The 72,089-nt window shown below is 43.5% G+C and overlaps 2 protein-coding genes across 2 annotated transcripts; one reads left to right on the forward strand and one right to left on the reverse strand.

Moving 5' to 3' along the window:
- The first annotated feature begins 2,815 nt into the window (after positions 1 to 2,815).
- CNIH4 (cornichon family member 4) lies at positions 2,816 to 8,957 on the forward strand. The gene is made up of 5 exons (XM_075204323.1): positions 2,816 to 3,008; positions 4,075 to 4,143; positions 5,231 to 5,343; positions 5,965 to 6,105; positions 8,160 to 8,957. Exons 1-5 carry the CDS (start codon positions 2,940 to 2,942, stop codon positions 8,185 to 8,187), a joined length of 420 nt encoding a protein of 139 aa, XP_075060424.1. The 5' UTR covers positions 2,816 to 2,939; the 3' UTR covers positions 8,188 to 8,957.
- An 8,506-nt stretch (positions 8,958 to 17,463) lies between these two features.
- On the reverse strand, positions 17,464 to 58,998 carry WDR26 (WD repeat domain 26). Its single transcript, XM_075204324.1, has 15 exons — positions 58,345 to 58,998; positions 51,517 to 51,616; positions 51,254 to 51,310; positions 39,511 to 39,582; positions 36,166 to 36,302; positions 34,578 to 34,675; positions 33,890 to 34,046; positions 33,118 to 33,256; positions 30,101 to 30,241; positions 28,967 to 29,086; positions 28,272 to 28,417; positions 27,363 to 27,441; positions 26,765 to 26,894; positions 22,084 to 22,269; positions 17,464 to 18,266 (listed from the first exon to the last, which is right to left on the reverse strand). Exons 1-15 carry the CDS (start codon positions 58,623 to 58,625, stop codon positions 18,241 to 18,243), a joined length of 1,869 nt encoding a protein of 622 aa, XP_075060425.1. The 5' UTR covers positions 58,626 to 58,998; the 3' UTR covers positions 17,464 to 18,240.
- Positions 58,999 to 72,089: the final 13,091 nt, after the last annotated feature.

A 72,089-nucleotide genomic window follows, 5' to 3' on the forward strand; every position in this document is an offset into this window, starting at 1 on the left:
ACAGGGCTTGTGTGACTTGGTATATCTTACGCTATATTTAACATATGTATATATTTGGTGCATATTGAGAGGCAGCTGGTTCTGGTGTACACAGTACTTATGTTTTTGCCTAACCATGTTCATTAAATGTTTAAGAATTGGCATTCTGAATAAAAGTATATCCTGTTTACCATGGCATGGATGCTGCCATAAGTACATCTTTCTTTACCTGGGCACCCCTTATGCACTGGTAAGCCATGTTTACATTAGTATTTTTCACCACTAGTAAAGTCATGCAGCCAGGTATAGGAATGAAACCTCTAGATTCCAATGACCCCATGAACAGTTGTACTTATGGTGAGGATTGGCTTTGGTGGTGTTTTTCGGACAGAGCCTGCTCCAGCGTGGAATGCTTTGGTGCCAATGCAGGAAATCCTCTACCCACTGTAAGTGCAAGAGCTGGTTGCCACCACATCAAATGCTATTGTGCTTGACGTGTTGTCACTGCCATTCTCCTAAAGCCAGTAGGTAACCAGCCTATCAGATGTCAGGTATATATGTTTTCACTGTGTTAATATGGAGCACAAACGATTCCATGTGTACTTAAATGTAAGTGACTTGATTCATGCAATTTATTATTGGGATATAGGGAGGCACATGTGTCTATAGTGGGGCTGGGCAACCTGTGGCTCTCCAGGTGTTGTGAAACTACAAGTCTCAGCATGCCCTGCCAGCTATAGACTGATTTTCTGCTGGCAAAGCATGCTGGGGCTTGTCGTTTCACAACACCTGGAGATACACAAGTTGGCCAGGCCTGGTCTATAGAATAGAATGAGACTGTGGGGTCTATTTATTAAGTTGCAATGAGCCAAAAAACTGAGGAAACAGGTTTCTTTCTCCAGAGATTAGCCATTATTAAGCTCTTATTTCACCTTATCAAGGGGTTAAAGCAGGAGACATTAGAAATCTCCTGTCTTAACCTGTTTTACGTTGGTCACTGCAGTCTGCATAGACTTGTGACCTAATTTAACAAGTGTTATAAAGCAATCCTTTTTTCCGCAAGCTTTTAAAAACTTGACTGTTCAATGGAGCCCATGGCCGTCCATCGCTACTGGAGAAGCCTCGGTAGATCCGTTTCTATCCAGTCCCATCGCTGGACACGTGTGACCTTGGCAATAGTCTGCAATTCACATGGTCATGGTTAAAATGTAATTTATTTATATTGCAGATTATCTTCTCCAATAAATATTATCTTATAAAGCCTGGAAATAATATGAATAGATGAAATGTAATAATAGTCTTTGTACTCTATTGGTGGCTGTATGATCTTTTAGGATATATGCACAATAGTTTATCTAAAGCTTATGTTCTTCATTTGCTTTCATGTCATAAAATACAAGAGGTTATTTATGAGGTTTTACATCGAGCATTGGTACTCTCAGAAATCAGTTTGTTTGTTTTTAACACGTCTCTTTTGTCTGTGTGTGTATGTGTGTGACGCGTTTTTACATTGCTTGGAGAAATGCGCCAAAGGCTGGTGGAGTTCTCGTCACATCTTACATTTTTGGAAATTTAGACGGACTTTAGTTACTTGGAGGCCTGCTCTGTTGGAAGTGGCCTCAGCCGTGATTTGTCTAGGATGATTCTCATTTCTGCAACAATGTGTTCCCCCTTTCCAACTCGAATGTATTCCCTAATTTCTCAAAAAAATCTGTGTTGATTTTTATTGGAGGCGCAGATGTTGGCTAAAGTGCAAGGGAGCAAAGCCTTGATAATTCCCCAATCTCCCACAGTTCAGGGGTGTTGGGAGACGCCCAGGCACTTTTTAGTATCAGCTAAAGCCTCTGGGAGGAGAAGGAAGGAATCAGAAGCATCTTATCCTCTCATTGAGGCTGCGGTCTATTATAACCTACCCTGAAAGGGTTAATTACATACACGTTTACACTTTCATTCATTACTCTAGAATTGAAAGAATGTCTCTTTAAAACTATTAGTATAAAATATGTGAGATGCCTCTTAACCTGTTTGCTGTAATATCAGAGGGCCTTTAGACAAGTTGGCCAGACAAATGTTTGTTTATTTTCTCACACATAACAAGTGTCCTGTTATTGGGATATAAAGTTTGATATACTGTGCATGCGTTTAAATGATTTCAAAGCATATACACTGCTACCTATTGTTACAGAGGAAAATATGTCTCAAAGACATAGAGCCTGGTTCACTAAAGAAAGTAAGGCAAAAAAATGAGTAAGTTTCCTCCTCGACAATCCATGCTACAATAGGGGTGCAAATTAGTTTATTATTTTGCACATAAGATAAATACTGGCTGTTTTTTTAAAATACACTGGTAGTGATGCCCACATCAGGAGCACACTGACAGTACTGTCACCCCCACCTCCTGTGCCCCTGTACACTCACTGGGCACGGTCCCTGGTATGCCCACCTCTGGCCTTGTAGCAGAGGAGACGGAAGAGCGCCCCCTGGCGGTGTTATTGTCCCAATCATAACACTGACATCACACTGCCGGCATAATGTCAGACATTTACGTCACGTGACGTCTAGCTCAAATAAGCACTACACGTCCCGGCGTGCAGCGCGGCACCCTCTTGCGATGTATAATAGGAAAGGACTACACGTCCCGGCGTGCAGCGCGGCAGTCACGTGTGCCGGTGAGGGAGCGGCGGATTAGTGAGCAGGAAAGGACTACACGTCCCGGCGTGCAGCGCGGCAGCCTCTAGTGATGTATAACAGGAAAGGACTACATGTCCCGGCGTGCAGCGCGACGCCCTCTAGCGGTGTATAACAGGAAAGGACTACACGTCCCGGCGTGCAGCGCGGCGGTCACGTGTGCCGGTGAGGGAGCGGCGGATTGGTGAGCAGGAAAGGACTACATGTCCCGGCGTGCAGCGCGGCAGTCACGTGTGCCGGTGAGGGAGCAGTAGGTCGGTGCTGGCGGCGGGATGGAGGCCGCGCTCTTCATCTTCTCTCTCATTGATTGCTGCGCCCTCATCTTCCTCTCCGTGTACTTCGTATCCTTTATCTGTGTAACCTCCGGGCTGCGTGTGACCCCACAGCGCCCTGATACCCCCCTACAGGGCGGCTCCTGGCACTGAGCGGGTCAATGTCTGATACACCAGCTAGTGTCACTTCCTGTGTGTGTGTGTGCCTGTGATTGTCACTAGTGTGTGTGTGTGTGTGATATTGTCACTAGTGTGTGTGTGTGTCACTAGTGTGTGTGTGTGTGATTGTCACTAGTGTGTGTGTGATTGTCACTAGTGTGTGTGTGTGTGTGTGTGTGATTGTCACTAGTGTGTGTGTGATTGTCACTAGTGTGTGTGTGTGTGTGTGATTGTCACTAGTGTGTGTGTGTGATTGTCACTAGTGTGTGTGATTGTCACTAGTGGGTGTGATTGTCACTGTGTGAGTGATTGTCACTAGTGTGTGTGTCACTAGTGTGTGATTGTCACTGTGTGTGTGTGTGATTGTCACTGTGTGTGTGTGATTGTCACTGTGTGTGTGATTGTCAGTGTGTGTGTGTGACCCCACAGTGCCCTGATACCCCCTACAGGGCGGCTCCTGGCACTGAGCGGGTCAATGTCTGATACACCAGCCAATGTCACTTCCTGTGTGTGTGTGTGTGATTGTCACTGTGTGTGTCTGGGGGCAGGTGGAGTGTCGGCACCAGTATACTGTAGTAACACATCTAGTATGTAGGGACAGTGGGGTAATAATTTCAAGATACGCCTCTTATTTCTTCATAATAAGTTGCTGTCACACATACTCTGACCACAGTTCTCGGAGAGGAAGGGGGTTATCACTGTGGCCACTACCTGATAAATGACGGGACTCTGAGTTTCTGTGCCGCGATCTTTACAGTTTTACTAGTTGGGAAATCACTTTCTTTAATAAATAGACACAAATCTGAAGTTTTACTGATTGAGGTTATAGCGCAGTGACATGAGCACTCTATAACACATAGCAGCCTCTATCTCTCTGTGAGCCTTGCACAATATCCTATCTGTACTTTGCACATTCTGAGGCTTATTAATGCCACTTAAGATAAAATAGAATATTGTCCTTATCTTTGGGTTCTAGATAATTACCCTGTCAGACTTAGAATGTGATTACATCAATGCTCGTTCCTGCTGCTCCAAGTTAAATAAGGTACTTTGTGTCTGTCGTCTCACATTTTGATCTGCTTGTTGGTTGCGGAATAAGACTAGGAAATGTATCACGAGAAATTCTTTGGTATTGGCTACGGTGCTGTAGTGAAAGCTGCAACTATCTCCGCTCACAGTCTCTATATACAAAGCTTCTGGCCGTCTCATTCATCACAGTCAGTTCTTATAAGCCAAACCTATGAACTGAATCTTATCTTGGCCATAAATGCTGTGATTTCTGCAAATAGTCTCAATGTCCTCAATACCCGAGAATGATCTGATTTGAAATCACTCAAACAATCTTCAGGCGTGTCCAAGAATCTCCATTCAGCAGATGGCCACTGACAGCTGTCTGAGCAGTAATCTGCCGGCTGCACTATCATTGTGATCCTCAACCTGTCCATATTGGCCACGACAAAATGGAGGGAGGTTTGCTCAGCTGGGGATACCTGTATGTGAACACACCTCTATCTTTTTGTCCCATATAGGATGAATGATAAATGTACTTGGCATGTAGAACACACACATCATGTGCATGCTTTTGTACTAGATTGTGTGTACATATATTCGATTGTTGTTGCCTATTCTTTAGATCAGGCCTGTCCAACCTGCGGCCCTCCAGGTGTTGTGAAACTACAAGCCCCAGCATGCTTTGTCAGTAGGACAACCTGTTGATATTTGGAAGGGCATGCTGGGACTTGTAGTTTCACATCATCTGGAGGACCGCAGGTTGGACAGGCCTGCTTTAGATGGATCGGTTTTAACTATGTAACCCCCACGGGTGTTTTAGAGCTTACTATAGGCCTCCTGTTCCTTTTTACATGGCGTAAATGGAAGAAGTAGTATACTGAAAAATGCAAGTATTACACCAATGGGTATAGTAACATTACAAATAATGGTTTCTAATTCTGGGGCCGGTTACATATGTGAAAAACGCATGTAAAACACTCTTACAAAAACGCCAGTGGGTATGAGCCTTAAGTACTTACCTGCATGGCCTGTTTGATTTCTTTATACTCTTTGTAGCCTCTATTTGTCCATTTGCACCCTAACCGTATCGTATCTGTACTAACGCGTTTTGTTTCCCGCAGTGGGTGGTCCCAGAGCTAATTGGTCACACTCTGGTGTCTGTGTTGATGCTGGTGTCATTACACTGGTTCATCTTCCTTTTAAATCTACCGGTAGCGACATGGAACATATATCGGTGAGTGCATCTCTCTCCTGTGCGGATATATTAATCTATTAATGAGACCCAAATATTGCTGCATAATTGCAAGGCATTGCCTTTAATGCCGGAAGTACAGGGGCCATAAGGTGCACGCTAGAAAGAGGTGGTCAACCTATGCCAGGCCAGAGTTTGAGTGACTACAAGTACTAGAATGCTCTGTCGGTCTCTGGCTGGCAGGTGAGGCTGGGACTTTTAGTTCCAATACAGCTGGATGAGCCACAGGTTGCCTAAGCCTTTAAGAGATCACCTGAAGTTTTCAGCTATGTTTTATGAAAATCTGTCCACTAGGGGGCACTACACCATTGACCATAGTTAAAATGTACAGTGGTCAAGTTATGTTTAGAATTCTTAGCAAGAAATTATCTAATCTTTCTAACACTGCATAGACCTCTTTACATGGCAAGTGGTCAAAACATCTTTCTTTTTAAATAAGCAGTGTTTCATTAATATCCCTTTTAATTTGATCTTTGTCCTTGAATTAGCTTTTGACACCGTATTGGGTGATAGTGTTACGTTGGGAAAAGTAATTCTATCCTTGTTTCCATTACATAAAGGTGTTTTTATTGTTTTATCATTAATATTATAATATTTTATCAGGTTTATCATGGTGCCAAGTGGAAATTTGGGGGTCTTTGATCCAACAGAGATTCACAACCGAGGGCAACTAAAGTCCCACATGAAGGAGGCTATGATTAAACTAGGATTCCACCTACTGTGCTTCTTCATTTACTTGTACAGGTCAGTAGTCACCTAGTCTCTAAATCAAACCTTTCTACTCTTTAGACAAATCTGCTGTGTCCCCTGTCTGCCTGCTGCACTTGTATAGCCTCATTATATAGGGCGTGTGCACCTCCCAGCACTGATCTAAACTACCTTCATAGAGGGACCTGGGGCTCACAGTGCACATTTGGGCAAAAAATGAGATAAAACGTAGCTATTGGGAACTTTATAACGCTGGCTTGGCTCCGAGAGTCCAGCTTGAAAACATGGTTTAAAAAAAAAAAAAAAAAAAGACAAACTATTAAATAATCAGAATCATAGCTATTAAACTAAAATAATAATGACATTTCGTGAAAAAATGGCAGTGTGGTCAGCCCTCTATCCCTCACTATAAAATCCTATAACCACATCCAGCCAGAGCCAAGCCTCACTTTAACGGGAAAAGCATGGCTGTGGGGTATTACATGGGAGGCGGACCCTACTGTCTGGCCCCTCCTACTTCCACCTAGACTCGAGGTCCTATGTCTCTATCCTTAATCTATTTACTGCGGCAGGTAATGACAGCCTCCTGCACCTTATTACATGATTGGGCTGCCAGTGAATCACTCCGTCCGTTCGACTTGATGCACTTTCAGTGATGGGGGTAGGCACAGTTTCCGGTGACATCGCCAGGAATTCCATGTGTGATAGAGACACCAATCAGGGGCGCATGCAGGATTGTCGGGGGGGGTTGTATACAATACAGCACCGCCGCGGACGCTTCTTTGACAGCGCCGCGGCTGCTGTATAGGACCGTGCCACTATGGTGGCCACTTAGTTAGCGGAGGGGGGGGGGGGGGGTTTCTGGAGACCCAGAAACCCCCCCTGCGTGCGCCACTGCCAGTAGCAATCATGAGGAGGTCCTGAATGGATCTTCCCTGCCATGAAAACAGATTCAGTGTTAGGATCCGAGAGACCTTGGCAAGTGCCAAATTGTGATGACTGGGTGAATGGGTCAGAGCATCTCCAAAAGGGCAGGTCTTGTGGGGTATCCTTGTATGCAGTGGTTAGTACCTCCCAAAATTGGTCCACGAAAGGACAACCAGTGAACTGACTATGGGGTCTTAGGCGCCTAAGGCTCATGGATGTGCGTGGGGAGCGACGGCTAGCCCGTCTGGTCCAATCCCACAGAAGAGCTACTAACAAAAGTTAATGCTGACTGTAATAGCAGAGTGTCAGAACACATAGTGCATTGCAGCTTGTGTAGCCGCAGACTCGTCATAGCGCCCATTTTGACCCCTGTCCACCACCGAAAGCATCTACATTGGGCATGTGAGCATCAGAACAGGCCAATAAAGCAATGGAAGAAGGTGGCCTGGTCTGATGAATCACATTTCTTTTACATCATTTGGATGGCCAGGTGCGTGTGTGCGTCTTTACCTGGGGAAGAGATGGCACCAGGATGCACTACGGGAAGAAGACAGTGTGGTGCTCTGGGCAATGTACTGCTGGGAAACCTTGGTTCCTGGTATTCATGTGGATGTTACTGTGACACGTATCGCCTACATAAACATTGTTGCAGACCAAGTAAACCTCTTCGTGGCAACGGTATTCCCTGATGGCAGTGGCCTCTTTCAGTTGGATAATGCGCCCTGTCATACTGCAGAAACTGTTCAGGAATGGTCTGAGAATATGGGAGATTTTAAGGTGTTGACTTGGCCTCCAGATTCCCCAGATCTCAATCCGATCCAGAATCTGTGGGATGTGCTGGAAAAACAAGTCTTCGCCATGGAGGCCTCACCTCACAACTTACAGGACTTAAAAATCTGCTGCTAACATTTTGGTGCCAGATACCACAGGACACCTTCAGACGTCTTGTGGAGTCCATGTCTGGATGGGTCAGAGCTGTTTTGGCGGCATGAGGGGGGACCTACACTGGTGTATTTTGTTACTGTGCAGTGGAGATCCATTACAGCCTCTCCTATGAGGAAGGGGACATTTTTTTTATTTATTTAAAATGACCTTTAAACATTGATTTTTATGCATAATTTGGATGTACACTGTTTAACTTGTTTGGTATCTTGTTTTTGCAGTATGATTTTGGCTCTAATAAACAACTGAGGCCGGGAGATTGCCAGAAAACCATGTAGGATCTTCAAGCCTGATCTCAAGTTGGGGGAAAAGCCACAAAGAACAAGGAAGATCGGAGACTATCACACTACACGCAGAGTATTTTTCTTTTCCTATTTGAACTCCATATTTTTTTGCTCTATTTTTAACATAAAATATCAAAAAGACAAAAAAAAATAAATCCCCCCACTTGTGTTTTGATTTTTCTCAAAAAAAAAAAAAAGAGTTTTCTAGAGGAATCTTAAAGTTTCTGCTCTGCAAAATGTATTGTTTGTCTCCTGGTTGTAAAATTTCACTGTAACAATCACGAAGCTGAGCCGTCATTCTTACCGGGAGCACTGATCAAAGCATCGTCCAGGTCATGTCTCATTCACTTTTACATAAACGAGTTGTGGGCTTCGAAGTTCATTTAATGACATTTAAAATGTTTACATTGAGTATAATCCTAGCTTTGATGACAAAACATGGAGGTTGTGTAGTTTTGGTAAAGCAATATAATGATGCTGCACTTTTAAAGCAAGAACAGTTTTATTTTATTTGGCGTTAGGTGGGCTGAATATTTGTAATGGGGAGGGGGAATTTGTACGACAGTCATTTGAATCATGTCTTTAAGTTCTTTACATGTTTTTCATTTTTAAGCTCAGTCTGTCTGTGGCACAGAAGCTGCCGTTCTCTAACGCTTGTCTTGTGATTGCTGCCTGATATCATAAACTTTTCTTTTTTTTTTTTCTTTTCTTCACACCATTAAACCATTTACTTGATGCTGTTCTCGGTTGTGTTTTGCAAAAGCTTAAAAACCACTTTTGGACTGATCTGTCTGTGTGTACTCGGGAACTGAGTTACAAAGTGTATAGTTATTAATGTGTACCTGTCACATACACACACGGGAGTTAGCCATGGGCTGAACCAATTTTTGGGAGCATGTAGTCATTTTTGGGGTTGAGCAAAAAATGACTTCTGAGCTCAATGGGCATTTAGTGAGACACGAGAAGCGAAATGTTTCCTGCTACTGTGTGGGTGATGGGCACGCTTTAAGGGACTGGTTGGTGAATTGTGAGAGGAAGGAGCCGGGGGATGCAGGGAGGGTGTCAGGCCCATCACTGTGCTACAGGCATAAAAATAATACAAGATAAATAAAGCATTCTGGTGCTTTATTCTAAGTTGACTACATGTCACGATCCTGCCGCACTGCCTGAGAACAGAGTAATTATTAGCCAGACATAGGAGGGGTCCTGTTGGACTAGATAAAGTTGTTCTGGCGCTGGAAGCAGCAGGCAGATGACATCCGGCCTACGCTGCGATTTGTTTTTGCAGATCTATATCGGTCATTTGTTAATCACCAACATGTCTGTTAATGATCTTGCAGCTTTCTAAAGGATCATTAACGGGCATCGTGGTTGACTTGGGACTACACATATATCAATGTTGCCAACCAAGGTGCTGATGTAGGAGCAACATTACTGATAAGTGACCTGAGATGGACTTTAGGAAAACTATAGCATCAGGTAATTAACTCATTTCCACAAAGTTCCTTTAACACTCTGGAGGTCTCATCCACGGTAAGATGTAAAATCCATTCCATATAAGATAAAGTAGGTGTTTGAACTTAGGCAACGTGTAATAGAATAATAGTAACTTATCACTATATGTAATTGGGCTGTTTTTCAGCGGCTTCTTGTGGAGGTGCGTCCGTCCCTCTATGTGCCAGTTTGACCAAAAGCTGCTACAATGTAACAGCAGTTTATGCAGCCGGTTAGAGGGTGGTACAGGGGTGTTTGTAATTAGCCACATAGAGTCATACAGGCCTAATGATTGGACAGATCAAGCAATGCTTTTTTTTTCTTCTCCATACTCTTATTATAGAAATCTAAAAATAACCTCTCTGGTTTGTCCGGTTTACTGAGAGAGACCAAGGGAATGTGCGACAATAACATCTACATAATCCTTGTCTAGCACGCTATTCATTAGACCTGTGTTGTGGTATTCTAGCAGGCAGTAGTCATACATTAACACAACCCTCCCAAATATGTGACAGGTGGAGTCTCCCTGTGCGAGGATGTGTAGGATAATTACATTAATTAGCTTTTGTATAATTAAAGGTGTTCTGTACTTGTTGCTTAAACTACGGCTACATGTCAAGTGCAAAACCAATTTGTGCTGTGCGAGGATTTTAATTTTCATGGCAACTGATAAGAGCATCGTCTAACACAAGGACGTAGGACAGCAGGAGAGTTTAAATACAAATATTTGTTTTAAAGTTTTTGTTAAGCTGCAATATTTTTTGTTTTCAAAACTTTAAAAAAAATTCTACTTTGTAGGTGTAAGTAGGCTATTAATATTCTAGCATTACTAGTCATACTCTGTAGTAATACACATCTATTGCATTCATTAGTTCTAGTTATCTAATATTCAGTGCTTTCGTTTTAAATAAGTATCCCCATATAGTGAATTGTAGTCGGTATGTGTTCCAGGAGTAGTACTACCACCAGTGAACATCTTATGCTATATGAGCACTTCTGGGTGAGTACTGCTGTGTAGGATGTCAGGAGTTCTCATCTGGAAGCCCTGATTAGTGCTCTAACCTACCCCCATCAGCCTGGATATTCAACACTCATCTGTCCAACCTTCCCAGGTAACCTGTCTGACACCTGTTCCCCTAGGACTGACCATCCTAATCTGCATAGCAGGAGAAAAGGAAGGGTCTTATTAACTTTAGAGGGTGCAGGGTAGACAGCTATTTTCTTTCTAGTGGCGCTAGAAGCTCATCCTTGGTGGTAAACTATTGTCTGCTTTAAACGCTGGCCTAAAAAACCTGCATCAAATTTAGACCCCCTTTGTGCTACCTGTTCCCTCTGTGGTCCTGGATGGCACCCCAGGAGCTGAGCCTTAAGGAGATTCCTGAACCAGCCCAGTTCATAGCACAGCCTTTACCATCTGCCTGGCTGAGATCTTTAATTCACTCACTAATATTTTGAAGGGGAAAAAAAAAAGTTAAAGACCTGCAGACTCCTCCAACCAGATGATGCACCTGAAGAATAATTTGGACAAGTTGGTAGTGGATTTGTTCCTAGAGTGAGGAGAGATGCAAAACTAAGATGACAAAAGTGGATTCTTAGATAATCTAGAAGTCCCTCAGGAAGCAATATAGCAACCCAGGGATTCCCACATACAAACAGTGAATGGAGTTGGTGTCTGGGGAATGGTCAGATCCAGACAAAACTCTTTCGTGTATAATGGTGCATTGAAACCTTCTACCCCATTCCTAGGGAGATTTGGAGAAGTCACATTCCTGTCCAATTTTAGACCATTTGATTTTGAAGCTATTATGTCCATGATTACCCTTGCAGAAGTGGCTTCCTGTAAAGACCCCACAAACAAGGTTTGGTGGTCTTTTCTCTCTTCCACCTCTGGTTCGGTGCTGAGCTGGCTAAAGCCAAATTAACTTAGGAAGTACAACTTCTGGCAGGTTCTAAAATGGGAATCACAGAGGGGAGGGGGGGGGGGGGAGCTGATACATCCTCCTAGAGAGTCTACAATGCAGGTGCATTATCTTACAGAACATACATTTTCCTATTTAACACTGAAGTGAAGACAACAGAACTCTCCCTTTATACAGATATTTAAATGAATCAACATCACTTGTGTAATAAAGATATTAAAAACTCCTGAAATTAATATAAGCAAGTTCTAAAGTCATACGGTCATGAAGCACAAAATGACATGACTGATAGTACTTGGTCTCCACAATTTTTTATCTGTTAAGATTACAGAACTTTTGTTTTTATTCAAAATTTAATGCTGTACATCGTTTTAAACTATCAAAATGAAAAGAAATAGTAGATATAATTATTGACCCTAGACTTAATATTTGCCAGCACAGTCTGTAGTCTGCAATCACCCTCTTTCTACAGCCACAGATGATCCTCTACACCCCTGTACTAGCCGTCTGCTCCACTTCTCCCAGCTGCTGTTTTCAGATCCCTCCCTAAGTGATCAATGGGATTTATATTTGGACACATCGGGACAGCTCAGCATCTTGCTCTGAACCATTCCTGGGTGCTTTTAGTGTTTGAGGGTCATTCTTTTCTCTAGACCCATAACTTTCATTGGAGACCCAGCTTTCTGACCCTGTTCAACATAGCGCTAAAAATACCAAAAAATAAAACAACCCTGCCAATCTCCAAATTTCCTGATCCCATGCACACATTCAGCAGCACAGTGACCCCAAAACATCACTGAAACTCCGCCGTATTGAAGGTGCACTTTTCTTTGAAAGCTGCATTGTGCTTTTTTTTTAATAACGCTGTGCTTTACAAAAAAAAAAATTGTCCACAGAAGATTCTCCCAGAAAGAATTTGGCTTTCTGTTATGGCAAACTCCAGTAGGGGGTTTCTCACGTCTCTCTCTCGCAGCAATGGGGCTCCATCATATAACCCCCTTTCATTGAATGGAATACGGATGGTGCAAGTTGAAATTGTTGTATCTGGTGTCTGAAGGTCAACTCACATGTCTGGCAGTTAATCGAGGGCTTTCTCCGCCATTTAACCAATCCTAAATTGCAATCTACGACGAGGATGGCATATGGTGGAAACAGAATATAACGGTCTCCGGAGGCTGTCCATGCATTGCTAGAATCATCTGCCTGACCTCTGACAAGTCTCTGGATCCACGCTCCATGAAGTTCACACAATAACCCAAAAACAGGAGACAGAGTCCTTCTCTCTATTCAAATTTGTTCAATGAGTGAGACTATCTCCATTGCCACTCACTGCACACAAGTTCAGTTCGAAAGTGAAGAATCACCTACTTGAAATCAGTTTATAACTACTTCTAAAAAAGGTGCCAATAATTTTGTCCAGCCCATTTAAGACTCTCTCTGTGGAATAAGATACAAAATGTTTTCGCTTTGTGTTTTATTCCACTGCAAACAAAAGGAATACATGTACGGATACGAAAAAGGTCAACATTTTTCTGGAAGGAATGGTGCATTATTAGAAAATAACTTAATTTTTTTTTTTTATATATTTATGCCATAAAGTGTGTATATATATATATATATATATATATCCCCATAATAAAACTAATAGGTCAGGATCAGAATCACCAGTTGTGTTAGATTTACAATTACAAAGGGCATTAAAGGCTACTTCTATAATTTTTTTTGGGAGGGGCTAGTCACATTGTGCGAAAAATGTAATCATCATCACATGCCTACCCCCATGTTCTCCATAAAATCAGTGTGCAAACAGAGTATGAATGGTTTAGTAGGATGTAAAATAAAAATTAAAACAGGACCATTACCTTCTACAAATCAGTGATGAACATTTAGCAGCTCAAATTAAAAAATTACAAAAATAAAATGAAATTCGTTTAGAACACAAAAACACAAAAGGCAGTGTAAAGACAGTTTATATCCAGTTATTCATTCTGTTTATTGACTTGAAAGAAAGGGAATACAAATGATTTTGCTGAGTGCAGTGCACCGACATGGAAAAAAATAAAAATTGAAAAAAGTGTAATTAAAATTTTTTAAAAATAAAAAAATAGGTATGTGAACCTGGGGGGATTGGGGTGGGGAGCAAAAATAAAAACCAAAAAAAAAAAAAAAAAAAAGAAAAGGTTAATATACTACACATTTAATAAACAAGGATAAAAGGGTGTTCCCTAAATAATTAGTAAAACAGTGAAAATAAATATTGGAGACTCAGTTATATTTTAATGTGGTAATAATACAAAGAAACTGCGTAATATAGTTCAAAAAAAGAACATAAAAGTCCAAAAAAATGTAAGAACGCACTTTTTTTGAAACATTTAATCAGTCCATAGCAAATAGTCATTACATACCAAAAAGCTCTAAGTGTTAACTAGATCCACCACAACTCCATACAAATCTTGACAAGTTTAAAATCTTGAGATCAATTAAAGTTATTTCTTCCTGATCCCTGCAGCTTGGTTCTTAACGCTTTATGGTCTAACCTTCTCTAAAACCTTTTGTAAATTTTTTTCTTTTTTAGTATTTATTTTATTTTTTTTGTTTTTAAACATTTTTGGGAGATGCCGTTTTTTTTTCCCCGCATCCGACCTCAATACTAAACATATGAAATTTAGAATATTTATCCTGACCCGGAGAGAAAGAAAAAAAACAAAAACAAAAAAACAACTAGATAAAAAGATGGTGGTGTATGTAAATATAGGCTTATAAAAATATAGTGGAGCCATTGGGGGCACGTGAACGAGGGCGCTGAACGCTCCGGTAGTTGTTGGTTCCATGATTGCTTTTTTTATTGCACAGAAGTATTACTGACCGTCTGGTCAGCAGATCCACATTACTTGGGATATAAAAGGAAAGAACGGGGCTTATGTTTGGCAAGTTTCAATGGCAGCTTTGTACCCCAAAAAAGTGACAAGAATAAAAACACAATATTGTGTCTATTTCCCCCAGATTATCTTTATAAATCAGTGCAAAATGAGTGTTAAACTATATATATTTTATCCCCGTCTAATAATCTTTATGTAGGTTTTGCCACAACATCCATTAAAAATTTTAGTGGCCATTACATGTGGGAAGAGGATCAGGCAATTTGGGGAGGGGGGGTGCATTTTAAGAAATCATTCATCGTGTCTGGTCATGGTAACGTTATATATCGTAGGAATTATCAATGGATTCCTTCCTAGTAGAACAGTTGCCTCCCGACCATTGTAAAATACAATAGAACATATTCACTACATTGAGTGATTTTGCAGACTAGTAAAAACCTGAAGAGTTTCACTAATAATTAAATTTTAAGATGTAATCTACTGTTTAAGTGGCCAGTCTAACCTACTTACCTTAACAGAGGTTTAAAGACCCGGTCATGCCCCACACAAATTGTGTGCTTGCATTAAAAGCGCATCTTGAAAATTACAACCACCAAGGAGTGGTACAGAATAGTTTGCAGGAGCGCAAGTTTTTAAATCTACAATACAGTCTCAAAAAAACAAAACAAACCCCCTTTCCCCAAATCGGTAATCAAGGGCAGAGCCATTACCGGGACAGTTCAAATATCATCAGTTATTAGATAATTGAAATTACCAATTCTGACAACGAGGCAGAAGATCAACAGTTTCGCTGTAACGGGTACTCTTTATACACACTATTGTGTGCGCCAGCTACAAAACAGATTACTAGAACATTTATAAGCAATCATTGGGATGACTTAAATACAACGCAGCAACTGACAAATTCTGAAACGGTATATCAAAACCCTAATACAGGAACAAGGGGCGATGACAATATCCCCCCCCCCCCCCCCCCCCCCCCCCCCCCGCCCTCCACCACGATTCCACAGTGGGCGACAACAGAACATAAAATATTTTAACAAATCTATTAGTTCAACATTTAAGGCCAAGTCTAATTTATCTTTGCACCAGTAGCCCCTCTTCTGCACAGCATTATGCCGCAATGCAAGGATTTGGGTATTGCATAGATTGGATAGGATTTTGAATACTGTATCACTCTTCACAGTCCATCCAAAAGAAAGTTCAGGTACTACTTGGCCTCCTCAACAAAGGACTATATAAGGGCTTTGGTGAAATCAGTCCTAGTCTACTAGTAGATAACATCCATAGTGTTCTAAAAGGTCAGTTGAGCCAATTTATCCAAAAACTAGAAATCCATTATTGGCTTTGTTATCTCCTCTATATGCTGAATGGTCTGGTAATAAAAATTTTAAATCATCGATATGGCAAATTAAATTACCCAGGGATAGCTTGCAGGGCAATCTACAACTGTTTTCTGGCCCGCAGTTGTAAAGGTCTCAATCTTGAAATAACTATATCAAAGCACATTGTTTGGTCTACAGCCCCTTTCAATATATATCCTTTCCCAACAAGGCTGAATGGATGACAGATCAGCTTTGATCCTGATAATGATCAATAAGCTTCAAGTTAAAAATCAAAGGCCTTTCTCAAAGGTGGGAAATGGAAATAAGGGAGGACGGGTCTAAAAAACAAACAAACCAAAGTTTAAAGATTACTTAATGACGAAATAGTTCAAATTAAACTATTTGTTTCCTTTTGTTAACTGGACTTATGTCAAGTGCTCTGATCTTAAATCAGTGGTGCTAATTTTTATGGAAGAATTAGAAATATATTTAAGTGGATCAGTCACCTAAGCACAAGGGAGGCAGCATTCTCTGGGCCGATCCAAAACTCAGCCAAGCAATTTACCAGGAACTAATGCCAGACGCCTCCAGGCTGAGAATCGTTCCAGCCCACACGATGGCTCACTGCACCGTGTGCAGGTGGCAGACTTACTGTGACGAGTATCAGTAGAACAAAGCCATAGGTGTTTAACTATGGGGATCTTTAATGTGTCCTCGCAATGTGGAGGGTACACAGGAGCGTACCATAAACGGAGGAGGCGGTGGTAGCCAATACTAGATTTATAGGGTACGTTCAGCCTGGGAGGAAGGATATTACGGTAATGGCAAAATGACAAAACCCTGGCCAAGCTATTTCCACAGTCATTTGGTGGTACAGTTAAAATTATATGTATTGATACTATATGGTACAAGGTGGATGTAGAAGGAGGTTTAAGTAACCACCCAAAACCAAATCCAAAACACGTAAACAGAAACAATATACAAGAAAGCAGAATCAGCAGTGAGCATAGTTTAATCTGGCCAATGTAGACCTTAGATTTCCCCTGTTAACACCTGGGGGAGAGAACGTGCGTGTGCCAGTGTACACACTAAACAGTCTCCCCCAGTATATTGACTCGTAGACAGGGAATGTAACATGTCTTGCTTGAACTGTGATCACTCCAAATAAAAATAAAAAAATAATATGGAGCCCCGTACCAGCTAGATCAGGCTTTGACAGCCCGATCCTCTCAAGCTGGGGGTAGCCACAGTTGCCAACGTTATTTGCTGGACGCCCCCCAAGAAAACAAAAATCCATCAACCACACGATGGTCGAAACATCAAGAGGGACTCAATAGCGTCCACTATCAAAATATCAGCACGTCCTGCGTTTCGGGCCGTGAGTTTTGTGCCTCGAGATTTATCGGGACACTATTTTAACGCTCAGCGGCGAAACAATGGACGTCTAGATCAGCAATACAATAAGACAGACCGGGAAGAAGGTTCTCGTCATCCTTCTCAGCTTGTACTTGTCTGTGCAATGCGGGTCGTTGAGACGACAGCAACCTCTTTTGTGGTGGTGCCTAAATCGTAGGTAACGACAGCTGGTTTAAATTTGAAACTTATACAAAAGGAAGTCAAAATATAATCCTATAAATAATTTATTTAAAAAACAACAAAAAAAAAAAGTTGTGCTGTTAACCCAGTACAGGGGTGTAACACACATATGCGCTATCTTGAAAAGTACAAAACCTATATATATATGTTGGTTTAAATTATCGTCAAATGTGATGTTTTTTTTCTCAATTGACTTTTTCACATCGTATAATGTTTTGGAACCGGATCTGCTGTTTTCTCGGTGGGTTTAAAAAATAAAAATAAAAAATAAAATGTAAGGCTACTAATCCATGAACCAAGCTGGAAAGATCTCAAGCTAAATAAGGAGAGAATTCATGAAACAAGGAGAAAAATACTTTCCTATTAAATGGATACTCACACTAAAGCAATCTATCAAGCCTTCTAAACTGTTAAATAATTTTTTTTTTTTTTTTGTTTCCAAACAAGCATTTAAACTTCATTACACAGAAGAGCAACAAGGATGGTAGACTGCCAGACAGAGGCAGGAGGGAAAATATACTGAGTTCGATGGAGAGTTCTTCACAACCGATGGGGGGGTTACACGGTGTCCAACAACAATCTAACGACGTGCTTCATCGGAGCTGGGTACTATGAAGCAGGGTGGTAAAATGATCGCCCCCTCCCTCTTGTAGTGGGGGCGCCAGACTTGTAGGTTTGTTTTTTTAAACTTCTCGTGACAAGCGTCTGTCCCGCTAAATCAATCTCGTTTGTTTGCACCAATCCCAAGCCATTTAAAAATACGACTAATTTGAAGTTACAGAAGTCGTCTTCAGCACATTCGCCATCAACTGTCCATGCTACTGCATTCCTCTAGAACGGAAGTATGGGGGGCATGGAGGGGTGGGGGGAGAGGAGGAAAAGAAGAAGAAGAAAAAACAATTATGAAATTTGACAACTTTCAAAACAAAGCACATTGAAAAGTTTATCAGCGGTGGTCCTCAAGTATCCCCCTAAGGATGTGTAACACAACAAGTGTGGGCAGCACGGTGGCTTAGTGGTTAGCACTTCTGCCTCACAACTCTGGGGTCATGAGTTCAATTTCCGACCATGGTCTTATTTGTGAGGAGTATGTATGTTCTCCCCGTGTTTGCGTGGGTTTCCTCCGGTTTCCTCCCACACTTCAAAAACATACTGGTAGGTTAATTGGCTGCTATTAAAATTGACCCTAGTCTCTGTGTGTGTGTGTGTGTGTGTGTGGTGTGTGTGTGTGGTGTGTGGTGTGTGTGTGTGGTGTGTGGTGTGTGGTGTGTGTGTGTGGTGTGTGGTGTGTGTGTGGTGTGTGGTGTGTGTGTGGTGTGTGGTGTGTGTGTGGTGTGTGGTGTGTGTGTGGTGTGTGGTGTGTGTGTGGTGTGTGGTGTGTGTGTGGTGTGTGTGTGGTGTGTGGTGTGTGTGTGGTGTGTGGTGTGTGTGTGGTGTGTGGTGTGTGTGTGGGGTGTGTGTGTGTGGGGTGTGTGTGTGTGTGGTGTGTGTGTGGTGTGTGGTGTGTGTGTGGTGTGTGGTGTGTGTGTGGTGTGTGGTGTGTGTGTGGTGTGTGGTGTGTGTGTGGTGTGTGGTGTGTGTGTGGTGTGTGTGTGGTGTGTGGTGTGTGGTGTGTGTGTGGTGTGTGGTGTGTGTGTGGGGTGTGTGTGTGTGGGGTGTGTGTGTGTGGGGTGTGTGTGTGTGGGGTGTGTGTGTGGGGTGTGTGTGTGGGGTGTGTGTGTGTGTGGGGTGTGTGTGTGTGGGGTGTGTGTGTGTGGGGTGTGTGTGTGTGGGGTGTGTGTGTGTGGGGTGTGTGTGTGTGGGGTGTGTGTGTGTGGGGTGTGTGTGTGTGGGGTGTGTGTGTGTGGGGTGTGTGTGTGTGGGGTGTGTGTGTGTGTGTGTGGGGTGTGTGTGTGTGGGGTGTGTGTGTGTGGGGTGTGTGTGTGGGGTGTGTGTGTGTGGGGTGTGTGTGTGTGGGGTGTGTGTGTGTGGGGTGTGTGTGTGTGGGGTGTGTGTGTGTGGGGTGTGTGTGTGTGGGGTGTGTGTGTGTGGGGTGTGTGTGTGTGGGGTGTGTGTGTGTGGGGTGTGTGTGTGTGTGGTGTGTGTGTGGTGTGTGTGTGTGTGGTGTGTGTGTGGTGTGTGTGTGTGTGGTGTGTGTGTGGTGTGTGTGTGGTGTGTGTGTGGTGTGTGTGGTGTGTGTGTGTGGTGTGTGTGTGGTGTGGTGTGGTGTGTGTGTGGTGTGGTGTGGTGTGTGTGTGGTGTGTGTGTGGTGTGTGTGTGTGTGTGTGGTGTGTGTGTGTGTGTGGTGTGTGTGTGTGTGTTGTGTGTGTGTGTGTGGTGTGTGTGTGTGTGTGTGGTGTGTGTGTGTGTGGTGTGTGTGTGTGTGGTGTGTGTGTGTGTGGTGTGTGTGTGTGTGGTGTGTGTGTGTGTGGTGTGTGTGTGTGGGGTGTGTGTGTGTGGGGTGTGTGTGTGTGGGGTGTGTGTGTGTGGGGTGTGTGTGTGTGGGGTGTGTGTGTGTGGGGTGTGTGTGTGTGGGGTGTGTGTGTGTGGGGTGTGTGTGTGTGGGGTGTGTGTGTGTGGGGTGTGTGTGTGTGGGGTGTGTGTGTGTGGGGTGTGTGTGTGGGGTGTGTGTGTGGGGTGTGTGTGTGGGGTGTGTGTGTGTGGGGTGTGTGTGTGGGGTATGTGTGGGGTGTGTGTGGGGTGTGTGTGTGGTGTGTGTGTGGGGTGTGTGTGTGGGGTGTGTGTGTGGGGTGTGTGTGTGGTGTGTGTGGTGTGTGTGGTGTGTGTGTATATTAGGGAATTTAGACTGTAAGCTCCAATGGGGTAGGGACTGATGTGAATGAGCTCTCTGTACAGCACTGCGGAATCAGTGGCGCTATATAAATAAATGGTGATGATGATAATGGATGTCAGACACAGGTTAACGCCATTAGTATATTTCAGTGTGACCTTATAGGAAGCTGATCCTATCATTCAGCTCAGGTGGGCAGATCCGTCCATTTGCTGCCCAGGGAAAGCAAATGAATCATTTTGGGGTGCTCAGTATTTAGAGGCATATCCGAAAATATGCCAGGGTGAATAATTTCTGTCCCTGGCATTAAGCTTTGGAGCTTGTTATGTAATCTGGCCAGTCTACCAACAGTGCAGGTAAGGTCTGCTCACCTACAGTTAATGCTTTTACACAATGCAAATTTGTATTCTTTAACGTTTTGCCATTTTAGACTTTTAAAAGGTGGTATTCACCCTGTACCTGAGCAGTTTCCCCTAATCCTCCCCCTCAACCCCTCACTTCTGCTCTCTTCCCAATTATTAAACGCCTTCCTTCATAGTCCTTTGATATACACATGTGGAAGCTGTACAATGTATGCTATAGTGACTACTCCTATACCAGTCCCATGACATCGCCATATGATGTGTATTTATGTTTTAGGACACTTATTGCCCACACTAAAACGTTCTAAAATACAAGAAAAAACCTTCACATTTTATTTTCTTCTACATCATGGAATCACAATGGATTTGAGAATTTTTACTGTTGGTCAACACAAACAAAAATACCTGATAATTTATAACAAGTAACAATGGAGAGAATGACGAGTGAATTCACCTAGAACAGTTTGTCTTCCAAAAATGAGGATCTGAGCAAGGACACTCGGGGCGGCACCGAGAGGTACAGAGACCAACTAGGATGAGACCGTAGCCCGGGCACGTCACAGATCTGCTCTTCAGGAATAAAATCTCACCTAGCCAGAAAGCATTTGGGGGCCCACATATCAAGTGAATGAAGATCCTATGGTTTGGGGAGACTAAGATTACTCTTTAAGCCTGAAATCTAGGTGCTATGTCCAGTGCGAGCTCAACACTGCACATCATCCCTACAACGGAGCTTGGTGGCAGCAGGATAATGTCACGGGGAAGATTCTCTGCTTCAGGGGCTGGAAACTCAATTCAAGGGCAATAATGGCTGGAGCAACTTCTAGACAAATGCTGGCCTGCTGCAGTCTGGAAAAGACCCAAGACGTGACCCAAAGCATACAGTAAAAAGCCGTATTGGACTGCTCACCTGAGAGTCCATCAATAGGGTAAAGATGGGTGAAGACTGCAGAGTGGGTATAGAGGCCGTCCAAATAGTCTGACGGCTGGAATTGCAGAAAGTGCTCCTACCAAGTAATACAACACAAGGGCTGAGGGGATATTTGTGTAATCAATTCATATTTTGTGTTTTTTAAATCATCTAAGAAAAAGTGTTTTCACATTAATGTGTTTTGCACCAATCAGTGGTGAAAGGGATAAATATGCCCGTTAACTCCATGATGTAGAAAAAAAATAAAGTGCAAAATTAATACTTCTTGTAGCCACTGTATTTGCATGTTTCTCTTCTGTAGTCATTCTACACAGGCAGAGGGTGCTGTGCAATGGGATTCCTGACAGGAGTTGTGTTGTGTACAGGAAAACACTCCCCGCCCTCCATAAGTATCTCAAATTACTTATCTGTGGTAAGGACCTAAAACTTAAACATATATAGGATTTAAAGCCGTTATTAGCAGCTCTTATATACATGATCCTTTAAGGAAATCAGAGTGTGAGGTATTGTCCATACCAGGATACTACAGTGACTGAGGTAGCTGGTCCCGCTGTCAAGACAAAATCTAATATGCAACAGAATTACCTTCAAACTCCTGGTTTTCTACGTAAGGTGCTGGTCCCCATATCCTAACGGTACCGTCGTCAGACGCACTGGCCATCAGCGAGGGAATCTGCGGGTTCCAACTTACACAGTTCACCGTGCGCGTGTGTCCGGTCAGCTCCGCAATGGGCAGCTCGCTGCGCTTGTGCCAGACGTATACTTTATGATCTGTGCCGAGACAGGAACACAGAATAATGAAACAGGACGGTTACACGGAGGCGATACTCTGTCACAGATACTATCTCACTTCACCATTATTATTAGACTTATATACAGGTAATAGAGATATGCCTAACGGTATATATTACCATCTGTACAATATTTATATATGTACCTCATACTGCTAGCTGGTGAGGGGTTAATATAGAGTTGGCAGCAATATTGGGCAATTGACCTTATATATAGCAGGGTGCATGGACTGCAACGCCCAATAAATAATGATCAAATCATTATTGGGTGGGTTGGCGGATGTGGTCGGAAGACGACGCCTCTTCAATTATATGTGCGGCCATCGTCCAACCGGACCCAGTGACTCTGAAAGTGATCAGACTGCTTGTGCTGCGCACTCACTGCATCTCCAAGTTTCCCCCTTATGTATGCGGCCAAACTGGACACCAGTCCTGTCTCCTGCCACTAAGCCTGAGCAGCATAAAAATAAATAAAAAATAAAATAAAATCAGGGGGGGTATTTTTTTAATTTAACATAAATCACTGTGGCAGACGACAAGATGGTTGTTGGTATTTACAATTTTCCCCTTCCTAGGCTGCTGTTAAGGATTTAGGATTCTGGACTACCATGGCAACCACAGTCATACAGCACATGATGAAGTGAGCAGAGGCGCTTTAGAATGTCTCTCTGAGCTCTGTCTGACACACACACACACACACACACACACACACACCCCCCCCCCCCCCCCCGACCTTCACAGAACAGGCCGAGACACGATCTGGCAGAAATTTTTGTTTGCTAAGCAGAGATGATTTGAAAAGGAGAGACTGATTTTCAGCAGGATAGCTAACAACACTATCAATTTAAAGAAGTATAAAATAAGTCGGTTTTCTGCTTTAATGGAATTCATGACGACACTTGTCAATTTTTTGGGGAATAAAACTTCACGTGGAAAGGTTTTATAAATGAACCTCATCAGTTATACCGTACCAATCAGTATACCTTTACTCCTAGTCACTTTAGCAAAAACTGAGGAATCCACAGGAGAGGAGGGGCATAGTAGGGGAGGAGAGCAAAGATCTACTAGTAAAGACCTCTGGACCCACTACTATGCCCCAATATCTCGCAGTGTCCCCCAATGGCAGGAAAAAGAAAAATATGCTACAAGCTATTAAACAAACCTCACGCAAATAAAAGCTGCAGAGAGCTGTAGTACACCCCCAGTAAACCTTACCCTATCAGTCACCCAGCTGGGCGCACACACCACTAGTACCAGGCTACACCAGCATGGCGCACACACCACTAGTACCAAGCTACACCAGCATGGCGCGCACACACACCACTAGTACCAGGCTACACCAGCATGGCACACACACACACACACCACTAGTACCAGGCTACACCAGCATGGCACACACACACACACACCACTAGTACCAGGCTACACCAGCATGGCACACACACACACACACACCACTAGTACCAAGCTACACCAGCATGGCGCGCACACACACACCACTAGTACCAAGCTACACCAGCATGGCGCGCACACACACCACTAGTACCAGGCTACACCAGCATGGCACACACACCACTAGTACCAGGCTACACCAGCATGGCGCGCACACACACCACTAGTACCAGGCTACACCAGCATGGCACACACACACCACTAGTACCAGGCTACACCAGCATGGCTGGCGCGCGCACGCACACACACACACCACTAGTACCAAGCTACACCAGCATGGCGCGCGTGCACACACACACACACCACTAGTACCAGGCTACACCAGCATGGCGCACACACACCACTAGTACCAGGCTACACCAGCATGGCACGCGCGCACACCCCCCACTAGTACCAGGCTACACCAGCATGGCACGCGCACACACCCCCCACTAGTACCAGGCTACACCAGCATGGCACGCGCACACACCCCCCACTAGTACCAGGCTACACCAGCATGGCACGCGCGCACACCCCCCCACTCGTACCAGGCTACACCAGCATGGCACGCGCGCACACCCCCCCACTCGTACCAGGCTGTACCAGGCTACACCAGCATGGCACGCGCGCACACCCCCCCACTCGTACCAGGCTACACCAGCATGGCACGCGCGCACACCCCCCCCCCACTCGTACCAGGCTACACCAGCATGGCACGCGCGCACACCCCCCACTAGTACCAGGCTACACCAGCATGGAACGCGCACACACCCCCCCACTCGTACCAGGCTACACCAGCATGGCACGCGCGCACACCCCCCACTAGTACCAGGCTACACCAGCATGGCACGCACACACACACCCCCCACTAGTACCAGGCTACACCAGCATGGCACACACACCCCCCACTAGTACCAGGCTACACCAGCATGGCACGCGCGCACACCCCCCACTAGTACCAGGCTACACCAGCATGGCACGCGCACACACACCCCCCACTAGTACCAGGCTACACCAGCATGGCACGCGCACACACACCCCCCACTAGTACCAGGCTACACCAGCATGGCACGCGCGTGCACACACACACACCCCCCCACTAGTACCAGGCTACACCAGCATGGCGCACACACCACTAGTACCAGGCTACACCAGCATGGCACGCGCACACACACCCCCCACTAGTACCAGGCTACACCAGCATGGCGTGCACACACACACCCCCCACTAGTACCAGGCTACACCAGCATGGCGTGCACACACACACCCCCCACTAGTACCAGGCTACACCAGCATGGCGCACACACCCATTAGTACCAGGCTACACCAGCATGGCGCACACACACCACTAGTACCAGGCTACACCAGCTGGGCACACACACACACACCCCACTAGTACCAGGCTACACCAGCATGGCGCACACACACACCCCCCACTAGTACCAGGCTACACCAGCATGGAGCGCACACACACCCCCCCCACTAGTACCAGGCTACACCAGCATGGAGCGCACACACACCCCCCCCACTAGTACCAGGCTACACCAGCATGGAGCGCACACACACCCCCCCCCACTAGTACCAGGCTACACCAGCATGGCGCACACACACACACCACTAGGAGCAGGCTACATCAGCTGGGCACACACACCACTAGTACCAGGCTACATCAGCTGGGCACACACACCACTAGTACCAGGCTACATCAGCTGGGCACACACACCACTAGTACCAGGCTACATCAGCTGGGCACACACACCACTAGTACCAGGCTACATCAGCTGGGCACACACACCACTAGTACCAGGCTACACCAGCATGGCGCACACACCACTAGTACCAGGCTACACCAGCATGGCGCACACACCACTAGTACCAGGCTACACCAGCATGGCGCACACACACACCACTAGTACCAGGCTACACCAGCATGGCACACACACACACCACTAGTACCAGGCTACACCAGCATGGCACACACACCACTAGTACCAGGCTACACCAGCTGGGCGCACAGGGGCAGATCCTTCTTCTCAGACCAAGCACCAAGATCATTGTCACCTTCTAATATGTCTGATAAAAGATCCACCTGACTTGATGGGATCAGTATCAGACACCAGGCAGCAAGACCATGAGCATGACCTTCCATCTGATATCCGAGAGACACGGACCTGCCCAACACTCACACGTACTAATTATATATTTGCAGAACGTTCTGCAGCCAAATCACAGAAATCATTTGGTCATGTTGATGCAATTAATTTACAATGTCTCAGAAAAGGACTAAAACAGCCTAAAATCCTTCGTTTCTATGTCTGTACAATCTATGGAGCTTTTCTTTTGAAAGAATAGATCATTTCCTCTTTTACATTACAATTTAACATTTTACTGTTTTGGTTCTTCGATTGAAACAAACCATTGTACAATCCCTTGTAAGTTGCCACAACTAATGGAATTACAGACCAAACTACAAACAAGTCATTCTAAATGAGGAAAAGTGTGAATATATAGAGCAGTTGGATGATAGACTGGACATATATTGTGATTGGTTTGTACTTGTCATTACATCCTTTTCTCCAAGGGGAATGTAGAGAGTGGTTTAGATTAGACTCCTCCTAGGAAGCAGGACACAATCCCACATGCCTCTTCCCTTATAGGCACCCTGCTCCTGCTCGGTATTCCACTAGCCCAGCAAGGAGACAAACAAGATGAACAGATCATTCCTGGGTGGGCTGCTGTCCCCCCCCCCTCCCCCCTCGTGTCACCCCAAAAAGTATAAGGACCCACAGCCCCGCAGATAGGGGTAAGCAATTCCCATTTTGGGAGCAGGCGAAACCACTGGTATTTTGCAACAAATACTAGTAAAGAACAAGGGAAAAGCCTGGGCTGCCAGGAGAACATGGATATACACGGGAGAGGAGGGGGAGTCTCTTCCCCATAGTGTCCGTCTCCTAAGAGGAATGAAGTAGAACCCATTGTCTGTCTGACTATTAAATATATAAATTGTAATATTTATTGAACATAGAAAGTGTAGGTGGCATTACCTTCACTGCCGCTAGCGATGAAGTCCTCGTTGTGACCACCAAAGCACGAGTGTATTGTGTAGAAGCCCTGTGTCACACCTTGATATTTTCTCACTAAAACTCTGTCTTGCAAGTCCCATAAATGAACACCCTGAAGGTAAGAGAGAAATGCAGATAAACATTACAAAAGTCCCCCATCATTACATTCAGAGGATGTACGCAGCCAAATAATGTAGTCCACAAACTGGCATTAGTTACTTTTTAAAAAAAAACATACCAAACAAAATAAATAAGTCATAATGTACTTAAAAACAAACACATAATTCTAGCCATTAAAGGCGACGGTGATTAGAAACCTGGGCTGGAAGATTCATCACATCCCAAGGAGCGGATGGTGGAAGGTAGACGGCCCTTTCAGAGGTAACAGAACTGCGGGACATTTAATGGCTGAGAAAACGCTTAAAAAGGTTTCACTGTGCTATAAACCTTAGTGTCACCTAAACTCTACCCACTGGCTCATATATATTTTTCAGTTTTGCTATTGAAAAGCCACAAGGAGGATTAAGCCCAGAGTTACATTTTTGTCCCCCTCCCCCAATAACAACAGAGCAGAGATTACCTGAGTAGCTACATTTAACAACGCTAGTCTTCCATTTTTTGATATTGTGAATGACATGATAGGATGGTCTTCTTGCACTCTGAAAGAGACCAACAGAAAACAGGGTTAGGGGTTTCAGAGTCACTCTGTACCACACACACACACACTTGGAATATGAATTCTAATTCTGTCATGCTTGTTAAAGAACCCCCCCCCCAGCAATATAAATATTGGAGAGGAATGTATAAAAGATAGTATATGACTTTACCTAGTCTGTAAGATGAGGTTGGTCAGTCTGCTTGTAGTGCTAACCATTTAGTTAAGCTCCACTGTTTGCCTTCCCCACCAGTCAGCAATCTACAGGATGCCACAAATACCTCCTTTGCCTAACATTCAGGCAGCACAGTTACACGTGACGCACATGCTGCGATTCAGCTGCTCAGCGTGACTGCAGGACAATAGAATCTCTATCCAATCAGGTCCTACTCGGGTCCCAGTGACAGCCGTCATTGTGAACCAATCGCCTGACATCGCAGCATGTGCTCACCACATTAGTTTCCCAACCCTCTCTCAAACTAATAAATATTTATTTTTCTTTTAGGATTCCTAAATAGTCTGCGTAATTAAATCCTGATAGCATGACATGATCAAGAAGTCAAAAATGAACACTCCTATAAGCTAGATACACATCTCAACACAATTAAAATAAGGAAACAAACATCCACGACAGGTGATGGGTGGGGACTGTACATGACAAATATTAAGACTGAACGACCAGAGAGGACTTTCCTAAGTAAAGGTCTGAAGTCTTCCTAAAAGTACCTTCCTGCCTCACCTTCCGAATGCTCTGCACACACAGAATATGCAGCGTTCCCATATTACTCTGCGCTGGCAATACACCCAGAAACAGAATAATAAGACATCTCTCACATGTTTCTATCTGTGAGGTCCTCGAAGTTATAGCCCCGGATCCGCTGGTGCGTGTCTGATGCCAGGACAGTCTTGCCATCACTCAGGCACCACAGACACTGCACTCTAACGCCTTCCCAGGAGTCCAGCAGATTGCCATCTAGGTCCTGTAGAAAGACAAACAAATGAGCAGTGGCAAGTACAAGGAAGGGTACAGTGCCAATGTGCTGTTATTCAACTCTGTGATAGGCTTCAATTTATGAGAAAATTATAAAAGGGAAACAATAGGTTTTATTACATATTAACCTTGGCCTGGTGCCATCAGGAAGAATGACACAGGAGCTGCATATGTCTGCGTGGAGGAAGCTTAAAGAAAAGTCCACCCTCTTGGAGATGTTTATGGAGGGGGGGGGGGTGTATATTTTCCCATTGTATCCTATTCTTTACAAGATAGACTAGTAGCCACAGTATTGTTGGTGTATGCCAAGCCCCCAAAGGTGGTCAAAGTCAATGATACTGGGTTCAGGTGTACACGGAGGACTCATTTCTTCTGTGGCTTTTCAGTGTGGGGGGACTGGTGTATAAGACAAGATGCACTCATGTGAGATACCCTTTACCTCTGAAACATCTCTACAGCTATGCATCTCTCGGCATCTACTTCACAAAGAACAGTCATGTAAGTCTGCATTTACTAGGGGAATAAGAGCATATCATACACATTGGTAGAACTGTCCCCGCTGGCCACCAGTCACGAAGCGTTTCCCGTCGGGATTCCAGGCCACACTCGTCAAACTGTCTTCATGAGATTGGCTCATTTTTGTCCTCAACTCACCAGTCTGAAAAAAAAAAACGATTCCAAACATGTCTTTAAATGAATGTATAGGCAACAGTAAAGTATACACACATTCTCCCATGTCTCATAACACACATAAAACAAGACACACACACACAGGGAACAGAGATCTGGCTCTATAACTAAAGTAGTAAAATTGAGTAATGTGGAAGAAACAGAGAAACTTTTCCCAGAACATCAATTTCAGGTGAGTTTACTTATCTTTCAATGTGTCTCTATTACTGACCGAGGGCAGCCATTTTTATGGCGACCAAATTGAACTCAGGACTATGAAAATAGCTCACCCACTATGGCTACTGCATTGGGGACAAATTTGTTTGCTAATTGATTACTGCTGTACACCGGTCCACTTTGACCATTGCATGAGAAGCAATGTTTCTTTTTAAAATACTAAAATGCCTTATTAGTGTCCTTTCCCCCATTTGCAAAAAAAAAAAAAAAGTCAAATAGTAAACATTTCTGAAACTAACAGCTAGCATGATATTTATCAGGCCTGAGATTTAACATGGAATGAGAAGATGCATTAACATTACCCATGGCTTTGCATTATTGTTTTTTTAATTTAAAAATAAATATTTTTTTACCAAATCGTTCTAAAAAAAATAATCTATAAGTACAGAAAGAACATTCTGTGACCGTGCCTGCTGAACACAGCAATAAACCCCCAATGTAACGCACCACCCATACTCGTTGTCTTTCCAGATAAGGACGTCTCCATAACTGCAGAGAGAAGCTCTTTACTCTCTTACCAGCCATGTGTAAGGAGCGACGGAGGGTGCGAGAGAGCAGACATAGGGCAAGCCCTCATCTCTGGTACAGAAACAGATAGAACATAAGAACATTTCACATTCCCAATTCCTGCACATATACAGAAAGGTTTCTGTGGTTAGTGTCCCTTTATAGGAACAAACAATAGCTGTGTACTCCAGCCTCAGACAGACATCTGACAAGGGCGATACAGCGGAGGTTCTGCAGCATTATTGTGAGTGGACCTTACTTGTACATTCCACAGCCAGAGCTCCGAGCAGTCATCTGGACCGCAAGCAACAAGGTAGTTGTCGTCCGGGCTCCAGGCTAGGTAGGAAACGCCGTAAGCGTGACCTTCTAACGTCTTCAGTAACTTGAGCTGGTGTGTGTCCTGGGGAATGAAAACAAACAATCATTTAATCTGCTGAACAGATAGAGGACCCAGCATGAAGATTTAGTGAGTACTTCAGTCACTGAACGGTGCTACATTTCAATGTTACTACATTACCCTTTTGGTGTCTCAGTTCAGTCTACTGACCTGTCTGTTCCTGGTCTATGAGGGCCAGGTCAACTTACTGCACTGGCTTCCAAATAAAGGCCCGTGCAGCAGTCTGCAGGTCCGATGATCCATCCACCAGCCCTTTTCTATAGCTTTATTTATTTCAATGGTTAACGGACACACAATTCTACAGCAACACCGAGGATGGGGGGGGGGGGGGGTTGATGGCCAAGACTGCAGCACAGCCATATCCTCAGCTGGGCTCCATGGGGGGCACAGGTTCCCCATCAGGCCCCAGTCACTGAAAAACTACAGTACGGCCAGCTTCAAAATACTGAGGTCTCCACTAATTAGTACCAGAGCTTTTGCCAGGGACTCCTGCTAATGCCGTACAGCAGTTTCCTATTCTGAGTGACCAGAGCAGCCCCCTGGTGGTCAACAGTATATAAATTAACCCCTAATGAAAGATAAAAGTATCATCATGTTAATGAACCCAAGAGCATCTACATTATAAATAGATATAGGTGAAATCCTGTCTTCCCAACCATGACACCCACACCATCCACCACCAGTATTCTCCCCCTACCGTACCCACGCAGAGTAATGAAACCCACAACACAACTACAGCAACCAAGATCACCGCCCCCTGGAGATTATTCTCACCGCAGATTCCTGATTAACCACACACACCATCCTGGGCCAATATAAAATAAATGGATTTTAACTTCACTTTTTTTTTTTCTTTCAGAATGGCCATTATTGAGGGGTGGAAGCCCCCAACTATAGGTTTACATTAGTGTGTAGAAGAACCATCACAGGAATGAGGCCTAAACCAATGTATATCAAACCCTTGAAAAACGGCTGAGTCACCAAAGTGTAAAAATATGCACAACTGTCTAGCAGTGAAAGGGTTCATGGACATTTTAGGGTTAAATATGCAATATATACATACGCTCAGAGTCTTTCTGCAAATACAACCCCTGACCGGTATTATGCTAAAAACTATCCAACCAAGTACAACTTTGTGTTGCAGAGTCTTCATTTTTACTGTGCAAGGCTTACGCCCAATGTTAGCGGTTTGAACAAGTTCAAAAAGATTGTGGAAAATTCATTTGCGGACATAAATTAACACAGAAGAAATACAATAGATGGAAGACACAACAACAAAGCACACGGCACACTATTAGGCCCACTCACAGCGTAAGAATGCAGGAGAGGTGGAGATGAAAACCTCACTAGGAGGGAACACGGACACCTAATATACCTAGGCAGAAATTATCAGGATCTACAGCTTTGTCCAATTATGGGCCCCTCCTATAACACAACTCATTCCTATATGATTAGAGAGTACAATTAACATTCCTATCCAGTTACAGGTCTCCTGGAAAGGAACACTGACCTCTTTCATAACGCTGTAATTAACCACTTAGTGACTTACTTAGCACATTTTACTGTTGTGCAAGATGCACAAACTGGAGCTGCGATTGCTCAGTAGGCGACGGCCCTGATCCTCCCTGATAGCATCAGAGTAACCACAAGCAGATCACAGGAAGTGCGGGTTACAACCCAAAGACACAAAATCGGCGGAAAAGTTCAACAGTTCAGATGTCCCAACTAAATACTCCAATATAAAGTAAAGACTTAGCATAAGTGTTTGTGTAAGACAGGCCATTCGGATTTATCCTTCACCATCTGAAGTCACCATCTGTAATCGCCTGCCGCATTATCGGCAGGTGGGAAGAGGTCTCCTCTTGAGAGCTGCCAGTGGTGCATTGTCCTGCAGAAGGTGAACGCAGCTTACTCCAACCACTGAATAATGATGTACAGCTCACCATAAGGAAGGCTCTGTTCATACTCACTGGATGGACAATTGCTCAGGGTCCACCCGGTGACTATAGACAAAGAGGGAGGGTGGATTTACCGAACCTTCTAAAAAGGAATAAAGTGTGGGTATTGTACATAGCAATCAATCATTTATCTAGTAGACTCTAGAACAGTGTTTCTCAATGCCAGTCCTCAGGACCCCCTAGCAGGGCATGTTTTCCATATCTCCTTACTGGATCACAGGTGTATTCATTACTGACTGACACAGTGTAGCAGGTGGTATAATTATTTCGCTGGTCACCTGGCAATCCAGCACTGTTAGTGGGTCCTGAGGACTGGAGTTGAGAAACACTGCTCTAGAAAATTATAGCTGGAGTCTGATTGGTTGCTATGGGTAACAACTACACTTTTCCTTTTTAAAAGGTTTGATAAATCCACCCTCTCCCCCTTTGTCTATACTGGGTGGACCCTGAACAACTTGTACTCTGTCCGTCCTGTAAGTACAGACGGAACGTTCCTTATGGTGATCTCAATAGTGATGAGATCTAATAGTATGGAAATCCAGTATAAACGGCTCTATGTAGAAAGAAAATGCAAACACACACACACACAGCTGTAGATAATTTATAGCAGGTCAGTCTTTCAATTGGAGCAATTTAGAGAAAAAAAAGAAAAAAGAAAAAAATAAATAAATAAAAAAAAAAGACAAAAGGAACACACAAACTTACACTATAAGGGCGTTTTCAGCCTTCAAAAGTGTGATAAGAAAAAAAAATAAAAAATCAACAGATGACCGAAGAGAAGAGAAAAAGGCCGCTGTGACCAGGCCCTGACACCAGTAGTTTACACTGCACAAGTATTGACTCGGTTACTGCCAACATGACCTTAATGTCATCAGGATGTCACAAACACAATATAATTTAAGGTTATAAAGTAATACTTACTGGATCCACCTGCCAGATAATAACAGTGGTGTCTTTTGATCCTGTTGCTAGTTTAGTGCCGTCGTTGGAGAACTTACAGAACCAGACTTCATTGCAGTGCTCTGTAAGGACCTGCTGGGTGAAGCATGGAAACTGCTTCCTGGAAGGGACAGTAAGTGAGAGGAGGGTTAAAAATCAGGAACCGGTGACCCCCATGTGACATTATTCCATAACACTTTAATATAGAACGATTTTATAAAGCGAAGAGAGTATATTGTAATCCTCTGCTCTCCACCCAATGACATCCGTGTAGCTGTGTTTATGATGCAGGAAGAGGGGTGAACGTTACATATGAGCAGGAAACAGACAGCAGAACCAACGCTTCTGTACCTCCATAGTGCTCATGCACACAGCCAGGGAACACAGGTCTATGCTATTACCAGTTTACCATTTTTCTATCCAGTAACGGATTAATACTACATGGTAAACAGGACAAACCTGCAGTGTCTGTTTTAAGGAGTCTGTCAGACTGTAGGTGTCAGTGACAATCAGAACCTCCTGTCAATCATTCCATCTCTACCCGACCTGAACAAGTCTCACAACTTAGTAGAAATTACTGCTGGTGCCGCCTTTTTTTGGACAAATCTATCAATTACAGTGGATGCACATCTATCCAGGCTACTTAAAACAAATCCTACTGGCTCTTAGATCTCGCTGCCTGAACCCAGAATTCTACATCAATTTTGTCGCCCTTATCGCACAGAAAACAGGCAGCCAACAGGACGTCACTCACCTACTGCACACGTGATCAATAAGCAGGGAGACAGAGTCCAGACTATTGTCAAGCTTTGTATTGTGGTAGAGGCACCGGTCTCGCTGCAGCTCCACCGCTTGACGCAGCAGCGTCTGCAGACGTCTGGGAGGCAGCATCACCGATGGCGGCAGGTATGCTTTGGAGAAAAGACTACATTAAAATATGAATAGAAAGAGCCACGCAACCACCTTCATTAACCAAACCAATGCAAACAAATCACACTGAGCAGCAAACACTGCAAATATACAAACGTCAAATAATAATAAAAAAATTGAAGATTTGAATTTGTGCTTAAAAATGAACTTCTGTAGTGAACGGTCACTGGCTTAAATTTAGGCCAACTGCTATTGGTTGGACAGGCTTCTTTTCAAACTATTTGAATTTGTACAAAACAGATGTGGCATAAGGAGATGGGAGAGGGAAGACAAACCCCACTAAATCAGAAAGTTTGTGACTGTTTTTTAAAAAGGAAAATGACAAATGGAACAAAAAAAAAAAAAAAAAAAAATAAAAAAAAAAATCGAAGAGTAGAGAGTGTAAGAAAGTGCAACTTTCATATTAGTGTACATACGATTGTATTTTACTGTACCCCAAGTAGAACATGTGACTGTGGATAACTAAAGAGATTGTATAAGAGGTCTGACAGAGGAGAGTGGGAAATACTTACTCTGGAGTTTATCGAGTAGTTTCGATCGAGACACTGTCCCTTTACCCTCCCATTCTGCCTTCGCACGCAGGTCTTCCGCATGACTACACATTAAATACCTGGCATAACAATACATAAATCAATAGTGTACGAATTGTCTAGAGAACAAACAGTACTTTCTCACTTATTCCACAATGGATTTGGTTTTGACTATGTAATGTCTGCTGCGCTCCGATGTGTCTTTCCTTTAACAGGTCAATTAAAGGGCCGGTCTCTTGTCATTTTACTGCGTTACTATGTAATACTATATACAAGACATTATGCAGTAAAGAGAAAAAAAACTGAACTGGTGATAGGGATGACGGAGTCTATGTTAAGGGGGGGGACCTATGTTTGCAGTACAATCCTCAATGCAGATTTGTCAAGGATCACATGAGAGCACAGAAGGAGATACACATGTGAATGAATGTGAGAACTCACTGGACACACAGAGCAGCAATCAGTAGCAGTACTGTCACATATAGAACATATCCTGTGGTTCATTTGCTGCAATTACTTGTAACATTACATAACACTGAGGTCTGGCTCTGCCACCAGATTTCTGTGCGATTGGATCTTTAAACATTAGTGCCACAGTAGTGGATTATCAAGCATATTGTGGCAATGTGGCACCAAGAGGAACGACCTGAACATGTCACACTTGTGCGTATCCCGTTTATCAAATGCGATCATATCCAGACTCGCACCCAATGGTGGTCAGCGATCAATCTGGTTGGGTGTAGATCGTTTTGTGCCCGAAAATGACCAAACTTGCTAATAAATATGCATGAGTATGGTAAGCTAGGTCAATGGGTAAAGTTGTAAAATCTGAATGCCACATGTTAAAGAAATGACAGATACAATCCATTTAGACACCAGTGGCTGACCAGGTGGTCCTCGCTGCACAATGGACTGTTATAGACCGCTAACTGCTTCCTTTGCAAACTATTAAAATATGTCAACAATTGGGATACACAGGTACTCAGACATCTTTAAAACTGAAAGTGTTTGTTTGTGACTGGTGCACTTTAAAAAAAAAAAACATGTGGAACAATCCAGCTCATAAGAGCCTATTGATATATTTGCCTCTCTGAAATTGCGTTGCCTAATCTGAAATATTTTAAGAAATCTATTCGATACCACCAAGTATGACCAACATTATACAGGCTGCTCAAGGTGAAAGGCTGTATAGGATTTACTTTGGTGGTTCCAAAAAGACTGCTGGTAAAATACAGCAGACTCTGTACCCACAAGGATCGCAATAAACTAGAAGTTTCTCAAGAAGTTTATTTTTACAACTTACATTTTGCAAATTTCAACAATTTTACATGCAAAGAACAAAGATGATGGGGATTAAGAAGGGTCCACATAAATTAAGCATGAGACCTTTGCGTTCAAGAGGTTACTATCTTCACTCCAAAATATTACAGATTTGGTGGAACTCCGCCTCATACTTCAGGATTGCGGTGGCAGAATTCAGCTTTTTGTGCTTTTTAGGGACAGTGCCCCATGTTTGGCAGAGGCTCAGTGTCTAGAGCAATCCACAGAATCACAGACAGGAAACACTTACCCACTGAGCACGTGAATTCTCTCCGTATTGTATTTCAATGGAGTCAGCTCACAGCGCAAGACCTGCAGAGCTTCCAGGACCTTGCCGTCTTCCAAGTACTCCAGGTACTTCTGCTGCAAGAGCAGGAACTTCATCCTCTGCAAGAGTCACAAGCACACCGTATATAGTCACATCATCATTTATTTATATAGCGCCACTAATTCCGCAGCGCTGTACAGAGAACTCACATCAGTCCCTGATCCATTGGGGCTTACAGTCTACATTGACAGACACACACACAGGCTATGGTCAATTTAATAGCAGCCAATTAACCTACTAAAATTTTTTTGGAGTGTGGGAGGAAATCGGAGCACCTGGAGGAAATCCACGCACACACAGGGAGAACATACAAACTCCTCACAGATAAGGCCATGGTCGGGAATTGAACTCATGACCCCAGCGCTGTGAGGCAGAAGTGCTAACCACTGAGCCACCGGCACGCGTGGCCCATTCCACTATGCACATTATAGTCAATCTATTCTCTGCACCAGTTGTCCATCATTAGGACCCAGCTACATTTCTCAGACAGGAGACACAAAGCAGTCTATGGTGCATGAACAGGCTGCATTCTCAGGAATATTAGTTCAGCCATAAAATGGCCGCCCCCACTGTATGCACTTGCAAAACATATACATGGTAAAATAACCTGGGCAATCCTATGGTTTCCTGTGAGGTATTTAAGTAGCAGTATAGAACTAAAATACAGCAAGTTTCGTTATATAAACTAGTAACACCCACATATAAGGACTGTATATATCTACAAGAACTTCTTTACACTAAAGATACCAGGATGACATTGTGGATTAAGGTTCTATGAGATGCATGCCACATTTTCTGTCTGTAAGCCTATTAAGATCAGAAATTAGCTTTACGTAGGACATGCTAAATATAGTCTTACAAGGGAATTGTATAAAGGCTGTAAGTAAGCTTAGAGGAGGGGTGTTGTGTCCATCGCCCCTCTTAATGTTCTCATGTTCAGATCACACAATGCAACCTAGCCCTTCACCGAGAGGATCACCCTACAGGACTAAAGACAACGGGAGATACAGGAAGTATGCTGCAAAACAAAGTATAAAGGAACATTACCCAGCAAGAGAGTAACATACTGAGTCTACTCAGAGGAACTTAATCAAAGTTCTGTTACAGGGCTTTCCCCAGCATTTACAATTGGGGCATCTCATTAATACAAACAGTTATAAATAAAAATATATGTAAGTATGAAACCTATTATCAGGACAGCTCAGGACATGAAGGGGTCTGGATAAGGTTCACATTATTTGGAACAGCCTGTCTAAAATAAAAGTTATTCCTCTGGAATCCATCTCCTCATTAGAATAGTTTAGCAGCGCTCCGCCCTGTACGAAGAGGCACGAGGGGAGCACGTCTGTGTATAGAGGACATTACTATTGAACAGAAGTGGCACTTTTCTCCTCTTCCTGGATACTATAATGATATAATCCTGCTCTACACCGCTGGAACAGACTGTGAAAGAGGTTGGTACGGACTGCAGAGTACAATGTGTGATGGTGGAAAGTGTAATAAGTGAATGGGGTGGTTACATGTGTCCCCTGCAGTTCTCTTCTAGTTCCCTGTATCCTCCAAAACGTCTTTAGGCACAGAGTGTCCTCTGAGTAACAGGGGTCATTAAAAGGTTTACAATATGTAACAAAACAAAAAAAAAAACACACAAGAGAAAGCACCTTATGACATTCAGAAATATGTCATAGGTTTATAATGCCCCAAGAACCAAGGTACTTGACATTAATCTGGTTTTACCATGGGTGTGTATATCATGCATGTACATCTATTATAATCCTATAATAACTGAGCTCACTATTCGGTAGATCACCATCCTTTCTCTCTGCCTACAGCTCCTCACACAGTGCTTCTGTCAAGGTTCAGACTAGTTACTCCTCAGCTTTGGGGGTAAACTTATGACATCGTTGGGAGGGTAAGAATATGATTGTACCTCAGGCCCCCAAACGTGACAGAACAATCAAAGAGGTGACAACCTATCACTTGTGCACATTTGAGCCAATATATGGAAACTTTTTACATTTAGATTTGTGAATTATACAAGAGGTCTTCATACAGTATTGCCCTTACATTTTAGGCTAAAATTAATTGGAGTGGACAGTTTTGTTTGTAACTTAGCTAATCAATATGTAAAAAACCTTTACACCTAGAAGGAAGAAAACCCTACAATAAGGTTGGGTACACACTACAGTATATTCAGCCGATTGTAGGGCCAATCAAATGATAACTGACCCTTCAGCCCGACATCACATTAGTGCGTACGCTCCAACATTGAACAATTATCGCTCCAAAGCTCATCGTATCGTTTCATTTGATTTTTAAACCAGACCAGCAGTGCAGTCAGATCTCCATAGAGTTTACAGTCGATCTTTTCAGCAGATGGTTATGACGGATGAAGAGCACAGATCTGGCGGTAAATCGTGACGTACACATGAATCTGCTGATCTGGACTCTGTTGTTGGTAAAATAGTTAATGATATCACATTGGGAGAAGTATTCTGTAGTGTGTACCTAGCTTTAGTCACAATAAAAGTATTGTAGGAGGTGGACTGGCAATACAGAGATAACTTTCATATATAGCATCAGATAGAGGCAATTTTACTACACAGTGTCCTACAGACTTCATGACTCTACATACATATGTACTGCAGTTATGTATGCGTTTACAAACCGCTTTCTTAACATACGTTTGACAAAACAGGAAGGTCTCAAAATATATAAGTGCCTCTTATGCCATTGCCCGTGGTAAGTTTTAGCTGCACAGATGTGCGTCAGACAGTTAAACGGAAAACAAAGAGCAAAGATAAAAAACAGACATCAGCGCAAATCATTGTGACGTGATACAATGACTACTGTACACATCCATGTACACAGGCTTAGCCTTCATTAGAATGCATCCTACAACACAGAATTTTAACACCAGTATTTTTTTATTTTTTTTTATAAAAGTCAATACCAAGTATACTAGATAGCCAGCCATCATCTATATATATATCTATATATAAGACTACCTAGCACTAGGTACACCATTGTGTTCCCAGCTTGTACAATGTGTTCCCCGCTGTACGGTAGAATTCGTCGCCTGGCTGATCAGCACACATTGATCAGATGATTATCACACTTTTTTATAGACATTAATGTTTGGAGCTAATGTTTTTTTCCTCCATCTGGAGTTTAGAGAATCTTTAATGGGAATCGTTTTACAAAAAGTACATTATATATCAAAATAAACCACACTGATTGCCGTGAACACAGGCGGACTGTACTCACCCGAATGACGTCTGCAGTGGGGCAGGATGATGTGTGCTCACCCGCTGAGCCCCCGGGGGCTGGACGACACGACTGTAAAACAGATTAAGCAATCAGGATTAAATATGTCAAACGTTTCCGACATAAACATAGGCTCTGTGTCACCTAGAGCCAGAGGAGGCTGGAACCATTCACACGTAGGATCTGGATGATCCACTACCTCTTCCCTAAAGTCTACACGAGAGAGATATCATCAGTCTAAAGTGCCCCTGCTACACACAAGTTATTTTGGGGCTGAATAGATCTTCATGGAAAGCAGCCAATCAATGAACAAGAATCCAGCGTTTTATGGGTAAAATGGTCCTTCGCGACCTAATAGGCGGCATTTTCAGGACTATAGTTTGAGCCCACAATCTAGCTGCTTCCAAGTTACGTAGGTGATATTCTGTCATCATTAACAGATGTCATAGTATAGAAAGTGGTGTACCAGCAGAGCCTTCACGTCACAACAGACACACAATCATTAAACCAACACAAAGCCACTTCATTCACATCAATTAAACACAGAAACAAAGCTGCAGGGTGACCACAGTAATTGAAGACTATACCTCAGGGCTGCTCGTTAGCCACCGATCTATGGTATCATCACTAGTTTGTATGTATAAATTGCTCATGGATTACACAGGAAGAGCTTTGTGCTACTTAGATGTGAATTGCTATAGAACATAATTACAATATAAAACCCATTTATAACATACATAGTGCTCCAAGTGGCCAGATATGTGCTAGTATGATTTACAAGCACTTTTGCTCTACCAGCTTTCCTTACAGAGCAAATAACCATTATTATGTATATAGCACCAGTCATATTCTAGTGCGTGCAGAGAATATGTAATCATACACATCAGTCCCTGCCCCACTGGGGTTTACATTCTAAATCCCAGAAGTCAGTTAATGTTTCTGCAGGTTCTTGGAGTGTGGGAGGAAACAGGAGCACCCAGAGTAAACTCAGGCAAACACAAGGAGAACAGACTCACAGCCATGGTCAGAATTGAACACATGACCCAGGCGCTGTGAGTCAGTAATGCTAATCACTGCACTGATCATAACGGACACCGCTCCCTTATCTGTCCACAGTGTAAGAGTGGCGGCCATATTCTTGTAGCACATATCTTTTTCCGGCTAGATCAGGCCTGGCCAACCTTCAGGCCATACTGCACTTGGCCCTCTGGTCAGGGTTGTCCCCCTGGAGTGGTGACCCGGGGGTGACAGAATGTCACAGATGCACTGCCCACCATGTTTCAGGCACTTTTGCACTTCTTACCACTTTTATTTTACATAAATTGCTCCTGCTGCCGTAGCCTTCTGGGTGGGTGGAAGAATTTTATACCTGCCCGGCCATTAGGATGGGCCGTATCCACTCAGTACAATTTGTTGTCAGTTCTTGCTAGTCAACTTTAGTTTTATAGGGATTTAGGGGGTGCAGTTGGCACTTATGAGCTCTAATACCCCAACAATCTAGGTGGAGGTGGTTCTGAGGTTCCGAGCACTGGGTGAAGCTTTGGTGGATCCCAGGGCACAAAAATCCCCTAAAAAAGGGTACCCTTGCCCCCTAAGGGACCTTTCGGTCTTGTAGATCAGGAACAGAGGGACCCTTTCTCTTCTGAGGAGAGCTTGAAGTTCCGCTCCATTGTGATGTTTTTGGGGTTTTTTTTGCACTTGGACATAAAAGCACTGATCCTGCGCCAAAAAGGCCAGGTCAACCTGTGGCTCTTCAAGTGCTGTGGAACTACAATTCCCAGCTACTGGCTGACCTTCAGCTGGCCAGGATGCTGGGGCTTGTAGTTTCACAGAACCCGAGGAGCTACAGGTTGTCCAGGTTTGGGCTAGATAAATACATCATTGAATCTAATGGTTATACTCTATATACAGAACAATCCTAGAATTGCTTATCTGCTTCTCTATACTGATAATTACAATTTTATTTGGGTTAGGAGATATATCTATATAAATTAGTTATTTTCTTTTAATTCTACGATAAGGACCATATACTGTGTTTCCCCTGTTGCTGTTCAGTATGTGGTGAATGTAAGCTAGCAGGACTATGTGGGTGTACAGCCGCTTAGTATTCACACAGCCACGGATAGTTTGACAGCAGAGTCTGTTTCATTACCAGCAGTGCGACCAGCCCACAACATGACAGAACATAGTCACTGGCTACTGGTATAAATGTAAGTATATAAGAGATGTGGGAACATTAGTGACATAAGGGAAAGGTGAAGTAACAAAGGAGATATGAGGGAGAGGTACACAGGGCCCCAGTTTATTAACAAGCCCTACGCAACACTTCAGTCAATTCACATATTTTTAAATACTTCTATTAACTACTGATTCCAAGGGACAAAGGCCGATCTCCCCAGAAAAGTCTACCTTTGAGGTTTCTGCAGAGTGCTCGTTCACCTCCCTCCCAAAGTTACCTGTATCGCAAGGTCAAAACATTACTTTAAGTGCTCATTTTCTCTGTAGAAAGTGAACATACTGAAAGCTTTCCACAGCCGCAAGCAGTCTCTACTCCGGGTAACAGGAGGAGGCAACAGGCATGATTGATTAAGGAGGGGATAGTCCCTTTAACAGAACTAAAAAAGGTTCTATTACTGAAAAGCTTTACAACAGTTAGAGGCTTCTCATCACAAAGAACGTAAACAGGCTCTGTGTAATTCTACAAATCCCCACAAGCACAAGAGAATTGCAGTCTGGAGGCCTCCTACTGAAGCAGTTATGTGTCATAGTCTCAGATTACACTGAAGACAAAAGATACAGCCACTTGCACTGCAGACCAAAGGAGCCAGAGGAAATTAAACAGTTAGCAGTGCCAGACCACAAGAGCCGTCACATAGTAACAGTACAATCCATACAGGGGTCTGACTGCACTTGTTTATTTGTTATGGTTACAGCGGAGACGCCCCTTTAAGCTCTGCAGCTGACAAACATCTGTATTGTTACCTCACTTCCCGTGTCGGCCCCCCATCCCCCATATTCATGGATCAAACAAATCAGCCAAAGGCAGCAGTCAGCTGATACCCAGATTCACAACAACAAACGTCATAGGAAAGCAGAAACCCTGCTGAACAGCTACTAGGATGGATTGTAAGACAGGACATGAACATAGGAAACCAGGGTCCATGTATCAGTCAGGTCAAAGCCACGTCTGATTTATATTCCCAGAAGTCAAACGTTTCAGTGCTCTCGTTTCTATCCAGTCCTGCGACATGTTACAGTAACCCCGGGAGATACTCAAGGGGACAAAAGGGTAATAGATCTACGTGCGGAGAGTTGTTTTTAGACAAAGGGGTCATTGATCCCTAAAAAGAAAAACACAGTATTGCACACAAGCTTCATAAAAGGACCACTAAAGTGTAGATACACAGATTTCCCTCCCCCCCTTTGCTCTGTAGCCCAATAGGCTGAACTTTATACCAGAAAGTGGGGAGCACACTGCTGGCAACAATCACATTTTCAGTGTGCGGCAATCATAATTCTGCACGACAGTCCAATGTACCCTCCCGCCCCCCCCCCCCAAATGAAAATGTAAGAGCTGCCAACTACATTTCCAGATAAATAGATTCAGGAGCAAAACACAGGACCTGGTTAGCCCAGGAGAGAGCAGAGTCCAATCCATTGGTTATGTGTCATGCACGGTCCCAGATCAGCTTCCATAAGGCCACCAGGAGAGCTGGTAGTTATACAGAAAGTCGGCCCTCTTATGGGTATAACGCAGCCCGATTACTACACTCAGGAGGAAAGTCACCCCCGTGCCAGATTCATCTATACTGGAGGCAGCAAGTCGGGAGAGAACACAGCACAGTGCTCCTTATTGGAGAAAAGGGGGTCTAGGATTAATTGTCAAATGCAGAAGGCACTATGTAATAAGCAACAAGGCACGATGGCTTACTGGCTAGCACTTCTGCCTTACAGCACTGGGGTCATGAGTTCAATTTCCGACTATGGCCTCATCTGTGAGGAGTTTTTATGCTCTCCCCGTGTTTGCATGGGTTTCCTCCGGGTGCTCCAGTTTCCTCCCACACTCCACAAACATACTGGTAGGTTAATTGGCTGCTATTAAAGTTTGACCCTAATCTCTCTCTCTCTCTGTGTGTATCTTAGGGAATTTAGACTAAGCTCCAATAGGACAGGGACTGATATGATTGAGTTCTCTGTACAGCGCTGCGGAATCAGCGGCGCTATATAAATAAATGGTGATGATGATGAAGGCTGGCATAATGGAGAAGCCACACAGCCTAAAAAGGGCTTAAAACTAAATGAATATAGGTCAGGCTATGAAGACATTTTACATATGTAATTGTGAAAATGAATTTGGCTTGGCTGTGTATAGGGGGGGGTCACAGAGTTTGGACTAGTTGGTTAAGGTCAGCTTATTAATGTTAAGACATGTACTTTCACAGTAGTTGATGAATTTAAAAACGGCCATTTAAATTAGTATTGGAAAACAGCAAATACTTCAGGGCACTATCCCAATACCAGCCTGTTTACCTCAATGTAACACTTGCGTGAAGTAGCAGGTCATTGGTTATGGGCAGGGGTTATCTGGATGCCACATCTCTATGCCCATGTCGCTCATGACACAGAATGTGTTTAGCAGGGGCAAAAAAAAAAAAAACGGATTCGGAAACGTATCGCGAGGTAAAAGTCTAGCGACTGAGCAGAGACCCAAGAACCGCACATTGTACCCAAGACCCACACCCAGTAAAAGAAATATCATATGCATGTCAAGGGTACGGATACACCATTTTGTCTATGCATTTCTTTGGTGATCACAACATTTACTTCAAAACCCCCCTTTTAAGCACTGTGCCCTTCCCATGAAGAACGGACTCAAGTGTAACCATCTACAAATGGGGATAAAACGCGGATGACATGGAGACCTTATGGCACACACACATACACACAGCGGTCCTGCAGGACACCTGGGTTAATTTAAACCAAAGTGACTGCAAATCCCAGTGTGCAAAACAGACACCGTATCTGGTTGGACTGCGTTCCACAGAACCCATAAATATGAAATGAAATCTGGATTCGGGAAGCTGGATAACGTTAGGATACTCATAAGTTGCCCTTATCCATCCTCTTTAAGTGAAGCTCTATGTAGCTTCTGCACCAATCTATAATATAAATGCTTAGTGGCGTGTGTTAGTCTGTCTGTGTGTGTGGAAAAAATAAAACCAAGCTGCAGCGCCACCTGCTGGGCGGAGTTATACACTGACCTACTAAATTCTTAGTGTGTGTGGAAAAAAAAATTCAGAAAGGGCTGAAATTTGGTATACTAAGATGTTTTTAATTTGTTAATTGTTAAAAGTGTTTATAAAGATTTTAAAAAAAATATATATATATATTTCTTGAAGGAGAAGTGACAGTTGGGAGTGGTTAGTGGTTGCCGGGGGTGACAGTGGGGAGTGGTTGGTGGTTGCCGGGGGTGACAGAGTGAGAAGAGTGATTTAGGACCGCTGAGAGAGATCCCTGTGTCTGGATAGACATCTGGATAGATGTGGCGATGAAAATGAAGGATGAGGTGATGGAGAAGAATGAGGAGGTGGTGACATGTGGACAAAACCACGTTAAAAAAGGGCGCTTACGTCGGGAAGTAACGCTCTTCCCCTGAGGAGGCCTGGGCTATGGCCCAAATGCATGACAAGAACCTTTTTAACACCTTAAGTAGCTTGATTTGACTAGAATGCATGAGTATCATGCACGGGTTAACTTGTCTGATATAAGCTTCTTGGCAATCTGTGCACACTCAGTTATTGGGAAACATTCACTTATACAGCATTTAGCCATAAGAAATTTAAACTGGTGCATTTTTATGTAGAAAAAAATTTAATAAAACACACGCCAAATTATTTAAATTATACAACTATGTTACATAAACAAAATCACAGGACAGTCACAGACATGTGACTGGCATCTGAACTTCTAGAAATCCATTTTTTCCATTGTCTCTAGTGTTGCGTGATGGATAACTAGAATCACCTCTACACATTTGCATTGTGTCATGAAGAGTGTGCTAGTCTACACAACACAAACAGACATTCAATACCGGATAGAGAATGGACTGTCAGCTGACATTTCATATTGTGTTCTTTACACCAACTTTCTTTTTAACACAGCATACATTTCCTACACATGAACCAACTAAAAACAAGTAAAGCAAAAACCAACATCGCTCTAATGATAACATGTGGGCAGACCCTTAGTTCGCCTCATGAGTGGGAGTTGCAACATTGATTATTCCCAGTAAAGCGACACGGATTTTGCTGGTGCTATACAAGTAAATGATGATTCTGTCAAGATACATGAACGTGTTCCCTATACACAGCACGAGCAGCTGTGAAGGCCGACTCAGTATTCCAGAGCAGCTTACAGACTCGCTTGGACCCAGTGTCACATACAGTGGGGTTTTTGGAAAAATGAGGGACATCAAAGCATATTGAAAGCAAGGGCTTACACAAAGGTGTAAATCAGGCATTACATAAGAAAAAAAAAAAAAAAAACATCCCAGCATGTATGAAAATACTGGACAAATTTTGTTGCTTATAAATGATGGGCGCGTGGATACAAGAGGACACTTCAGGGACACTGAAAGACGAGAGATTCCTGGAGTGCGTTTGTCGGGAGTTTAACCTGCTGATGTTACTCAACTGTAGGGTCATGCTAGTATGGAATTTAGGGGGGGGGGGGGGGGGGGGGGGGGGGAATCATCTAAGAGACAGTTGTGCCTGTAATTATACACTCCAAGTGCAAGGCAAAGCAGCCGCAGATTGCATGACTGGAAATTTCAGCCTGCGGCACAAGCAGGCAGTAATAATACAGCAGCAGGGAGGACACCACGGACCAGGATATCACAGTCTACACCAGTCATCACTCCTAGCAATGCACATTGGCGAGGTCAGTGGTGTAAAGAGCGCAGATAATGAACTACAGAGCAGTGGAGGAAGGGAATATGGTCAGATAAATTATCCTTCAATGCGTTCTTTACCAACAGATGAGTGCCATGTGGGGCACCACACAAAATGACTACAGCTCCAAGTGCTTGTTTCCCAGCCGTGAAGGGTACCAATGGCTCTGTAATGCTGTGCGTTGGCACGGTTTGGGTATAGTCAGAAGATAAGGACAGTACTAATCACTGCTTAACGATATCGAGCCACTATCTCTGTTGGGCAGCACGGTGGCTCAGTGGTTGGCACTTCTGCCTCACAGCGATGGGGTCATGAGTTCAATTCCCGACCATGGCCTTATCTGTGTGGAGTTTGTATGTTCTCCCCGTGTACGCGTGGGTTTCCTTCCACACTCCAAAAGGCATTTGTGATCCCCAAACAAGAGGCTTTATCAGGATGGAAGATTCAGGTTAAACCTGGCAGTGAAGCCAGTTTCCCATGTGCTGAACCAATAGGTAAGGAAAGAACTACACAGAAAATGGTAGCTACTATGATGGGACTATGGTGTCACAATACTGGTTATCACCCGACACCCATCAATGTTACATCCAATTGTCAGCATTGACAGAGCAGAGTATGAATGAAAACCTATAAAAAAACAGCTTTAAAATAATAAAGCACATCACAAATCCATATAAAATATCAAAAGATTGATTCATACGCTAGTTCTCACAAATAAATTGAATGCACAGGGTGGTCTATAAGTGTGGAAATACACTTTTAAAACAGAACCGAGTAAGGAAATATGAATCCAGTGTCTATATATGATCTGGGTGTGGTGGGAAACGTTCTAAGGTATGTGGCCAGTATGACGGCCATCTTGGATGCAATTCTAATTTTTTAATGAGAATGTAGTCATGTCACATATCAAACAGATGCTGAATTTCATAAAACAAACAGGCATTCTTTGTTTTAACGTAACTTTATGCAATCTCAAGTTTTAACAGTTTTCTTTTGCAGGTAGTGACATTAATGACAATGGCTCTAACACACACAGAACGTGTCTGTATTGTAGCGATAACTGGAGAACGAAGCACACGTGCTATAGCAAATGATTTCAATCAATGTCACCCAAATAGGCCACCTATTAGTCACAGTGCATTTGCCAAATTTAAACAAACTGGAACAGTTGCAGATATACCAAAAAGTGGACCAGTCTGTATGTAACAAAGACATTACTTTCAAATATATAGGAATAGAGGATACAATACTATAAATAGGCTGCAGCCTAATCAGAAACACAATTGGGTATATCCTCTATATAAGAAGTATTGACAGAGAACACAATTGCAAATAATAATACGATCTTCGGATATATATTCAGCTAATATCACTCCCGCTGAACTTATTATCAGCTGCTACCACTGAAGTATGCTTTGGCCAATTCCTTCTATATAATGAGAATTCCGCTGATTTTATAGACTCATCAGGTAAATCAGCTGAACATAATTATTAGGAATCATGTCATCTCACAACACTACATATTGATACTATTGTATCCATCTCCATTACTCAATATTTGGAAGGAATGGGTTTGTTACATATATTTAAGAGAAATGTGTTATAAATAAAGGTTTTACATGGATTTGTGATATAAGTGCATTACTATTTTTCAATTTTTTATTTTTTTTAAAATATAAATATAGGTTTAGATTCACACTCAGAACTCAGCAAACTTTATTTATAAGCTGTGCGTATTCATCAAATTTAAAAGGATTATTTTAGCCAGTGGTACATTCTATTTATTGTGATAACACCATAATATTAACGGCAGGGGTGAACATGCTCATTTGAAACAGTTTGCAGTGGAAGCAGCCAACCCCACGTGGACGGCTAGGAGGGTCCTGTGTGCCGGTCACACATAACCAGATCTGGTTCATCAGACCAGATCAGTGGCCGGTTTGGACTCACAGTACACATGTAGTCTGATTACGTTCTTGTTATACATTAGTTAAAAGTTGACCGATGGAGGAAAGAGTGGAGGACATTTTCACTTCATTATTTTTTCTCTTTTTTTAATGCATCCTCTTCCCTGTACCTGCATATTAGGTTCTGTTATGATTAAATCAGTCACAACAGAAGGAGGTCCTGATATTGTAGAGTCTCTGCTAACACCGCCCCACCACTCATCCTGGCTACTCCATGTACCTATGGGCGCCGAGACTTTGAGGTAACACTAGGCCGCTGGAATGAAGCCGTGGTAGGACACAGCGGGAGCAGGCCTGACTCATTGGCCCCCTGCAATAAGTTCTGCAACATTATGACCTCCGTTATTGAGGCTCAATATCTTAGCCCCTTTCTGCACTGCAGGGGGTCCAATACTAAATAAAACCTCCTGAAGCATGAACTACCTATAAAAAGATATTACAGAAGAGAATGAACGTATTGTTATACCAGCTGTACATATCAGAACAGCCCATGAAAAACAAAAATTGCTGCAGGCTGCCATATTTATACAAATGTTTGTCCTATCGACTTGAATAAGCCGACTGTACCATATTTGCTTCAGACACTTTACCTCATTTACAGATAATACCATAGCAAAGCATTTACAATAACAATAACAATCTATTTGTCTCAGTACAGTGTCTGCTATGGGCTGTAACAGGCAGAAACCGCTGCATATCACCATTTGTACATTTATGTACATACATCTCCTACACGGGTTTTAAATGAAGTGCTTTCATTTTGTGTTTAGTTTTACAGCACTTAAAACAGGATTAACAAACACCAGCTGCTTATGTTACCCTTGCCAAAGAAAATACTGTGACAATCTGTACTAAATCTGTACCAAGTCACATCCCGATGCCATGACCAGCAAATTGAATCATTCATCACCAAATTTGGATTCCCACAGCGGAGCTGAAAATGATCCCTGTTATCATTGTTAGTATCAGTGTTAGGGGGGGGTGTAGATGGTTTTCTGCTTCTCACTGTACACCTTCTCTTGGGGAACTAATAAATGGTACCATCCCCACACTGGTGACAATCCCAACACAACCTACAGCTCAGCATATCCAAAACAGCGCTGGTCAGCTCCCATCAGGTTCCCCTTACCATCTACACCACCGCAATTTCCTTTGTCTCCAAAGATCTCTGTATAGGGTTCTCTTTAGTGAAGAGGTAATATTTCAAAGGGCATTTAGAGAGAAGGCTGCGGGAGAGCTTGTTCCTGAGTGGGTTAGTGGCCCAGGAGAAGTCTTGGGGCTAGATTTACTAAGCTGCGGGTTTGAAAAAGTGGGGATGTTGCCTATAGCAACCAATCAGATTCTAGCTGTCATTTTGTAGAAGGTACTAAATAAATGAAAGCTAGAATCTGATTGGTTGCTATAGGCAACATCCCCACTTTTTCAAACCCGCAGCTTAGTAAATCTAGCCCTTGTAGTTGAGAGGTCGATACCAGAGAGGAGAGGTCCAGGTCAGAGGCAGCTATGTTATCGTGAGAGAAGGTTTGGGATGTATAAAGGGGTTGTGGTCGTCTGGGGGTTATGTGAGCCAGAAGAGAGATTTGCATAGTGGTGATGGAAGAGGAAAAGCTTACTGTGGCATTTATGACTGTTGCTGGTCCAAGGTGGGAATGTAGGATTAAAGGAGTTTTGTTTTGTTATTATTTGGAAGCACCACACCTCGAGCTTCCATCACCCTGTGCTGTGCAAAAAGCCAGTGCTGGGGGCATGAGACTTTAGACCCTTCCCTAAAGGGAAAGGGGCCCCGTTCCTTCCCATCCTCCGGAGCCTTAAGACCCCCTAGGGGGACACGGGTTTTCAGATCCCCCCTTCGCCAAAGCTATGGGAGGTTCCCTTGACGTCTATCAACTCCCAGATCCATAAGTTCCCGCGGGGGCCGGGGTCTTCTGGCCCGTCTCCGCAGCCACGCTCAGGTTGGTCCCTTTCTTGCAGAGGTAGGCCTAAGTTTCCCCCACTTGGGAACTGGTTTTCCCGACTGCTTTGGCTCCCCCAGAAAGTTGGAGCCTCGGACTATGGGGACAGGGGTCTAAACCCAAACTCCCCAAAAAAACGAAACATGCCACAAAGAAAACAATGTGAAAAAAAGTGTATAGTGTGGTGCAAGTGTTTTGGTTGGAGCAATCCAGAAGGGATGAGCGTGGATTAGATGTAGTTGGATCTGTGGTGAGAGAGGCGTATTCTAGCACTATTATGGCGGTGACAGGATGTAAAGAGTGATCCCTCCCCTTACCTGACACTACTCACAGGAGTACACCCCTGCTGCTGGCTCAGTTTCCAGTGAGTGCACATTTTTGCCCATTCCCCAGCAGATTGTAAGCTCTAATGAGCAAGTCCATCTCTACCCTCTATTTTGTCTACCTTTAATGTTCCCATTTTATAATCTGTTTCACACACTGACCGGAGCTGCGGATACATCACAAATAAACAATGTTTTGTTTTTTTCCAGGCAAGCAGGTGCCAGTAGCTGTGGGTTGGTACATGAAAATCTCGTCATCGTCAATGCTCCTGCACACTACAAATGTCCCTTGAAAGCCCCAAAAATGTCTGTGCAGCTATAGAGTCTATGAGAGCATTGTTTCTGGTAAGAGACAATACACAAATACAATGACCTCATCAATTACACTATAAAAAAGTACATATACAACTAGAACAGCCACCAATCAGCAATAAATAGATTTTTACAACAGAAAAAAAAAAGCAGATACATTTTGTTGCATAGCAGCGAAAATACAGAAATAAATAAGATATAGGCACAATCAGTGTATTAGAACATGAAAGGTTTCTTACCATAACAGCATGAGGAGAGTGCACTAAAGACTTTAGTTCATTAAGGTCGTTTTCCGCCTGCAAAGATCAAACCGAACAGTTTTTAGAGCGCTAAAATAAAAATTCTCACAGCAGTAAAGAAAATCTCATTAATTCTGCAATGAGCGCAACACAATACAACACCTGCAAAAGTAGTTATGACATCAGATTAAAAGGAGACATTGCACACCCTATGACCAAGACCCACTGTGAAAGGTTTAACGGAGTGGAGGGATCAGTATTACCTTATCCCACTCCCCTTCCATGACATGATTGCGGAATTTGGTAGCAGAGGAATGCTCTAAGCGACATCCTGATTCTTGCATGAGGAGATCAACAGTCTGGCTGCAAGAGAGATACAGTGTCAGAAGACTGGTCAACTTACCATGACCTGTTGCCCAATACGCAGCGTAAACATTTACCATGTTAGTGGGCTACAATTCACAGCACACTCCATCTGCAAACACACACACAGTGCGCAACTGGCAGGTCGTCCTCAAATATGTTATATTATATAGTATAACTGATACATTGTGTAAGTGTTTGTATTGTTATTTAATCTAGACCAGCGACTGGCAAGCCGATACACTTGGGGGGCCCTCTAACCTTCCTAAGGGCCACACATTTACTCTTAATCTCAATAATACATTGAATCAAACAAAGCAACATAGCAGGGATTATATAACAGGTGTTACACGCTATAACAAACATCTGAAAGCAGGAAGGAGCTAGGGGCCACAGGTGAAGGCTTGGAGGGCCACATGAGGCCCTAGGGCCACCTGTTGCCTATCACTGATCCAGACAAAGCAGGCTGGTCAAAGCAGCAAGTAGACCACTCAATAATAAGCAATCACTATAAAATAGAACAGGGGTTATGTTCTTTAATCTTAATCCAGAAGCAGTATAGAGTCACCCGTGATATTCTGGGGAGTTACATGTTAACACTGCATTAGTGAAAAGGAAGCAGAACATTGTTTATTATGCAGAGCAAGAAGAGCATTGTTCTGTGATAATAACTCCACGGAGCCTGGCTACCTTACAACAATCTCATACTCCCTCAATCTTTTTAAGAAAGACCCCCAGGGTCTTAGGATTCCTCTAATTCTGCACATCCCCCATATCCAGCAGTAACAAGCTCCCTCCCTCTCCCATCACCAAAGCAGTAAGTCCTCCTCTTCCTCAGCCCCTGCTGGATGTAAACATCACCCGCCCCCCCTTTAGCCACCCTTAGAGGGCTGGCAAATATTAACCTCTTTCCTGCCTAAAGAAACGAAAAATGCACCTTCCCAAACGGCAAGATGGAAGACACAAAGGCTAGACGTGACTGTCCTCGCAGAGGAAATAAATAAATATATATATATAAGCAGACATAAGTGATCACGAGCAGCATGTTGTGTCTGACGACAGCAGTGAAGACATATTTCTGAACGTTGAGACAGGGGCTAAACATAGCTTTAACCAGATTCTCCTGAAGCACCAGTGCATGGCAATGACACCACCATTGCAAAAGCAGACAGTAAGCACTATGGTTTGCATAAGCAAGGAGCCTACAACACAGCGTGGTTACATTTGTAAACATTAGCATAGAATGCAATCCAAGTACAAATTGTGCTCATTAACAACCAGAAGGTAAAAACAAACGCTGGTGAGCAATAGCACAAAATATACTTGTAATTGGGTAGATAGGAGTGTTTATGACTACAGCCGTGATCTGTGTACAGCAATACTAGTTAAATGTATATTATATAAATATTTAAGGACGTTACACATGTTGAAAAGCCCCGAGGACCTGTTCACATATAGGGGTTGGATAAACATAAAAATGAATTAAAAACGTGTGTTTTAGATGCATTTAATGCATTTTCCTTTGGCTTTTCACATGTTGCGGTTTACCAAAGCAATCTATCGTACCGTTGGCTCACATTAACATGAGAAACAGGACATGCTGCGTCCTGACATTTTTAATGCACTTATTTAAGAAAGCATTAGTGGGACCCATCACCATATAGTCGTTTGTTCTATTTTAAATGCACATTTCATGAGGTTATTAATGAAGATGGTAGATAAGTGTGAAAGAACTCAGGATCAATTTAGTAAAAAACTAGAAGATGCCTATGGGAGCTCAGGATATTCATTCAGTAAATAAACACATTTAAAGCACAGGTCCGTACCATTACAACAGGTTTTAGTTCATTCTTCCCCTTAAAATCAATAATTCACCAGTGAGAATGCCTGTCCTCCCCAGATCGCTGCATATAGTGAGTGATATCAGGCTCTATTACATACAGATCAGGTAATATACAAGGTTTAAGAATTGGACAATCATTAATAGAAATAGATGTGACACTTGAGAGCTAGGCCTAGTAACACAGATAAGCCCATTTATAAACAGACACTGACTTGAGGCCAAGGCCAGACATGTATTTTCAGGCACACAGTTTGCATACCATGTACAGTGCCAGCTGTGTGTGTGTATATTGTATATAATATATATATATATATATATATATATATATATATATATATATATATATATATATATATATATTTTGAATACAGTACAAACTATGAAGCAGAGAATGATAAACCAAATGGCTAAAATGTGAAACTGCTTACTCCTTATACAGCAGGTTTATCTAACATACAGATTTGATCAAGGTGTCAATTGCAGGTACACAATGAGTACAGATCAACTGTTTACAGAGCAGGATGACTGCATACAATGAGCAGGGTGTCACCTGTTTATACCGAGTGGCTTGTCACTCATGGAGACTTCTGTGTCTATAGGGGGTCAGCCACCCAGATTAATAAGTAAATACATCCATAGGATGTCAGCGATTAGGATTTGATCTAAATTTTATGTGTTGTGTAACTATAAGTACCAGCATGTCCTGCCAGCTAGCAGCTGACTACCTACTGGTAATCATGCTGCATCTTGTAGTTTCACAACACCTGGAGAGCAACAGGTTGGCCAGGCCTGATCTATAGGAGGTCAGCGATCTGTGGGGAGAAGGGGGGGATTTCAATTCAGCGCCAGGTCCCTTAGAAGCCTCGCGCGATGACACACTCATAGGGAGGTTGTTGAAATTTCCGCTCATCTATAATTGGATATTTATATAGCTGGGAGTGTGCGCAGCCACACATCGCGCAAGACCCCTAAGGACCTTACGTTGAAATGAATCCCCCCCCCTAGACATCAATATATGAAAAGTCACCGATTGAGATCTCCAAGTATATATTTATTTAGAGTGTGTCTGCCTATTGGGGTCACAGACTTGAATCGGGTATTCCATGAAGGATATGAAATTTCTTTATATGAACACACCAGTGACTAAGATCTCGGTATATACTGTTCACACGAAGCGCTAGATCATGGTATATACTCTACACAGAGAAGGACGACAGCCAGTGACTCAGATCTCGGTATATACTGTACACACCAAGCGCTAGATCATGGTATATACTCTACACAGAGAAGGACGACAGCCAGTGACTCAGATCTCGGTATATACTGTACACACCAAGCAGAGTGAGCACTAGATCATGGTATATACTCTACACAGAGAAGGACGACAGTCAGTGACTGAGATCTCGGTATATACAGGTACACCCAGCACGGGCCTGTAACACAGATCTCAGTATGTACTTTGCGCATTACCATAGTGACAGCTAATGACTCAGATCTCATACATACAGCTCAGTGACCGCCTGTAACACAGCTCTCGGTATATACTGTACACAGAGCGAGCCACGTGTGACCAGGATCCCAGTGAACGTACGCAACAGTCAGTGGCCCAGATCCCGGTATATATGACTAGGATCTCGGTATAAGCGACACAGACCCTGGTATAAGTGACACAGATCTTGGTATGCGACAGCTGCCGGTATATATATGCAACAGTGACACAGAACTCAGTATGTACGTGACAATGACCCAGATCTGGGTATACACAACTAGGATCTCTGTGTATGTAACACAGATACCACTATATAAGTGACACAGATTACATTATAAGTGACAGATCCCGGTGTATATATGCGACAGTAGCACAAATCTTGGTATAGGTGACAGATCTGGGTATACATGACTAGGATATTGATATACATGTGACACAGATCCCAGTGTACATAAGTGACTGACACAAATCTCAGTATACAGATCACTTACAGATTCCGGAGTATATATGCGACAGGAACACAGATCTGGATATATACAACTAGGATATCGGTATATACGTGACACAGACTGCAGTATATAAGTGACAGATCTCAATATATATTACTAGGATCTTTGTATAAAAATGACAGGGACACAGATGTCGGTATACATAACTAGGACCTGGATCTCTATATAAGTGACAGTGACCCATATCTGGGTATAAAAGTGACAGATCTCGGTATACAAGTGACAGTGACCCAGATATGAGTATTTAAATAACAGTAACACAGATCTCGGTATATAAGTGACAGGGGCCCACATCTAGGTATAGAGGTGCCACAGATCTCGGTATATAAGTGACAGGGGCCCACATCTAGGTATATAGGTGCCACAGATCTCGGTATAAGTGACAGGGGCCCACATCTAGGTATAGAGGTGCCACAGATCTCGGTATATAAGTGACAGGGGCCCACATCTGGGTATAGAGGTGCCACAATCTCAGTGACACAGATCTCGGTATAGACCAGTGACATGGGCCCACATCTAGGTATAGAGGTGCCACAGATCTCGGTATAGACCAGTGACAGGGGCCCACATCTAGGTATAGAGGTGCCACAGATCTCGGTATAGACCAGTGACAGGGGCCCAGATCCCGGTATAGACCAGTGACAGGGGCCCAGATCCCGGTATAGACCAGTGACAGGGGCCCAGATCCCGGTATAGACCAGTGACAGGGGCCCAGATCCCGGTATAGACCAGTGACAGGGGCCCAGATCCCGGTATAGACCAGTGACAGGGGCCCAGATCCCGGTATAGACCAGTGACAGGGGCCCAGATCCCGGTATAGACCAGTGACAGGGGCCCAGATCCCGGTATAGACCAGTGACAGGGGCCCAGATCCCGGTATAGACCAGTGACAGGGGCCCAGATCCCGGTATAGACCAGTGACAGGGGCCCAGATCCCGGTATAGACCAGTGACAGGGGCCCAGATCTCGGTATAGACCAGTGACAGGGGCCCAGATCTCGGTGTAGATCAGTGACAGGGGCCCATATCTCGGTGTAGATCAGTGACAGGGGCCCATATCTCAGTGTATATAAGTGACAGGGGCCCATATCTCAGTGTATATAAGTGACAGGGGCCCATATCTCGGTGTATATAAGTGACAGGGGCCCATATCTCGGTGTATATAAGTGACAGGGGCCCAGATCTCAGTATGCATCAGTGACAGGGGCCCAGATCTCGGTATAGACAAGTGACAGGGGCCCAGATCTCGGTATATACAATTGACAGGGGCCCAGATCTCGGTATACACAAGTGACAGGGGCCCAGATCTCGGTATACACAAGTGACAGGGGCCCAGATCTCGGTATACACAAGTGACAGGGGCCCAGATCTCGGTATATACAAGTGACAGGGGCCCAGATCTCGGTATAGACAAGTGACATGGGCCCATATCTCGGTATATATCAGTGACAGGGGCCCATATCTCGGTATATATCAGTGACAGGGGCCCATATCTCGGTATATATCAGTGACAGGGGCCCATATCTCGGTATATATCAGTGACAGGGGCCCATATCTCGGTATATATCAGTGACAGGGGCCCATATCTCGGTATATATCAGTGACAGGGGCCCATATCTCGGTATATATCAGTGACAGGGGCCCATATCTCGGTATATATCAGTGACAGGGGCCCATATCTCGGTATATATCAGTGACAGGGGCCCATATCTCGGTATATATCAGTGACAGGGGCCCATATCTCGGTATATATCAGTGACAGGGGCCCATATCTCGGTATATATCAGTGACAGGGGCCCATATCTCGGTATATATCAGTGACAGGGGCCCATATCTCGGTATATATCAGTGACAGGGGCCCATATCTCGGTATATATCAGTGACAGGGGCCCATATCTCGGTATATATCAGTGACAGGGGCCCATATCTCGGTATATATCAGTGACAGGGGCCCATATCTCAGCATGCATCAGTGACAGGGGCCCAGATCTCGGTATAGACAAGTGACAGGGGCCCAGATCTCGGTATATACAAGTGACAGGGGCCCAGATCTCGGTATATACAATTGACAGGGGCCCAGATCTCGGTATATACAAGTGACAGGGGCCCAGATCTCGGTATATACAAGTGACAGGGGCCCAGATCTCGGTATATACAAGTGACAGGGGCCCAGATCTCGGTATATACAAGTGACAGGGGCCCAGATCTCGGTATATACAAGTGACAGGGGCCCAGATCTCGGTATAGACAAGTGACATGGGCCCAGATCTCGGTATAGACAAGTGACATGGGCCCAGATCTCGGTATATATCAGTGACAGGGGCCCATATCTCGGTATATATCAGTGACAGGGGCCCATATCTCGGTATATATCAGTGACAGGGGCCCATATCTCGGTATATATCAGAGACAGGGGCCCATATCTCGGTATATATCAGAGACAGGGGCCCATATCTCGGTATATATCAGAGACAGGGGCCCATATCTCGGTATATATCAGTGACAGGGGCCCATATCTCGGTATATATCAGTGACAGGGGCCCATATCTCGGTATATATCAGTGGCAGGGGCCCATATCTCGGTATATATCAGTGGCAGGGGCCCATATCTCGGTATATATCAGTGACAGGGGCCCATATCTCGGTATATATCAGTGACAGGGGCTCATATCTCGGTATATATCAGTGACAGGGGCCCATATCTCGGTATATATCAGTGACAGGGGCCCATATCTCGGTATATATCAGTGACAGGGGCCCATATCTCGGTATATATCAGTGACAGGGGCCCATATCTCGGTATAGATCAGTGACAGGGGCCCATATCTCGGTATAGATCAGTGACAGGGGCCCACATCTCGGTCCCACAGAGCCGGGCTCGCACTTACTTGAGGCCCAGGCCGTGCAGGTGTTGTCCTATCAGCCGGATGACGTCCTCGTCCGCCTGGCTCAGCCGCTTCTTCTTCTTGATGCCCGGCGGCTCCGGGGCAGTGGCGGCGGCTGCGGCCCCGTTGTTGCTGGTGCTAAGCAGCCCGTTGGAGTGAGCCAGGTCCCCACCGGAGGACTCCCCGTTCTGGGCCGTGGAGGAGGAGGAGGAGGAGGAGGGGGGTGACCCGCTCCCCGGCTCCTGCCCGCCCGAGCCCCCCGACGCCGCCCCGTTGGCCTGCATGTTCCCCCCGCTGACACCTCTGCCGAGTATGACGAGAGCCGGGAGACCTGCCTCTCCTGCCGCCTCCTCCGAGGCTCGGAGCTTCTTCCGCGGGGGAGGGGATGCTCGGCCGGTGTCCGAGTCTGAGGAGGAGGAAGCGGAGGCCAGAGTTTCCTCTCCGAGAGCGGCCGTGGTTGGTGGCCGACGGAAGGAGGGGGCTGGAGAGATGACACTGCGCGGTCCCCCTCCCGGGGGGGGAGGTGAGGGGGGAGCGGGGAGGAGGGAGGGGGAGAATCCGCGGCCGTTACTCGGCACCGGGGCTGTCACAGGCGGCTTCCCCTCAGCTGCGGCACTAATGGAGTCCGGTCCCCTGACGTCACCGGAAATGCCTATACTGGGACCGCGCTCACTTCCGGCCTGGGGGGAGGAGACCCGGAGACTGTCAACAACACGGCGTGACGGGGGCCTGTCCTCCGAGCACCAGGGGCTGACCAGCCGCTGTCCGAGTGTGGCATGCTGGGACTTGTAGTTTTACAGGGACATCGGGGTCATAGCGGTCTCCGGCTCTCTGCCTAATGGGAAACTACAAGTCCCAGAATGCACTTCACCTCTAGGTACACTACTGCTGGATAGCACTAAAAAAGGCTCCAGGTCTTCCTCATGGCATGCTGGGACTAGTAGTTCCAGAGGGACATCAGGGTCGTAGCGGTATCTGGCCCTCCGGCTGCTGGGGAACTACAAGACCCAGATTGCACTTCACCTCAGCTTCTAGCTTTGGCCGTCTAGGTTACGCTACTGCTGGATAGCACTAAAAAAAGGCTCCAGGTCTTTCTCATGGCATGCTGGGACTTGTAGTTTCCCTGAGACATCAGAGTTACAGCAATCTCTGACTCGCCAGCTGGTGGGGGACTACAAATCCCAGCATGCCCTTTCTCTCAGCTTCTAGATTTGGCAGTTCCACGTCTGCACAGGTCTTTCTCATGCAATGCTGGGATTTGTAGTTCCACAGCAGTATTAGCAGGTGGCAATGCTGTAGTACAGGCCTGCCCAACCTGCTTTGCCAGTAGATAGGTAGTAGAAAGCTGGCAAGCTATGCTGGGGATTGTAGTTCCATAAGAACTGGAGAGCCATAGGTTGGCCAAGAATGTACTATATATGTATGTAGGTCTGTATGTCCACTTTTAACTTTCTTTGCACTTTTTTTTACTTCGTAATATATATATTTTTTTATGAGGACTACAATGTGTTTTATTGTTTTCGGTACAAGACCATGTCTGGGGATGCCATTTTCTCGTTTTCTCACAGCCATTTCATCAAGGCATGTATATGCTGACTTTGAGCATTTTATGCACTCAATTTTTTTCTGCTTTTTCACATTTCTCTGCTTTCGGGGAGTGAACGGGGGTGTTAAAGGGCCGTTTTGCCGTAGTCAATTTACAATAAGGTCGTGGCTAACTCAAGTGCACGCAGCCACATCCGAATCAAGGTCTGGGCACAGCAAACTTACTTGGTTTTCTGCCGTGTTTCTTGCGCCAACTACCGGGCTAGTCTGATCAGTAGTGATGACAGTCTCATATGTTTGCTATAACATGTGTTTGCAATCAGGAACAACTGTAAAAATGTATTTTATGTTCAGTAGACATTAAGATCATCCTAATAAATGTATTTCATGAGGAATGCCTATATTATTAACAGACAACATTAATTCTATATTTTTTTCTGTGTGTTCTTTTGCAAATTTATATTCCATATAGACATTGGACGTATCCTGCAGTATCTTGTGTGGTAGAGCACAGCAGTCCTATTCCTAAATTCATCAGTGCCCATCTCTTCAGAGCCGCTCCTTGTTGAATTCGGGAGTACACAGAACTGATTTACAAATTTTTTACAACCAATGCACGTTGTTCTCAGAATGCGGGCCTTGAATCAGGCCCACGGTGCTTAGTTTCCCATAATTCATCCTGTGAGTCGCCCATCTAGGATTAGCAAGGATTGGTTTCTTATAATTATTATATATTTATAGCATACTTGCCAACTCTCCCGGATTGTCCGGGAGACTCCCGCATTTTGCGAGAGTCTCCCGACTAGTGTGGCAATCTCCCTGATAGGAAGGGGGAAAAATTTAGTTTAAACGCCGCGATTCACCCGGAATCGCGGCGTTTAGCCCCGCCCCCACTGTAAAATGACGCGATTTGCGTCATTCCGTCACGGGGGCGGGGCCAAAATGACGCGATTTCGCAGCCCCGCCCCCTGGACGCCCACGTCCCAGCCGGCATCTCCCGGAAAAAGAAAAAAAAATGTTGGCAAGTATGATTTATAGTGTTCCTGTTGATGCGTCACTTTACGAATGCACCTGTGCTGATTAGGGACATCTCATTTTAATTGGACGCTTTTTTTCCCTTAAATATGGAAGATCCTCAAGCCGCTTCATACCTCTTATGAAACCGCTAACTGGTATTGCGGAGAATCGAGTAAGGTAAGCATATTTTTACATGACCGAATCACCGAAGGAATATCATATGATAATACTACTCCAATAACCCTAATCGATCTGTGAATCCGGGTCCTGCTTTTTAAAAGGAGTGTGCACACTCGTGCAAGCCGGAGGATGGTAAAGAAAACTTGTTTTATACTTGTGACTGTAGTTACTGGAAAAGGTCCATTGGAGGAATACTAGGATTGGATTTTCAAAGTGGCTGGGACAAGACACCGATCCTCCCTAGAGTCTATTATACCTAATATATTGATGTTACTGCTGCAATTAATTAGACCATAAGGACGTGAGTGCACACTTCCATATGAAGGGACTTTTATCTTCAGTTCCGCACTACATCATTGTGGGGAAGTTTTCCACTAATTTTAGCTGCAATTCACTGAAGTAATGATTTATCCACTCGTTGCCTGAATGTATACAGACAACGTCAGCATGACAGCTGTCAATATTATAGTACATGACTTTGAATTAACAGAGATTGGAGTTAGTTCTATTACCATAAGTTCTAATTATTATGGATATTTTTAATGTATGTTAATTAGCTCAATGGGTGTAATAGTATAATGTTGTAAATTTTCATGATTTATTTTCAAAATTTTATGTTTTATATATATATATAATTTTGTATGTTGATATTTGGATGGCTTTTAAAAGGTCCGTTTGATAGAATTTATGCCCTTGTTTTTCATTTTTTTTATCCTTATTATTGTTTATATAGTGCTCCCATATTCCGCAGCGCTGTACAGAAAATATGTAATCATTCACATCAGTCCCTGCCCCATGGGAGCTTACAGTCTGAATCCATTACCACACACACGTTAGGGTCCATTTGTGTCAGAAGCCAGTTAACATACCCAGAGGCGGAACTATCATTGGTGCGGCGGGTGCACAGCAATGGGGCCCGCTGCCTCGCCAGTTGGTCCGGGAACCACTAAAAACAATATATATATATATATATATATATATATATATATATATATATATATATTTACCAATCTGGCAGTGTCCGGGACCGCTTCTAAGGATAACCATACACTTGCGGATTCACAAATAGGTAGCATAGTATGATATGTGTCGTTGCTGTGCGAACAGGAACGGATTAAAGGACTGCTAAGCCTAAGACATAACTGGGGCTGATACGAAAAAAACATTTTGTAATATTCCAATTTTATGTTAACTTAAATCTACCCCCTGATATGAGTTACGATATTTGGCGTTGCTTTTTTTTTTTTTTTTTTTTTAATAGCTATTTTATTATGTTTTTCAGGTATATAATTAATAAAGTGAAGGAAACGGGCCAAAAAAGTGAAACAAAACATAGCGTAGTTTCCGAGAAACATAATCAGCCTATTGTTATCGGTATGAAAAATCGGGGAGAAATAAGTAAAGAGAAGGAAAGAATAGAAATAGGAGGAAAAGGGAAGTCACTAGTCAGAGAGGAGAGAAGATGAGGAGCCAAGACAATACTAAAATTGGTAGTTGGGGCTCCCAGGCCTTAAATAGCTAGAGGAGGAGAAGCTCCGTGATATTCAGTCCAAGGACTCCAGACTTTATTAAATTGGACGGGGTGTGGCGAAGAATGCTAGTGATATTCATGGCCTTATCTGTGAGGAGTTTGTATGTTCTCCCCGTGTTTGCGTGGGTTTCCTCCGGGTGCTCTGGTTTCCTCCCACACTCCAAAAACATACTGGTAGGTTAATTGGCTGCTATCAAAATTGACCCTAGTCTCTCTCTGTTTGTCTGTGTGTGTGTTAGGGAATTTAGACTGTAAGCTCCAATGGGGCAGGGACTGATGTGAGTGAGTTCTCTGTACAGCGCTGCGGAATCAGTGGCGCTATATAAATAAATGGTGATGATGATATTCCATGTGATAGACTTGCCAAATGCGGTTAATAACAGATGGCAGCGAAGGTGGATTTGGATTTTTCCAAAAAAGGTCAATTTGGCATGTAACGGCACTAAGAATATGTGCAATGAGTTTCTGATTTTGTTTTGATATCTTACCAATTGAGCAAGGGAGCAATGAATAAGAGAGAGATGGAGGGTGGGAAAACTGAGTGATATTGAAAATTAACCGGTAGATCAGAAGGGAAGCAATTTCGGACAGCGCCACCATATGTGAGACAGGGTACCCTCACGACCACATTGACGCCAGCACAGCGGGGATGAGCCCGGATATACCATGTGAAGACGGTGTGGGACCAAGTACCAGCGGTAAAAAAATCTTACGACAGCGTTCTACTCTAATAAGACATTTATGCTCCCTAATGCAAATTCTGAGCCAGGGCCCTTCCCACACACACCTATTATGTACCCATTATAGTTCCACCCATACTCTAGTTCAAATCTGGCCACACCTTGCATGAGGTCTCGGGCAATACAAGTGTCCAGCTCTCCCGCACTGCCATAGTCCATCTGATGTAAGGTAACACTTAGGGACCTAAGGCCTGATTCATTAAGGATCTTAACTTAAGAAACGTCTTATTTAAGTCTCCTGGACAAAACCATGTTACAGTGCAAGGGGTGCAAATTAGTTTTCTGTTTTGCACATAAGTTAAATACTGACTGTTTTTTCATGTAGCACACAAATATCAACTTTAAATTTCAGTGTACAAATAAGCTATCAAGTATTTGTGTGCTACATGAAAAAAAAGTCAGTATTTAACTTATGTGCAAAACAGAATACTAATTTGCACCCCTTGCATTGTAACATGGTTTTGTCCAGGAGACTTAAATAAGAAGTTTCTTAAGTTAAGATCCCTAATGAATCAGGCCCCTAGTTAACAATTCTCAGATTTTTGCTCCGTCAACTGTCATGTCATCGCAACGTTGACAAATGACATAATGGGGCAATTTACTATTAAAGTCATGTTGGGATAGTGTGTCCGATAAGGAGGCTGTCCCGGTGATGACTCTTTTCTAATGAAGACAACGGGTTGTGGCCCAGTGTCATTACGGCGCATGGACGAACTAGGGATCCAGTCCCTGAATCTGAACCATCCCCATAACATTATCCTGCATTAATTAAATCAGGGTAATAAAGGATCTGGGCATCACGGTGGCTCAGTGGTTAGCACTTCTGCCTCACAGCGCTTAGGTCATGAGTTCAATTCCTGACCATGGACTTATCTGTGAGGAGTTTGTATGTTCTCCCTGTGTTTGTGTGGGTTTCCTCCGGGTGCTCCGGTTTCCTCCCACACTCCTAGGTTAATTGGCTGCTATCAAAATTGACCCTAGTCTCTCTCGGCCTGTGTGTGTATTAGGGAATTTAGACTGTAAGCTCCAATGGGGCAGGGACTGATGTGAATGAGTTCTCTGTTCAGCGCTGCGGAATCAGTGGCGCTATATAAATAAATGTTGATGATGATCTGACCATTCGCACTCTTAAAAAAAATTATTGCACGTCCGCCTCTGCCCTAGTTTCCTGGCAAGTGAATGCACCCTATCGCTTTTCTTGTTAAGACGCTGTTGAACACATTTAAGGGATCTAGCAGCTTTCGTAGCTAAGACCACGTTAAGGTGACCACGCACGGAGGAGAGCTCTTCAAGGCGAGTGGAGCTGAGGGATCCCCAATGTTGGTTGAGGAGAGCAAGGATTTTGGATTCCTTTCTTTATAAGTTCCTTCTATTCATAGCAGGAGTATTTATTTTTAAATTAATTGTACCCATGTGCACTCCTATCTATCAATTATGTGATACCTGAAAATAAAAACATTACAAAGTATTTTGTGCTGACCAATGGCAAACCTCAACAAATAAATCCATTTTGATTCAATGTTTTAAGAAAACAAAACAGGAGAAATGCACTTTTAATAAGAGCTGTAATTGCAGTATCTATAATAAAACTTGTATCCTAAGCTGAGGGGTCCTACGGAGTCAATGCAGAAAAACTGATTAAATATGAAAATGCCAAACAAGAAACGGTGCTATATAAAATGCTAGCGGTAGTTGCAAATCTAATTTACTGCCTGGAATAAACTTCGATTTTATGGTAGCGCTTGGTTAGTCGATTGATTGTAGCAAAGTTCAGGGCACAGCAAAGAGCAGCAGCGTTTAGGTATAATGAGGTTAAAAGCAGGGAAGCAAAGAGCTGATGAGTTGTCTGTTACTCCTTTGTCCTTTAGTTTATTTTCTTACATCTGGGCCAAATTATGCATGAAGAGAACCTTCAATCTTCGCTTTTCTCAATGTTTATGTATCTGCAGCATTTTTATAGGGATCATTGAGTGTGATTATTGCTGTGCGAGGTAGAATTATGGCAGATGAATGGACAACAATCAACTCTGTGCAGCAAACGTTATCTCTTCCAGGTCAGAGGTTATTCTCTCATAGGCGCTGTAGCTGGAATTACAGGTTTTAATGTGTCACCAGTACAACCATTGTTCCATTCATAGATTCTTTTTTTTTTAAATGTACAGTAAAATTGCAGCATTGTACATAGTCTTACATCACTCCGTGCAAACCGTTTCCATCCTTATATAAGAAACAACAAGACCTATCATTACTGCTCTGAGTCAGGTGCGGATAAGACAGCAAATCTGATTTTAAAGGGCATTTGCACTCCTTTTAAGAGTGCAAATGCCCTTTAAAAGAAAAGAAGCCCTTTAACATTTTATGACTATGAGGCACTTAAGCTGGGTACACACTACAGAAATTTCGACCAACTTTTTATGCCGAGCGATTTTTACATGCGATCGATGGTCCGATCGCTCGGTCCATGGACTGCATACACACTAGCCTTGTTTAGGACGATAAAGGGAAGAGCGGACGTCCCGTTAGCGACTTTTTACAGCCATGTTGTCATGAGCAATGACTGTAATTTCGTACTCACAGTTGTGGATCGGTCGGAAGTTTATACACACTACACAGCGGAAACGAGATTGGAACGAAAATATTAAACGGTACAACCAACCAAATGAGGCGACAATCGTCCATTTGGGCAGACTTTCGACTATCGTGTCACTGCAAACACTGACCCGACTTTTGAACCAGCGGTCGTATGTCGGCTGATTGAGCCGATTATTGGACGAAAGCAGTGTAGTGTGTACCTAGCTTTAGTGAGGCTGGGTACACACTACAGATAATTTTTTCCCATGTGATATCTTTAACAATATTACTAACAATTAAACAAAAAAAAAAGTCCCGATCAGCAGCCGATTCATGTGTACACACTATACATGCTTGATACAATTTACCTTCAGATCTGTGGTCTGCATCTGTTATAACCATTGTCTGAACAGATGGTGACTCTGTACACTGCGTAGAGATCTATGGACACTGCCGGTCGTGAGTATGTAGACTATGCAGATTTGATACGATATTGTTCCATCGTTGAACGAGATTTTTAGTCCGGTTTAAAAAATCAAATAAAACGATGCAATGGGCTTTGGAACGCTAATCGGCCATGGTTGCAGAGTACACACTAATGCAATATCAGGTCGAATGGTTGTTTGTTGTGTGGTTGGCCAATAATCAGCTGAAAGCCCTGTAGCGTGTACCCAGCCGAAAAAAGTTGGACACTTCAATATAAGGGGGCACTGTTCCCTCAATTCCAGTGATCCCAAATAGAAGAAAAGACAGAACCCCAGCAAGTGACTTTCACCCAAAGGCATAGGCAATGTTTCTGCCTCCATAAGGCCTTTATCAAGCCATGAGCTATCCAATTAACAAGTGTGTATATGTCCCAATTAGCATAACGATAACATCATTCCATCCAAGTATGTTGTAAACAAAAATTTAATACAAATAAATAATGAAGACAAAGTACTTGGATATCATAATTTAGCCCCTAAATCTAAATAGAGAAGTGATTAATCACTTTTAAAGTCTGCTAGTATGGTGATATTTGCAATTTCACTATTTATTTTTTAAACTAATTCCCCACTCCCTGTATTAAAGTTTGTGATGACGCAGTCAGAGGTTGGATTGAGACCTACTTGGAAATCGTCAACAACACAGAAGGGATCCCAATTATGGAAGTATGATTGTTATTATCTTTTATTTATAAGACCCCACAAAAGGTCCGCAGCACCGTACAAGAAATATACAGTAGTATAATAGACAGACAGCAACTATCCACAATACATTATATTAAACATTATGTAAAAAAAAAAATCAAAATCAGACTTCTACTAATTAACAGATTACACAGAGATAACTTTGTAATGCAGATCACGTTATTCACGGGACAGTGAGTGGGAGTGATGGTAGTGACCAGCGTGAAGTAGGCTTGTGGTCAGGAAGAGAGGGCGAGGGAAGCAGCCTAGAGGTACAGAGGGTGCTGGGACAGTCGGAGGAGAACACGAGGAGAGAGGAGCTCATGAGAGCTTGTATCCTAAAAGAAAGGGAAGACACAAATAGGGTGGCCCCGGATGGGGTAGTGCTGCTGGTAGAGAGGTAGGAGGAGGACTGTGACAGGATGGACCTCCTATGCCACTTTGTCCGTGTTGCTGGGGACCAGCTGGGCTTGCCTTGCCACCGCCATCTTTCTATATCCCAAATGCGCTCTTCCTGTCGCAGTAGGAGGAGCCTGCTGCCACCACTAGGATCCTACACTGGTGCCTAGAACCGCTTCCTTATGGGTAACTTTCGCTGCTGTGTACCCCCTCACTAGGTACCTGGGCTGGTACCCCTGACCTCTTCCGGTAGATCAGAGTTGCTATGGATGGTTCCCCCTGGCCTATCACACTGGCCAGAGCTGCAGGGTAGCGGGCAGAGCATTGGGACTGGACTGCTGGGTCCCGACCTCAGAACAGCCGGATAACGGATTAGATCTAATCTGTAGGTCGCAGGAATTACAGCAGGTAAGTAGGCATCAAAGCTGGATCTTGAAGCAGTGATGTTTTATTAGCTCAAACAATCCTAAGAAGGACAGTTACACCAGTTTGTGGTTCTAGCTATATTTCCAGAAGTTACAGATTGTATGATAATACATTACATGGTCAAACAGAGCTCCTGTTATACAGATTCTGACACATGCTAGCAGTGGGTAACACCGGCCCAGGATACTAGATGGCTCCGCAAACACTGAGATATTATATCAGATATTTAGAATCAGGATGCAAAATGTTCTCCAAACTTGGATTTAAATGCAATACAAAGTTAACAAAATCTATGATATCCTAAATCACATTGTTCAGATGTTTCCTTTCACTTTAACAAGGCAGAATAACAGGTAACGACTCCCTGCTGTGCTTTCAGGCTAAAAAGACGTGTTGGTCACTTCACATAAAAATAATTAATTAGCATGAGGCTTCCTTTAAAAAAGTTACGAAAATCCTATTTCCTCCCCTGGCACTGTCACGGAAATAAATACATTTCCTATTCCTAAATACAACACAATATAAAAAAAAATCAGTACATTTGCAATGATATACAGCGGTGCCCTGCACCTCTAATTATTATGTACTATAAGTTATTTGTACATGATCCAGCCACAGATAAGTTATTTATAAGTGATCCAGCCACAAGGGCTAATAGGCTTGAATAAACAAATTACTTTTAAGTGCCCGCTTGAAGCCTTGAAGAGTAAAGGACAACCTGAACGGGCTTGGGAGTGTCACGCTTCTGGTATCACAAACGAGCCCAATAGCCAGGTATTTCTGAATTCAAAAGGATTTATTTTGGTATACAAATAAATCTCCAGTGTCCAACAAATAAAGTCCAAAGTAACAAGAGGTTAAAGGTCTGGTGGAAGTATCAAGTACTTGTAGTCCAAATCACAAGGAGGCAAGGTTCTGTGGAAGCATCTGGTTCAGAGACAAACACAATACTCGTGCAAAGGCTTCATAACAGGAAGTGCCTTTTCTAGGCCCAAACAGGAAATGGGATCCAAGATGGAATCTTCATGAGACAGTCCCGGCCATCTTGGATAAGGGCTATTGTAAGGGCAAGTTCATAACAGAGATCCAAGATGGAAACTTCATGATGCAATCACGGCCATCTTGAATGAGGGCAAAACTAAGGGCAAGTACATAACAGGATGCCCCCTTCTCAACGACGTCCTCTGGACGACTTAGGACCAGGTTTCCCAGGATGCTGTCTATGAAATGCTTTTACCAAAAGTGGGGCATGAACATCCTTTGCAGATTGCCAAGAGTCATCTTCTGGTCCATAACCCTGCCAACGTAGCAGATACTGTAATTGGTTTCGAAACATACGAGAGTCCAGGATCTTTTCGACAATAAATTCCTCATGCTCATCAACTTGAATTGGCTCAGGAGGAGGCAAAGAGCGACCAGGAAATGGATTCTTAACTGAAGGTTTTAGTAATGATACATGAAAAACAGGATGTACCTTCATGGAATCAGGAAGATCCAATCTAAAAGCCACTGAACTAATCTGTGCAATGATCTTATATGGACCAATAAACTTACTTCCCAACTTAGCAGATGGTACCTTCATTCTTAAATGTCTAGTTGACAACCATACTTCATCACCAATACTAAAAGTTGGAGCAGCCCTTCGTGATCTGTCAGCATCACGTTTATATCTTTCTTGAGCAGTTTTCAAAGTCTCTTTTAATAATTCAAGATTATTTTGCATAATAATCAGTCTATCTTCCACAGCAGGAATTGGAGAGTCACAAGGTAGATTGGGACAAATATTTGGATGATATCCTAGATTAGCATAGAAAGGGCTAAATCTTGTAGACGAATGTTGAGAATTATTGTATGCAAATTCAGCCATGGGGAGGATATCAACCCAATCATCCTGTAGGTGACAAATATAACATCTGAGATATTGCTCAAGTGTTTGGTTTGTTCGCTCCGTTTGTCCATTTGACTGTGGATGAAATGCAGTGGACAAGTTCACCACAATGCCAAGGGATTTGCAAAACTGTTTCCAAAATCGTGATGTGAATTGAACGCCTCGGTCTGACACCACATCATTAGGAACGCCATGCAAACGAAAAACTTCTTTTATAAGTAAGTCGGCTGTTTCTTTTGCTGTAGGAGTACCCTGGCAGGGTATAAAGTGAGCCATCTTTGTCAGTCTGTCAATTACCACAAAGATAGTGGTCATATTCTTAGATCTCGGAAGTTCTACAATAAAATCCATGGAAATGGAATCCCATGGACGTGTAGGTATTGGCAAAGGTTGTAGTAGTCCAAAAGGAGAAGCACGAGGAGTCTTAAATCTGGCACACGTTGTACAAGAGGATACATATTTTGCTATATCTTCCTTATAGTTGGGCCACCAGAATGAACGGCTTAACAGTTCTTGAGTTTTCTGAAGTCCTTTATGGCCTGCTAATTTAGAGTCATGGAATAGTTGCATGACCTTTAACCGTGCTTTTTCTGGAACGTATAGTTGATGTGCCATATGCCAGACTCTGTTGTCATAAGATAATTTAACATTTTTTGGAGGATTCATGAGGGTAGAATCCATATCATATCCATTCTTGATCTCTGTTAATAACTCCGTTGTACAAATAACCCCCAAAAAATTTGAATCAGGAATTATTGTTTGAACAGGCTTTACCTGTTGAGGATTCTCCGCATAAGCTCTTGAGAGGGCATCGGCTTTTCCATTCTTCGATCCAGGTCTATAGGAAATTAGGTAATCAAAACGGCTTAAAAAGAGAGCCCATCGAGCTTGTCGGGGAGATAATCTTTTTACTGATTTAAGGAATTCCAAATTCCGGTGATCGGTGAGGACTATCACTTGATGCTTTGCACCTTCTAAAAGATGTCTCCATTCTGAAAAAGCAGCTATAATGGCAAGAAGTTCTTTATTTCCCACATCATAGTTTCTTTCAGGAGCAGTCATTTGCCTTGAATAAAAAGCACAGGGGTGAAGTAACATTTTTTCTCCTACTCTTTGTGAAATTACTGCTCCTATAGCTGAATCTGATGCATCAGTTTCCAAAACAAATGGGAGTGTAGGATCAGGATGAATTAATATAGGAGCTGACGTGAACTTAGTTTTCAAAATGGAAAAAGCTTTATCAGCTGCTGGTGACCACTGAAAGGAGGAAACCTTTTTTGTGAGCTGAGTAATGGGGGCAGCAATTCCAGAAAAGTCCTTTATAAAACGTCGATAGAAATTAGCAAAGCCCATAAATCGTTGCACATCTTTGATGTTTTTAGGTATGGGCCAATCTACCACAGCATGCACTTTACAGGGATCCATACACAGTCCTTGAGGGGATATAATGTAACCCAAAAATTTTATTTGAGTACGATGGAATTCGCATTTCTCCAACTTGATGTATAATTGGTTTATACGTAGCCGTTGTAAAATAATTCGAACATGTTCTTGATGTTCTGGTAAAGAATTAGAAAAGATAAGGATATCATCAAGATATACAATAATGAACAGATCAAGCAAATCTCGAAAGACATCATTTATAAAATGTTGGAAAGTAGCAGGGGCATTACATAACCCGAACGGCATCACGAGGTACTCATAATGTCCATACTTTGTTCGAAAAGCCGTTTTCCATTCATCACCTGGTCGAATGCGTATTAAGTTGTACGCTCCTCTTAAATCAAGCTTTGTGAAAATACTTGCTGTCTGCAGTCTTTCCAATAATTCTGGGATGAGAGGAAGTGGATGTCTGTTCTTTATAGTAACTTTATTTAATTCTCTATAATCAATGCATGGCCGCAAAGATCCATCTTTATTTTTTACAAAAAAAATAGGAGCCCCTGCTGGAGATTTTGAAGGACGTATAAAACCTTTAGTTTCATTTTCCTCCAGGTAAGTCTTTAGTGTCTTTAATTCAGGATCAGCTAATGAATAAATCCGACCAAAAGGAATAGCAGCCCCGGGTAATAGGTCAATGGGACAATCATATGGTCGATGGGGTGGTAATTTGTCAGCATTTTGTTTGTTACAGATATCTGCAAAATCCTGATATTGAACAGGCAATTGTTCCTCCACAGAAGAGGGGGACACTGAGATCTGATTCTCTTTTTGTACAAGAGGGACCACACTGATAGTATCTTGAAACGATAGGGTTTGAGACTCCCAGTTAATGGCTGGAT

Source organism: Mixophyes fleayi, chromosome 3 (assembly GCF_038048845.1).
Source record: "Mixophyes fleayi isolate aMixFle1 chromosome 3, aMixFle1.hap1, whole genome shotgun sequence".
Taxonomy (NCBI): Eukaryota; Metazoa; Chordata; class Amphibia; order Anura; family Limnodynastidae; genus Mixophyes; species Mixophyes fleayi.

Excerpts from the sequence above, each read along its gene's own strand:
- CNIH4 (XM_075204323.1), top strand. The coding sequence starts at position 2,940 with ATGGAGGCCGCGCTCTTCATCTTCTCTCTCATTGATTGCTGCGCCCTC. Across the intron at positions 4,144-5,230 it reads GCTGCTCCAAGTTAAATAAG|TGGGTGGTCCCAGAGCTAAT; the intron begins GTACTTTGTGTC and ends TGTTTCCCGCAG. Across the intron at positions 5,344-5,964 it reads GCGACATGGAACATATATCG|GTTTATCATGGTGCCAAGTG; the intron begins GTGAGTGCATCT and ends ATATTTTATCAG.
- WDR26 (XM_075204324.1), bottom strand. The coding sequence starts at position 58,625 with ATGCAGGCCAACGGGGCGGCGTCGGGGGGCTCGGGCGGGCAGGAGCCG. Across the intron at positions 51,311-51,516 it reads TGGAAGGGGAGTGGGATAAG|GCGGAAAACGACCTTAATGA; the intron begins GTAATACTGATC and ends TGATCTTTGCAG. Across the intron at positions 28,418-28,966 it reads GGGGACAGTTCTACCAATGT|GACCTAGATGGCAATCTGCT; the intron begins GTATGATATGCT and ends GTCTTTCTACAG.